Genomic DNA, 72,089 nt, shown 5'->3' with positions numbered 1-72,089 from the left:
AAGGTGTTCTTGGACCGTAAACACCTTTGATCTTGGGTTTCTTAGGTGTTTTCTTGATGTTTAGAAGTGTAACAAGCCTTATTATACTCTAGGATAGAAGTACTTACAAGATAGAGGCTTGAAAAGGTGCTAAAAGTCCAAGAACACTAGTGTGTGTTCTTGGTGTTCTTGGTGAAACTTGAAGATCTAACGTTTTGGAATGATTTCATGGATGGAAGTGTGTTAAATCACTAGATTAAGTAATATATCAACTTATTAGGGCTAGAAACACTTACAATTTGAAGATCTTGAAGAATTGTTGGATGATACTTGAGAGAGAATTGAGTTTGGATCTTGAATTTGTGAAAAATGGTAAATAATGACTAAGTGTCATATATATACCCCCAATTTAGGGTTTACGGCCGTAAACACCTTTGTTTAGGCCGTAAACTCCAAACTCTTGGAGTTTTGGAATAATATTGCTGCACAATAAACCCTAGGGCATCCTCTCTCCTGTTATCTCTTGAAGTGCTAATCTTAAAATACTCAAACTTATTCCAAAAAGCTTGAAAATTAGCAGAAACAGTTTTGACTCCTATTGAAGTGAATGGTTGTACATAATAGAAATTTCGGGTTGTCACATCATCCCCCCGTTAGAAGGAATTTCGTCCCGAAATTAGAATATAGGTAAAGGAGTAGGCATGAATAATCGAGACAAGAAGTGGGGATACTTCCTAATCGATTTATTCTCGCACTCCCAAGTGAATTCAGGTCCTCGGTTGGCATTCCAGCGAACCTTCACTAATGGGAAGCGGCTCTGAATCATTCGTCTGACCTCTCAGTCCATGGTCACTACGGTTCTTCCACAAAGGTGAGGCTCTCGTTGATCTCGATCTCGTCGAGTAGGATTACAAGAGTCCTGACGGAAAGGTACTTTTTCAAGTTTCAAGACGTGGAGGGTAAAATGTACGTTACTGAGTTCGCGAGTAGGTTGAATTTGTGAGTTACAGGGCCGATTTTGGCAAGAATCTCGGAGGTCCTAACTATCTTGGATTTTAGCCTTCCACGCTTTCCGAAGCGTATCTAGCCTTCCCAGAGTGAGACTTCCAAATGAATTTGGTCTCTCACCTGGAGTTCCAAAGGTTTCTTCCTCTTGATTCTCTTCCCAGTCAAGGGTCGCTCCCTTCTGGGTCAAAGTCGTAAGAGGTTCCGTAATTTGCGAGGAGTTCTAAATGAACTACGACTGTAGGTCAGCGAGACCTAGAATTTGGCGAATTCCCGTCGGCGTCTTCGGTGCTGACAAATTCTCAACGGTTTTGATTAATTGAAAGGGTCCTCAAGAATTCCCACCTCACTAATGGTGTGTCTTAGGAATTTGACTCTTCAATTCCAAAACTCGTATTTAGAGAACTTTGCGTAAAGCTTCTCTGATCGTATTGTTTCCATGGTTTGTTGTAGATGCTCTTTATGATTTCCTTCTTACTTCGAGAGTAGATAAGTAAGTCATTTACAAGGACAATGACGAACTGATCCATGTAAGAATGGCGTACCCTATTCATTAAGTTCATGAATACTACGGGCGTATTGGTCCTATCCGAGGGGTATCACTACGGACTTGTAGCGTCCGCATCGAGTTCGGAAGATTGTCTCGGGACATCCTTCTCTAATACTCGCAACTGGTGATATTCGGATCTCAGGTCCATTTTTGAAAGGTACATCGTTCCTTGCGGTTGGTCAACCAACTCATCTATGCGAGGCAGAGATAATGATTTCTAGTGGAAATCTTGGCGAGGTCTCCGATAGTCGATGTACTTACGATACAATCCGTCTACCTTCTTGAAGGATAAGACCGGAGCTCTCCATGGTGAGGAGCTTGGTCTTCCAATTCTATTGCTGAGTAGTCGTTAAGTTGTCCGGACGGTTCTTGTATCTCCGTAGGTGTTAGACTGTAGGGCGATCTGGTTATAGGAGTCGTGTTGGGTTCTAGGTTTGTTCGCATAACGGCACGATCACTCATAGTCTTGAGTAGTCTCCGTCCTGAAGTTCATATTAGAAGTCATACATGGTTCATCAATCACAGTCTCGTGTATACGAGTCGTATATAATCAAGATTGAAAAGGTAGTCGAATAAATGATTTTCCTTTAAGCTCACATCCTAACAAGGAAAAGAAGTTAAAGCGGAATCATCAGTTCTAAACTTGTAGAACCTTGATTATATACTACCCTTGCATATATATTTTTCAGGGATAGATCAACCGTAAGGGTCCTTGTACTGAACTTGACGTACTGTACGAGTGGTATTCCGGGGAGGTTTTCTAAGGTTTCTTCGGAAAGTTACGAAACATGACGCACTCTATGCATGAGTACTGCGGAGTTCTAGAATGACGGCTTCGCTAGAAAGGCGATTTCGAGAAAGAGATGTGCGCACGAAACTGGTATTGTGTGGATCGAATTGACTCAAGTTGTATGATAATATCGGAATCACTCGGAAATAAAGGCACTAGATTTGATCATAACGGCGTTACAGACAAAACACGAAAGTGCAATTTTTAACAGAGTTACAGTACTTTAGATTAACTACTAGACTACTGCTGCGAACAAGGTATACTACAAAAGACAAGTATACGCAGCACGAGGATCCCTTTACTGAAGGGATCTCGCAAAAGATACGACTCGAGTTGCACTAGTTTTAAACAGTTTGAAAGCATACAAAATACTGCCGATTGGAAACGTTCCTACACTATAGTAGGGTCCTTAGCTGTCTTTCGTTGTTCTCGGGTCAAATTCCTCCTGTTCCCCCGTCACCCCTCTCTGTTGGGCAGTCCCTTTTGAAATGTCCCATTACGCCACATAGATGGCATATCCGAGAAATTTTGACATTGGTGGTTGAAGTAAGGTGTTGGATCCTTGTCCTGCAGGAGCGGGTAGCGTGTCCGTCTTTGTTGCAGTTATTGCAGTGCAACAGACGACAACTACGTAGATGATGGAAGCTGCACTTATTGCACTTCGGTAGGTTTCCAGCATACTGTCTGGCTGCGTTAGGAATAACCGGGATACTAGTAGGGATGGTAGTAGGAGTTACAGACGTCGTGGCTGCGAAGGCTGCCACAGGTTATTGTCTCTTGTTCGTGCCATGGGGTGATTTGCCTTTAAATCTATCCCGGAATTTTCGTTTATTACTCTTGGGTTTGAGATTCGGAGTGTCGTGGTAGTTTGATACTCGCTGATGTATTTGGTTGTTACTTTGATTGGAATTATTGATACCCATCCCGCTAACATTTGCATTGTTAGTGTTTAGGTGAGTCATGACAGCTGTCACGGCAGCTGTGACTGCAGCTTGAAAGGTGGCTGCATCAATCTGAAGAGTTGGTGTTTGGCTGATGGGTTGATTACTTTTCTTTGGCGACATGATTCTGTTACATGAAAAGAAAATGAGTTCGTGAGCGATTATGGTTGAACCTAGATGTATTTCGATCGCTCATGAAAAGAGTAGAAGTATGTTCTCGAGGGTTTGACCTACACCCCTATGATGTAGTCATAGTACATGGTAGGAGTAAGTTCATAGAATGGGTACAAGACGTTTGTCGTTCAAACCGGGGTTCCATTGGTTGGTGGATAACATGATCCAACCTTCGAAAGAGAATTGGGAATGATCCCCGAGTTAAATTACCCTAGTCCAATAACTTGACTAGAGTGGGTTTTAGATAGACTACAACTATAGTATGATGAAAGTTTTTGAACAAAGCGTGACACGGAAATTAGCCGACTGTCAAAATCATTGATATTTAAGATGTAATACGCTTGGGAAAAATGACCTTGGAGTAGGTCTTACATCTTATATGAGGTAACAAAAGTTTTGACGGCATACTGGCCTAACTAGAAGGTACTTACAGTATAAAGTTAGCTACTTAGAAAGGTAGTACTTAGAGCATAGCTAAGAAGACTAATCTTTCAACTAGGGAAAGAAAGGTAGAATGTCTCTTACTGGGGACGGTTATCCCTTGGGTGAACCCTTAGTTCAGCCAGTTGGCGCTCCATATCAATTAGGTGCCTTTCGTACACCCTTTGGCGTACTCGGAGCTCTATGACTTCAGCTCAAGTTTCGGCTAGCTCTTGCTGCAGGGTCTCATGGTCTACTCTGGATCTGTCACGAGCATCTTCCAGACAAATGGTGCGGAGGGTATGCATTCTTGCATTGGTGACAACTTCCGTGATTTGATGGAGAGCTGTCCTGCCTTGAATCTCATTTCGGGCCACTCTGCGGACCAGGATTGGCAAGACTCTGTCTGCTGAGCCCCCTTCGCTCAGGTCATAAAAGCTTCGGTCTCCATTGAATGGCATGGGCTGATCCTGTCCTTGGCTCCATGTTTCCAAGCTTTCCACCCACGGAGGCGTCGGGCCTTGAAAAGCCGGACGAGGGTTAGGATTTGGAACAAGAGCCATCGGGGGTAGATTCTCAACTTCTGGCTCGGAGTCAGAACCATCTGCAAAGCCTTCAGCCTGGTGACCATCCATAGGGATTGGGTGATCATTTTCTGGCTCTGCTTCAAACCCTCCATCATTACCTTGGTTAGGGAGGTACAAGTTGTCGTGGGGATGGAATCCAGCCATGTTATCTACGCGAGAAAAGGGATAAAGAAATAACTAAATAGACGAACTAATTAGATAATTATAAGATGATCTTTATCAGTTACTCCAACATTTGCGTAGTGCATACTAGTCATAGGTAACCTAGACAGGATAGACCTTCGAATAAGTGACCCTAACTCTAAGTCCACAACCAAACAAGGAACAGGAAGTAGAGCAAATATCACAAATTCTAAGTCTATGCCATCCTAGTTACCTATAACCTTAATGTATCCACCCCGCAACTATTGACATACCAATAAAGACCTTTTTAGTTCTCAGATAAGTAATTAATAGTCACACAAAATACTCCTATAGTATTTTAAGTTTATGTTCTGTTCTACTGTTCTCGTTGTAGTAGTGTTGGTAAGTTTTTAGACTTGTTGCAACCTCACAACCATACTTAGGCACATGCTAATCACTCCTCGGATAATGTAGTTGATCAGGCTACATCTTCCCAGGGTTGACCATATGTCTCTAAGTCTACTTGTGTTGTCCAACAATCGTAATACTTTTGTTCTGTCCTAGTGACACTGATTTTAGTATGAATGCAGGTATGTATACTTAGTTAAATATTTTATTATTTAAAAGTATAAACTCTTTATCAAAGTATTTTAATCCCGCTGTGTTTATATTTCGTATATCTTTTATGGGTTGATACACTCGATTCACTATAAATAATGCTCTGATACCAATCTGTCACACCCCAAAACCGGAACGGCGGAAAGGTTCGGGGGTGGAGGACGTCATGTTCAGTATCACAACAATGTAAAGTACTAAACAAGCAATAACATCATCCATTGCATTAATAATATAATTTCATACAAGTGTGTTCTGTCAAGTTATATAGACACCAAAAATATACATCAAAAATAAAAGATGAGTCTTGAACGAGCTCCATCTTCTCAGAACCTGGCACTGGTACCTGTCTACTGGTGACCTGAGAATACAAGTTACTTTGAAAGAGTTTATCAGCTTTAAAGCTGGTGAGATCATAAGTATATTAGTGTCTGTGTTTGTATTAAAGCATTTGTAAGATGTTTGTAATGTATAAGTTTTGTAAAAGTTTGTATTTGTTTGAACTCTCCTAGAAAACCCTATGTTTCCTACTAAAAGTAGCCTTCTACCAAGGCATCTAGTGTATGTGTGTGTCTCTTGTAAGAGTGTGTATTTTCCCAAATCTGACTATCATTAACCAAAAATATAGTTCTTACATTATTGTTTATTGCGTGAATATCACAAAGTAAATGTAAAGGGAAAATAAAATAGTATTGTAGTGTTGTATTAAGTAACTACTGCTGTACTAACTACTTTAAACTAATTGTTATTTAAAGTACCATGTGATCGGCCTGTATCCTGCTACCGACTCTAGTAAAACGACGATGTAAGACGCCGTAAGAAATGACGTTTGGCACCCGTAGACTTTCAAGTCCCACTGTAGCGAGCAGCAAGGTGTAGGATAGTCAATCCAGTATAGATCTATACACAAACTCATATGCTCCCCAATTAAGGAGATTCTGGATACAAAACGGGTCATGACAGGTAGTGCCATGTTCCCCCGTTAAGTGGCTCATATAACTGTATTTAATGTATATGTATATGTATATGTATATGTATATGTATGTGCTAGCTGTATTGTGTGTTCTTTCTCTGTCTAGCTTGTATGTTTTGTTTCTCATCACTGTGTATTATGTTTGTTTCTCATCACTATGTATTATGTTTGTTTCTCATTACTATGTATTATGTTGGTTTCTCATCACTATGTATTATGTTGGTTTCTCATCACTATGTATTATGTTTGTTTCTCATTACTATGTATTATGTTTGTTTCTCATCACTATGTATTACTCATGAATGAACTGACTCATTGAATGTTTCATTGTTCTAGTAATAATATCTTCCTAAACCATACCTATTATAGTTTACTAGTAATGTTGTTTGTGTATATGAACATGTTTGTATACCTTTGCTACCCAAAGTCATTGAACTGAATGAAAGAAGTAACCTTTTATATCTATACACATATACATGATATATAATTAGGATTCAAACGACCTTCGGACAAATAACCCGAATACCCTAAGTCCACAACCAAACAAGGAACAGGAAGTAAGGTGAGCTATCAGTCCTAAGTCCTTTCAATCCTACTTATATAACTATATCTATATAGATACACAGAATATAAGTTAAAAGAGTTTAAGTAAAAGTATTTAACATGTAAAAGAGTTTGATAAAAGCATTTGGTATGTAAAACAGTTTGGTAACACAGTTTGAAAAGTAAGAAATCCATTTGTTTGGTAGTTATTAATCACATGTGATTGATATAATAACTATAGTTGTTCAACTTGTATTCCCCCCCCCCCATAAAAGCATTTAAAAACATTTAAAAGGTTAATTAAGGGGTATGAACTCACCTGTAGTGAGTGGTTTGGATGAACGGAATGTAGAGGATGCTAGGTGTCAAGTGAAGACTTGTACACACACAATGATCCTAGTTAACATATAATAACACATATATGTATCCAATTAGTCTTGAAACAACTAATCAACAAAGTTAAGACATCCTAGGACATATTAAACACCTTCTATAAGTGTTATAAGTGCTAAGGATTGCATCTAAGTGTTGTAGGACATTGCTATTGAGTTTAGGGTTCAAGGGAACCCTTTATTTGAGTTTACGGTTTTGTGACCATAACTCATTGAGTTTACAGTCGTAAACCCATGAGTTTACGGCCGTAAACTCATGTTTCCTTGACCATCTTGTGTTTTGAAGCTTTACAAGTCCTTAGAAGCATTTCTACTTGAAGTACAAGCCTTAGGAAGATATTAGGGCACCATTTCACTCCTAAATGGAGTTTACGGTCCCTGGACCACTTCGCCTTGGGTTTACGGTCGTAAACTCATATGGTTTATGGTCTTTTGATGTTTTCAAGTACTAAACTCATTAAGGAAGGGATCTATGCAAGTTTCCAAGGCTTAGAAGGGACTAGGGCACACTTTGGCACCCTTTTTAGGGTTTACGGTCCAAGGTGTTCTTGGACCGTAAACACCTTTGATCTTGGGTTTCTTAGGTGTTTTCTTGATGTTTAGAAGTGTAACAAGCCTTATTATACTCTAGGATAGAAGTACTTACAAGATAGAGGCTTGAAAAGGTGCTAAAAGTCCAAGAACACTAGTGTGTGTTCTTGGTGTTCTTGGTGAAACTTGAAGATCTAACCTTTTGGAATGATTTCACGGATGGAAGTGTGTTAAATCACTAGATTAAGTAATATATCAACTTATTAGGGCTAGAAACACTTACAAGTTGAAGATCTTGAAGAATTGTTGGATGATACTTGAGAGAGAATTGAGTTTGGATCTTGAATTTGTGAAAAATGGTAAATAATGACTAAGTGTCATATATATACCCCCAATTTAGGGTTTACGGCCGTAAACACCTTTGTTTAGGCCGTAAACTCCAAACTCTTGGAGTTTTGGAATAATATTGTTGCACAATAAACCCTAGGGCATCCTCTCTCCTGTTATCTCTTGAAGTACTAATCTTAAAATACTCAAACTTATTCCAAAAAGCTTGAAAATTAGCAGAAACAGTTTTGACTCCTATTGAAGTGAATAGTTGTACAGAATAGAAATTTCGGGTTGTCACGCTCCAGGATTTGAAAGTATTGAATTCCCAGACCACTGCTACAAACTTGAAAAAGCAGTCTACGGTCTGAAGCAAGCCCCAAGAGCGTGGTACGAGACTCTCTCTGAATTTCTTGTTTCATCCAGATACAAAAGAGGAGTGATTGATCCCACTTTATTTAGAAAAGCAAATGGTGATCACCTTATGCTTATACAAATATATGTGGATGATATCATCTTCGGATCGACTGATCAAAGAATGGTAGATGAATTTGCTAAGCTCATGACCAACTAGTTCAAAATGAGCATGAATAGAGAGAGATTAACTTCTTTCTAGGACTTCAAGTGAAACAAGTTCCACAAGGGATATTCATTCATCAGGAGAAATACACCACTGAACTGTTAAAGAAATATTCTATGGACAACTGTTCTTCGTCTAAGGTCCCCATGGCCTTCGGATATAAGATCTCTGCTGATCCCTCAGGCGAATATGTGGATCACAAGACTTATAGAGGTATCATACGCTCTTTGATGTACCTCACCGCAAGCAGGCCAGACATTGTCTTTGCAACAGGTGTATGCGCAAGGTATCAGGCTGACCCAAAAGTGTCACATATGACCGCAGCCAAACAAATACTACGGTACCTGAAAGGAAGCAAGTCTCTTGGATTATGGTACCCCGCAGGCAATGATTTAAGCCTTCAAACATTCACAGATGCGGATCACGCCGGATGCAGACTAGATCGAAAAAGCACCTCAGGTGGATGTCAATTTCTGGGGGGAAGACTCGTCAGCTGGTCATCAAGGAAACAAAGTTGTGTATCTCTATTTACCGCAGAAGCTGAATACGTGGCCGCAGCCAGTTGTTGTTCACAAGTACTATGGATGAAGACACAAATTATGGACTATGGATACAGAATGCTACGGATACCAATTTACTGTGATTCTGAAAGTGCTATAGCTATTTCTCACAATCCTATTCAGCACTCCAAGACCAAGCATATTGAACTACGGTATCACTTCATCAAAGACCACATCCTGAAAGGTAACATTGAACTCATCTTTGTTCATACTCATGAAGAGATTGCTGATGTGTTCACAAAGCCACTTGACTCTACAAAGCTCAACACTTTCTTACAAATGTTAGGAATGATGAATCCGGACCCACAATTCTTTCTGAATTGATAGGTACCGCAGACCATCCTTGGTCTCTGTTGCGGTCCTAACTGAAGTTACTTATGATAGATGGTTTTGGTATATCCTGTGTACCGCAGTCTATGTACCGCAACCATATATTATATTTATCTTTCACTGGTCCTTATTGTTTGTTATTACTAGCATATTGTCCAAGTGATTTCCTCAGTTCTTCTACTGCAGTCACATCTACCCATCCGCAATGACAAATAATCCATCCGCAATGACAAAGGATCCATCCGCAATGAAGTTTCCATCCGCAATCACTTTAATAGTTTCTCAACTGTTCATTAATCTTTAAATCATGATGTGCTATTTAATGATCCTTCATTAAATAAAACATTAAATAAAAACATTCCTTGAGAAACTGTCTCATCTCCTTTTTGAATAAACCTTGTGTCAGACCTATTTTAGGTATGATGACAAAAAGAACGTTTTTCCATAAACAAATCCTTAATCTGTCTTTTCCTCTTACCCAGCACGTCCAATCCGTTACAACTTCTTTTTGCACAACGAATCAAACCAACCCTCACCACACGATCACCAGACGTGATGATGTACGTCTGACTTTTCATTAAATGCAAACCCCTTTTTGGTAAAATCTCAAAATTTTAAACCGTTTCATAATATGTGGCTGAGATTTCACCTCCCAAATCAAAAGAACCCCCAATTTTTTTTACCTTATCCTTTTCACCTAGGGTAAAAAATGTTTCCCGCTCCCATAAGCCCCTATAAAAACCTTTCTTCTTCCTCAAAAACAGTTTACGCTCTCTGAACTTTGAATCCTTTCTCCATTATCGCACTCTGTTTCTTCACTTTCTCTCAAACTGCTACAATGGTGAAATCCGGTGTATCCAAGAAACAATCCAAAGCTTCTGGATCAGTAAACCCTACTGGTTCAGACTCAGCTTCAAGACATCCCACTCCTACGATTGCATCAAGCAATTTCAGAGCTGTATTCGAAGACCATTCATCTTACAATGCCCCGATCAAGCTGATGATCAAGTTCTTGAACAATCACCCCCTGTTTGGCCCTTTTGATTCTTTCACAGATGTTGTTCCCCTTTCCACCCTATTCAAATGTGCCTTTTCAGCCTATCGACCACTCGAGAACCCACAAGAAGTGCATCTAAACCTAGTTAACGATTCTTTAGTAATTCTGTCTAAAGAAAAGTTTCTCTCTGCCATTAACCTTCTTGTTCATCCTTCCATCAAGATTTTTACTCCATCCACGGCGGACATCACTTCTGCACTTTACCAAATGGGATATCAGAAGAAAATCAAAGGCATTGGAGAATTCAAGAAAAACCAACTGCCTGCGGTCTGGCAATTCGTGTGCCATTTTGTAATCCGCAGTCTATCCGGCAGAACCGGAGGCACGGATAACATGGGACTCAAGCTCCTAGAGTTAGTATGGAGCATCTTCACTGGCCATGACGTAAACTACAGTCAGATTCTATGGGATGATTTTCTACAATACATTCCCAAGGAGAGCCCAAGGGAGAACCCTACCGAGCTTACATTTGCAAGGTTCTGGTCCCTCTGCATTTCAGACCTTCATGCAGACGCAGGAATCAGCATGGGCAACGACATCAACTTCTTTGTCACCAAGGATCTTAAAAGGTACAATCCCTCATCTGATCAATCTGTGTTTGGACCAATTAGAAGACTTCCAACCCACATTCTCTCCACTCTTGGTCTTGAGACTGCTGATGTCTCAGATCATATTGAGGCTACGGAAGGTATTGCCCCATACCTTCCTACCCCGCCTCTTCAAACCCCATCCGCAATCATTACCCCTGGATGTACCGCAGTCCCATCTTCCACTACTCTCTCCAATCTTTCTCAAAGAAGAAAGAAATTGGCATCAACTCATCAAGGCCCCCGCAACGACTCCAAGAAACGAAGGACCCGAAAGAAAGATGCTCCCAAACCAACCGCACCCTCCAAGAAACGCAAAACCAAACCAACCGCACCCACAAATGACAGTGACTCTGATGAGGATGCGCAACCAATTTCCATCCTTAAGAAAAGAAAAACCAATCCCACTGGCCAAATGTGTGACCGGACTGATACCCTAGCCTCTCAAAAGGCTCTGGTAGTCCTTGGGGTGGCCGCAGACCCATTCAACACCACAATCGAATACCACTCAGGCTCAGAAAGTGAGCCTGTTTCACCGCACCATGGAGACTCCCCCCCCCCCCAGTTCAATCCCAAGAGGATACAACCGGTTCCCGCCCTAAGGTCTCCAGGGCTTCCCGACTGCATTTCTTTTCTCCTGAGGAGTTGAACTCCATCCTCTTGAATGTAACCCAAACACTTCAAACACCTTCCCAACCGCAGGGCACTTCTTCCACCCTTGCCGGAACTGAGCCGACGCCAAATTTGACTACGGGTCAAGGAGACCGAGGAAGCTCAGGAAATCCTACTCTGCTTACATCAGTAACAGGTTGTTTAGGCACGGTGAGCACTAATGTGCAAGGATCCGTGGACCCGAAGGACACTTCAGTGCGATACCGAGGATTTGACGGTGACAACTCTAATGACTCATGGTTACACTACACTCCGGTATCTGAAGCCGACATCCAGAAGTATGCCGCTTTCCGTAGGGCATTCTAAGCACGCAAAGATCAACAAATCAAGCAACAGCAACAAAAGGAACAGGAAATCCAATCAGTGGCTAAGTATTGGGCAGACGCAATTAACAATGCCAATACCATAACCACCATACTAAAGGTTCAAGACTGGATGACTGAGATCGCTGAGACGATCCCCAAGGCTCAGTCCACTCATGACGGTGCCGATGCTTCCAAAGTCCCTCCCACTCCAACTGTTCAAGACTCACAAGACGAAGGAACCGCAATAAAAGTCAGCTCTGCTCCCACCTTCGGTTTTGATGATGTTGATCTACAAGAGGTCAATAAACCCTCTCCCTCTGATGATGATCTTATGATGTTTGATGAAGAAGAAGAATCCAGTGGCTCTCACCATTCAACTTCTAAGCCCAAAGAGAAGAAGAAAAAGAAGAAGAATGTGGTAACAAGAAAAGAATTTTTGAGCCTACAAGCAAAGGTCGATCAAATTCTCGTTGCGGTCAAGCCAACTCAACCGCAACCAGAAGACACTCCCGGACCGCAGTCCTTGATCGAAAGGATTGAACGCTTGGAAACTCGTGAGAGATTGGCTGCTGAGCGCATCTCCCTCAAATTTGAAATGGGAATCCGGTCCCTTGACAACAATCGTCAAGCAGATCACAAGGACTTCATGGCTGCTGTGGAACGCCTCATCTCTGAGGTAACCGTAATCAAGAAAGATCTACAAGCAGCCATTGCGGACCAAGCCACCTAATCTCAAAAGCTGATAACTGAGACTCACACTGCTTATGAGTCCACTATCTCAGTCCTTCAAGTTACTATCAATCTCCTGCAACGATCTTTGTCAACCAACTTCCATGGCCCAGAAATCCTTCAACTCACCAAGGAAATTCACATGTTGCTCTTCAACTCCACCATCCCCAACAATGAACAGTTGGCGGATGCCCTTAAAGCCCAGTTTCAAGAAGTTTATGCCAAAGTTGATGGCCTTAGGCAATGGCTTGAGGAAGCTCCTGCGTTGCATTCCTCAAGAGGGGGAAGTAGTGAAGAAGAATTCCATCACTCCAATCATTCCAAAAGCATCTCACAACATCAAAGTCCCCCCATCATTATAGAAAGAATTCCTACACCGCAACCTTCACCGCAACCATCTCATCATACAGAAAGAATTCCTACACCACAACCTTCACCACAACCATCTCATCACACTCCACCACAAAAGGAGATCACTCCTGAGAAACCTGAGACTCCCCCTCACTTCAAAAATCTGGTTGATCACATGTCCTCTCCAAGCTCAAATGACTCCCCTGCCACCACCCAAAAGAAAAAAGACTGGAAAGCAGCTAAACTTGCTGAGCTTATATGGAGAGAATGCGGTTTTGACATTGTCATGGATGAATCCTTGATAAACTCTTGGATCAATCCCCACCGCAGACTGCTGGATGACGACTACAAGCCATATCTCACATATGCTGAACCCCCCTCGGATGGCTACTGGGATGTTCCAATCTCCCCAAATGCTAAATACTTCACAGTGTTTGAGCAGTTTGACCGGAGCCTTCCAGACCACAAAAGACTGCCAATGGAATTCGAGAGACTTGACCGATTTTATGCAAAACATGCCTCTCCCATTGAGAAAATATGGTCTAACGATAGACCATCCGCAGTCAAAAACTACAAGCCCCAGAAGTTCATGAAGGTTGCTGGCTTCATCCAATACACTCTCACTAGAAGGGGACACGACTATGTCCGCACCCAAGCTGACTTCCCCTGCATGAATCCTGAAGAAGTCTTTCTCATAGCAAAGGTGTTCCAGAACAAGTCGGAGAAGCACCCGAAGATGAAGATAGCGCTTGAAAGGGCTAGTACGTTTTTGAAGGAGACTGTCTGTGATTTTGCAAAAATCGACGCATACATCTACCCTACCATTGCCAAGAAGCTCGACCTACCACCACTCGATCCTGCACCAATGCCTACCGAAGGCTATCAAGAAAGATCCTTAGGTGCAACCAACTTCCCTGAGCTCGGAGTCATTTTCAAAAGGAAGACCGATAAAGTTAAATACTTTACTCCTATGACAGCCATGAATCGCCTCACCAGGAAGCAACTTAAAATCTGTCGAACCGCAGTCGAAAGATCAAAGCATATAACTGCCGAAGTCAAGTTCGAGATTTTAAGGAGGATCATTTGGTTGGAAAACGTTAGGAAGTTTTGGTGGATCCTGATCAAGTTTCTTAAACTTGATAGCTGAAGGAAAGTTAAAGAGGTGAAAAGTGACCCTCTTAAACTTTAGCTACCGCAGCCAGCAAGCTACCGCAGTCAAGCTCCCTCTTCAGCAACCGGATCCGAAGTCATCTAGTCAACCGCAGTCATTATTACTTTACTTAGTTTATTTGTCTTTCTGTAATACTCTCTATTGTACAGTATGCCTTGCATGGCTACTCTTAGAGAGTGAATCTAATGTAACTCCTTGAGTCTCTATAAATAGAGCTCATTCTCACTGTTTCCAAATCTAACAATCTGAATACCCATCTCTGAAGTTATCTTTTCTATCTCTCTATCCACGCATCACTTCTTACTCTCAAATCTTCCTAGAATATAACTGATTACAATCTCTCTTCGGAGCAAGTCTCTTGTGACTTAATCACTAAGTTTGATCTCACTTATTAACTTGGCTTGAATGCATTCCTCGTTATGAATCAACTTATGTGTATACTTGATATAACAATTGTTGTCATTTCCATTTCTTTACTTTTCCGCAACTAACTCTCTAACAATCTAACTCTAACTTATTAATATTATTGTTGAGCTTTTAGATCCTTCGAGATTAACTATTCCGCAATATACTTGTTCTAACGTTTGTTCAAGTGTGTCTCAAAGTTTTTCTCTCAACAAATAGATTACAAACATAAGAATTTTGGATTAGGTAGGAATTAGAATGATCAACAATAGGTCCGATATTTCCCATTCAGGTGGAGGGGGAACGGGATTATTACCTTCCATCAAACCGCGTTCAAGAAAAGTCTGTGAAATGTAGTCACTTATTAGCTCAGTAAGCGGTATGATTAGTACATTGCATTGGTTAACCGTTAACATAAGGAGGAATTCTAGAATATTAATTTTTAGTACATTCCAACGCTTGTTAGGGAATAGGATCTTGCCTATTTTGCAAGACCGATGTTGGATAGCACCTCACGTGCATCATGGGTTAGCCGATGAAATTTTTGTTGAAAATCAGACATATTGTATGTTTTTCATGCTTGTAAGAACAAATACTTCAAATGTATGTTTCGACCAATTCTTGTTTGCAAATTCATAAACACGCTTTTACAATTATACCCATGATAAGAATTAGGGAATACGTCAGTTATGCAAGAACCAATGACATCGTCCATATTGGTTAAGAACGATACTTCCCTACCCTTTCTGAGAGCCTCCTTGAACCTCATTAGAAACCAGGTACAAGAGTTGACATTATTTTCCATGCCCAAACCAAATACTATAGGGAGGGTTGATTGTTCCCGTCTATAGCAACCGTTACGAACATTCTTTTTAGGTAGTCACCTCTTAGACAGACACTACCTATAAAGGTGATTGGCAGCAAGCAACCAATGAATGCATAGAGCTGTATTTTGTTGGAAAAACAAAGCAATTAGTATAAGGTATACAAACGTTAAAAGTTTTAAACAAACAATAACAATATAGAGCAAATAATTTACCACAGATCTAATAGCAACAAAACAAATCTGGAAATGTTCCATCAAATCAGTTTTGATGTTCGTGTACGTATGAAGGTTGGTGCGCCTAAGGTTATGTATGTAAACTGGTAGGTTGGCAAAGCTCTCTTCATGTTCATTATCTGAGAAAATCATTTTGAAACAATTATAAGTTTGAAGGTTGGTGCGCCTAAGGTTGTGTATGTAGATAAATACATGAGGTATCATTTATTTATTTATAGGGACGAGTATTGTACTACTTTGCAAATCATATTCAAACTACACGAATTCGCAGTCAAATTTGATAATTTGTCTGCAAATCATAGTCCAACTTTACTAGACAAGGCAATATAGTTATTGAAAACACAAGAGATGACTGTTTGACTTGACAAGTATTTGCGCTGATTGACGACACAAGACACGACTGTTTGACTTGACAAGGCATTGCACTACTCTACAAAACATAGTCAAACTCCACGAATTCATAGTCAAATTTGATAATTTGTCTGCAAATCATAGTCCAACTTGACTAGACAAGGCAATGTACTTATTGAAAACACAAGAGAGGACCGTTTGACTTGAAAAGTCATTGAACTGATTGACAACACAAGACACGACAGTTTGACTTGACAACACACATACGACTCACATGTGGCCATTATAAATAATTGTTTATCTCCATATTAATTATATCAACTTAGAATTTTACCTTTAAAAATAGACACACCTGTACTACTCAGATCGAGCATCCAAGAAGAAGTCGCTTTGGTACATGCTTGGATTATAACTGTAGAGGAGGATTTTCCACCTAGTTCGCCACAAGTTCACGATGGATCATTTTGGTCTCGTGTGTGTCATTTGTTTCACCATGAAATGAGGCGTACTCAATAATATCATATAAGAAGATATGTAAAATCCAAGTTTTTGGATTTAAAGAAAAGGGTGAAGCATTTTCAACGTATTTATAACGAGTTGGATGATGAACATCCGGATATAGATGAAGGTATTATCATACAGGTGGCTATGGAGCTATACCATTTCGAATCTAACGGTAGGGAGTTTACACATGGGGATGCTTGGAATCTTTTAAAGAATGTCCCTCATTTTTAATATGCTTGTTATTTAAACAAGTTTGGAAGTAGAATGTTCCTTAGGTATGCTGCTTATATTTGACGTGTGTCTTGTTTGTCCTATAATGTATATTGTTTTCGGTAATGAGCATAAATCTTATTATTTTTTACAAGACGGTTAATATGTTAAAAAATAAAACGTGAATTAAGAAAACACATAAATGTTCATTTCATTGATACATTAAACCATGAACTAATACATAAATAGACATAAAGGGGAGGGGTACATCATTAGCTACTTCTAATTAGGAGGTAACAGGAACACTGTTTCAATTGGTAATTCCTATTGTACTTGTGATGGAATAGGATTCACCGTCTCAGATCGGAATGCAGCTCGGTACATGGCAGAAGTCAACTTATAATCAACCATTTCGTGAATGGTTGAAGACGTACAGGTTCGTAGTGATGTTATAGCGTGGCCACAAGGTATGCCACTTTTTTCCATTTCCAACAACTACATACCCTACATTCAAGTTGTACTTTCTTGTTGTTGAATTTTTCATCCACTTCAAATATATCCCCATAAATATGTCTTGCCTCCCAATTATCAGACTTGTTTATTCGCTTTTGAACCTTACTCTCAGCATAAGGGGTCACACCACCATAAATCCCCCCTATGAAATTTTTTAATTTAGATATAATAACAAAAGATATAAGAAAGTATAAAAAATTACCTCCAACTTCAGCATGTTGAACATATCCCACTTGAATCGATTGATGGATTAACTAAATGATTGTTGCTATAGGTAACTCATATCTGTAGGTGGATAAAGTATTCACAACCACAGGAATATCAATCGATTTAACATTGTAACATACTTTAGGAAAAAATATCCATGCCCATTTTGCAAAGGCTATATTGTCAAGCCAAACAAGTGGATTCTCATTACATGCACTTTGAAAGCTTTCCAAACACAAGTAAAATTCATGTACACTATATGCACCGCATGAGTTCCAGAACAATTTTTAAACAATGCTATCATGTCTGATAGAATCTCTTATTTTGCGAGCTATATCTTTAGGACAATACCCATGATACGAATGTGGGTAGACTTTCATAAGGGCATAATCTATTTTATCACATAGGTGGCTTATGAAACAAACCTCTGTATTGTGACCCAAACATTATTTTAACCTCCTTATGAACTATGTCCAAGATTCCTCACACTCTATGGTTCTCAAACCAAATTCTAAGAGTAGGGGTTCATGGTTTCCGTCCAAAGCCACCGTAAAGTACATTGTTATGAGATTGTTCCTAATTAGAGGTACATAACCCACACATATTTATGGTATCATGCACCTAATGAAGCTAGGAATCTGCATATAAATAAAAGATACTTGTATTAGTCATCTCAAAAAACTTGACGAGGTACATTACCTACAATTGTTAATTAATTCAAAAAAATAAAGATGACATACCACGAACCTAAAGCCACAAAACAGAATTGAAAGCAGTCGGTCATTTTTTTCTTGATGGTTATGAAGGTATTATGAATTGTTCTTTCAAGATTATGAAAGAATATTGGTAGGTTGCAAAAGCTTTTTTGGTAAACTTCATTATAAGAACTCATTTTCACATGCAATGACAGTGGATTATAAAAATCATAGGAACCCAATTATAAATATACAATAGTTGGTACTGAAATTGGATTAATTCATAGTCAAGCCTGATAATTTCATAGTCAAACCATAAACAAACTTTACTAATTGACAAGACAAGGCATTGTACTTGTTTGCATTTCATAGTTCAAGTTGAACAATTCATAGTCAAACATGATGATTTCATAGTCAAACCATAAACAAGGTTTATTGACTGACAACACAAGGCATTTTACTTGTCTACATTTCATAGTTCAAGTTGAAGAATTCATAGTCAAACTATAAACAAACTTTACTAATTGACAAGACAAGGCATTGTACTTGTCTGCATTTCATAGTTCAAGTTGAAGAATTCATAGTCAAACGTGATGATTTCATAGTCAAACCATAAACAAACTTTACTGATTGACAAGACAAGGCATTATACTTGTCTGCATTTCATAGTTCAAGTTGAAAAATTCATAGTCAAACCTGATGATTTCATAGTCAAACTATAAACAAACTTTACTAATTGACAAGACAAGGCATTGCACTTGTCTGCATATACCTTTACTATAAATGTATAATACTCAATCAATTTAATTTATCTGTGAAGTTAGAGAGAGAGAGAGAGATAGAAGGGTTGAGGTGTGAGGAAAAGGAGTGAGCCTCGCATGGTATTTATAGGATGAAAAATGGCTCAACTCGGAAAGTTCTGAGCCTCCAACTCATCAAGTTGGTGTACCACATGTCACCATCTGGTGGCAAGGCGTGGGGAGAAAGCAAGGGCTCAGATCGTGCCACGTCACCCCCTTCGCAGCAGCACCCTTCCGAATTCTAAATTCTGTAACTTTCGCATAAGAGCTCCATTTTCGACGTTCTTTATATCCACGCGTAGGTATTGACAAGATATACAACTCTCATTTTGACTCCATCGACTAATTCTCGACTGATTTTAAATTTAATAGTATGAGAAGATTACACTGTTTAACGACCGTGTAGAATTCATAACTTCTACATACGGGCTCCGTTTTCAACTGTATTTTTATCGTTAAACTCCTATTAATAAGATCTTCAATTCTCATTTAGGTTGTGTCTGCTAAAAATCGATCAATCTAAAATTCGAATTCCAGGTTGTGCACTGTTATGCTAAATCTTAGAAAAATTATAACTTCCTCATACGAAGTCAGACTTGGACGTTATGCATGTTCTCGGTTTAACGTATACTAAGCCTTTCGTTTAGATTACTAATCCTAAAAAGTAGTTTATCAAATATTCACTTTTTACGTTACGCGGTGTCGGGCCGGTTTAGCCGTAAAACTTCGACCGGTCATAACTTCTTCGTTATAACTCGGATTTCAGCGTTCTTTATATGTACGGAACCCTTGTGACATATACTACAACATAGTTAAGATTATATATTCTAAATAATCTTCTATAAAAAATTCATTTTTGATGCTTATTAACTCTAAATTGACTAGCCCGAATCTGTGGGCGTTACAATTATCTCCCCTTAGGATGATTACGTCCCGGAATCATCAACAAAACAGGGCTTATATAATGACTCCATACGTTATCTTTTCATGCTAGGTAATAACCGTAACTCCTATGTTCCTTCGAATGAGTATCTAATTCTTGGACTTCTTGATTGCATACGGTGCTCAATCTTGCACCCGCTCTTTATCCTATGTTGGACTTTCAATCGTAACCTTCGAGTTACAAAATCGATCCTTATTGGAGACTCCTACTTCTTCTTAAAAAAACTTAACTTAAGAGAAGTTCTTTACTTCGATTATCATGACAGACCGATGGGTCATGTTCTAATGACCTCTCATTGTATTATGCAACGCTTAGACTCGGGTCTCTTAGAGTTAAATTCAATAATTTTCCTTCCTTCATATTCTAATGTGATATACTCACGTTTTAGCATGCAACACTTCTAGGTACACGCTTCTTACTTTAACAACGATCGCGACACTTCTACTAATCACTTTGATTATCTTTCATTTCAATCTTCTGGCTTAAGTCAGATGTTACATTGATCTTGGTTCTTTGAACCACGTAACATACTCATCTTAGTCGGACTCGATTTGATATGACCACTAGGGTCGGAATAACAATCATCTTCTTAGTCATTACCGAAACGATGGTAACGACAGACATGAATCAAACAGAATCAATTACTAGCACCTTGGTAACCTTTATGACTTTCCCTGATCCAAGTGTGAGTCCTATGCTTCCAGTAGTGTTGGGTTTTGAGCATTCTAACACTCCTGTGGTGTACATGCAACCCTATAAACCTTGGATCTATGTTTTCTCTATTATACATGCAAATATTAACTATTCCAAGGTTTCATCCTAACTAGCATATTATGAAGCACCTATACTACAAAGTTCTAGTTAGATGACATACCTTTTGACGTAGCTTGATGTCTTCAAGCTTTAAGAGCTTAGCCCCAATAGTGTGGAAGCCTCAAATGGAATCACAAATCACCAAAACACCTTGGAAGAACTTGAGAGAATATGTATGCACACTAAAATCGGCCCACACTTTTTTTCACACACTTGTGCCAATTTTGTGAGCCAAGGACCCCTTTATATATTATGGAGGATTAGGGTTACATCCATGTAAACCCTAATACCCATGACCTTTCATTTACATAGGATCCATGGGTTAAAAGCTCCATGAACCATCCATGAAAGCTTAGCCCAAACTAAATGAACTTGGCCCATTCCATATATATAAGAGTCCATATTTAATTAGTTCTTTTTGATCACTTAATTAATTATAAATTAATTCTTGACCAATACTAATTAAATAATATGATTCCATATTAATATATTAGAACTTATAATATATTAATATAAATCATAAATATACTATTCTCAAAAGACTATCCATATAAATTGTGCCGGTGAAGTGCAACCCAAATGGACCATGCCGGGTCGGGTCAAGTACATACCAAATATAGTTATGGACTTAGACATTAATCCAACAGTATAGGCCTCTACTACCTTTCACACCTACTCATACTCGTCCCAAGTATTGTCTCGCAGTTCTCCAAGTTATTATCACAAAAACCATTTTAACACACACAAATGTGTCCAAACAATCATAAAATTTTCCCTAAACTCTACTAGGACTCCTTCCATGCGTATCTTCAATCATCAATTCTTCTTCAACTCGGTTGGTGGTGGAAACGCCAGACGATGGGACAAATTTAGGAATTACGCCAATTGTTTTATCATTCCGCCAATCAAATGTGTACATTCGGATGTACCGTACTCCTCTATACATAATGATATTTTATTATACGTATTCTAAAGTCAAGATACCACTCTTACGATATCTTCCGATATGTATCATTCACCATCGTAAGCCTTCTCATTTCCTTCATTTGATCACTCCGCTACGAGTCCTTATCATGATATTCTATACACCAAAGCATACGTTCGGTGTATCGAGACAAGAATATAGATAGAGGAAGGTTTAGACGTGTATTCATCCTTATTACTCCAAAAAATTATATGTTAGTTCTAATACCGTATTTAAATGTTTAGAAATCTGAACACATAAAATTTCCAGATCTAGTCGGCAACAGACCATAGATCCGATCAAACCATAACATCATAAAGCATCACAAATCATTTAGCACATAAAAGCATTTTGGGCATCTTCCCTAATTTAGCTAGTGCTTGTGTCTATTCAGGTGTACTTCCTAAAATATATTAGACACACTCCTCACGATCATCGCTTAGCATTCTAAGTTTTAGTCTAGAAATTTCCTACAAATTCCTAGTTTGCTTAAACTAATGCTCTGATACCAATTGTGACATCCCCAAATTCACGAAAATTTTAAAATTTTTATTTATGCTTATTTAAAAATCAGAGTATTCATTTTAAAGAATAATATTGCGGAATTTGTTCCTAGAAAACATGATAAATATATTATCAAAGCATTTCCGAAGAAATGTATTTTGTTTATATTAAAACTTTAAGATGTCATCGTCAATACAAAAACATAAGCATAAACAGACCTTACACTCATTTACACTAGTGATTTACATATCCTTTAATTTTTCAGTGTAATGTAGCTTCGTATCGATACATGTGATACAAATAAATTGAGTGGGTCAGGTTGGGAAACCTGGTGAGTACATAGGGTTTTCAACCCACAATAATATAATTATTATGTTTAATCATCATACAATCAACCCAATTACCCATCCCCATTATCTTCTTTATTCCGAAGGATATACCCTAAGAATCAGTTATCCTTGATTCATTCATTCCTAAGGATTATCCTAAGGAATAGGCACGAAGTCCATCGCTGTCGGGGTTTATATAACAGGTACTAAGTCCATAGCTACCGATGTTAGGCACAGTTGTCAATGTTCTTTCATGAGGCACTAAGTCCATAGTTGCCAGTGTTTTTAGAATACATCCGGTGAACACGTAGTTCAAACGTTAGGCACAACTGCCAATATTATCTATTAGGTGCAACTGCCAGGATATTTATAGTACATCTGGTGAACACGTAGTTCAAAAACACCTACAGGTTTCGAGCCTTCTAGCATTCCACTAGACTGTCTAGAATAGTCTGTGGTCGTCATCTATACTCTGCTAGATGACATCATCGTTAAGGTCAAGGCTTCTCATCATCTTACACCTCTCATCATCTACATCATCTTTCATATCTCACCTTTTACATCATCTTTCATCTACCCATCTTTACCCAATATATTTATAGGTATAAAAATACATATACAGTTTAAATCAAGTAAAACATGTATAAATCGTTCATCCAGCATAGATATCAAGAACACAGATAATATGCACACATAGCATGTAATTTATATTAAATAATTCATATATATGTGTAAGATGAAAGTAACTATGCACTCACTTGTTAAAGTGATGATTCCAAACTCGGGCAGCGTTTTGCTTCTAACAATTCTATTTTCCTTCGACGAAACCTACTATCATTACCGCTAGATTTTAGTATAATATTTATTGCGACTACTTACAAACGATATTGTTTTATAAGTGTTAAACAATACTTTTCAACCACTATGTATAGACAGGGGCCAGACATGAAACACCGGGGGCAGGACCATTTTGGCATTATAGCACTTCTGAAATCCAACAACCCTATATGGCCCTTCAAACCAGATTCCTCGTACCGCGAGTAGTTAAAAGATATTATAATAAAACTTTATATATTATATTTTATTTATATATATATATATATATATATATATATATATATATATATATATATATATAAGTTCATAATAACGATAATAAATTTAAACCTAAGCTATACTTAAAGTAAGGTAAACAAAACTCACTTACCGGGAGGTTTGGCTAGGAACCGTGTTCTGCGGGGGCAGAACTTCCGAGCCAAAAGCTCTTCTTCTCGTAGCCTTCTGGTGATCCGGGACTCGCCTCTTAGCACTTGGGAAGTACTAAGGGTTGTGAGGGGTTTAGAGAGAAGTTAGAGAGATAGAGAAGGGTTGAGGTGTGAGGAAAATGAGTGAGTCTCGCATGGTATTTATAGGCTGAAAAATGGCTCAACTCGGCAAGTTCTGAGCCTCCAACTCGTCGAGTTGGTGTGTCACATGTCACCATCTGGTGGCAAGGCGTGGGGAGAAAGCAAGGGCTCAGACCGTGCCATGTCACCCCCTTCGCAGCAACACTTTTCCGACTTCTAAATTCCATAACTTTTGCATACGAGCTCCGTTTTCGACGTTATTTATATCCACATGTAGGTATTGACAAGATCTACAACTCTTCTTTTGACTCCATTGGCTAATTCTCGACCGATTTTAAATTTAACAGTATGAGAAGATTACACTATTTAACGACCGTGTAAAATTCATAACTTCTACATACGGACTTCGTTTTCGACTGTCTTTTTATCGTTGAACTCCTATTAACTAGATCTTCAATTCTCATTTAGGTTATGTTGGTTAAAAATCGATCAATCTAAAATTCAAATTTTGGGCTGTGCACTGTTATGCTAAATCTTAGAAAAATCATAATTTCCTCATACGAAGTCAGATTTGGACATTATTTTATGCACGTTCTTGGTTTAACGTATACTACAACTTTCGTTTAGATTTCTAAGGCTAAAAGTAATTTATCAAAAATTCACTTTTTACGTTACACGGTGCCGTGTCGATTTAGTCGTAAAACTTCGACGGGTCATAACTTCTTCGTTATAACTCGGATTTCAGTGTTCTTTATATGTACGGAACCCTTGTGAAATATACGATAACTTAGTTAAGATTATTTATTCTAAATAATCTTCTATCAAAAAGTCATTTTTGACGCTTATTGTCTCTAATTTGACTAACCCGAATATGTGGGCGTTACAATTTCCCCCCAAGGAAATTCATTTTAAAACTCTTTTTGAGTTATTATTTGGGAAAATACCCAGTTACGAGAAATGAGGTGTTTGGATGTCTTGTGTATGTTAGAAACACAGAGACTAAAGGAGACATGTTAGAAGTGAGGGGGAGACCAGTTGTCTTCATTGGATATCCTCAAGACCAAAAGGGTTACAAGGTTTTCGACATTGTCAGCAACAAAGTAATCACTTCAAGAGATGCTAAGTTTGTTGAAGATGTTTTCCCTTTCTTAACCTGCAGAAATCAAGAAAAATAAAGACAAGGATGAAGATGTTTTTTATCAAACTTATGAGGATGAAATAATCCCAAGTCAAGCCCAAAAGGATTTTCCAGAGGGTGATGAAAGGAACGTCGATGGTTGTAATGACCAATTTGCTAGTAAACCTGATGCAGTTGATGATGTAGATACTAAGAGGTGTCCCGCACCACAACAGAAAAGTCCTCCAAGGCTGTCACACCCCCAAACCGGAACGGTGGAAATATTCGGGGGTGGAGGACATCATGTACAGTATCACAACAATTGAATAATAGTAATCAAAGCAACAACAACCATTGTATTAATAGTATAATGTTTACATTACATTTGATTCATATAATACTGACTTCAAAGGTAAAATAACAAGTAAAGACTCGAAGCTACTATACTCCATCTTCTTGAACCCGGTGCGTGTACCTGTCTATTAATGTTCTGATAATACAAGTAGGTTTTGAAAGAGCATCAGCATTAAGCTGGTGAGTTCATAAGCGTTTTATTTTAGAAAAATAGGTTATGTGTTCTTTCGAAAAGTGCGTTGTGTTTCTCCAGAAAACCTTATATTTTCTGATGTAATGAATGTTAAGAAAAATGATTCTTATTAGTTCCTCCTGCGAGTGCTTAGTGTATACAAATCATATACAATTCAGATCGAACAAACAATCGATTGTGTGGTTCTGCCTTAAGCCCACAACCAAACAAGGCACTAGAAATGAGGCGGAGGCCACACATTCCACTGGTTATCGGATATTCATGTATATAACCCTGAAGTATTCACTAAATACTTACAAAGTTAACTGTATTGGTCTTTTGAAATCTATTGATGGTGTTCCTCAAGAAATTTCAATATTTTCTTAGTGAAAGCATGATTAAACCAATTCCTTCTATAACTACTTAGTTCATACTAGTTATGTATAAACCAATATCGAACAGACAGTTAATTGTGTGGATCTGCCCTAAGCCCACAACCAAACAAGGAACAAGAAATGAGGCGGAAACCACACATTCCACAGTCTATCGAATATTCTTCATACGTAACCCAGATGCATAGACTAAAGAATAATAGAATAATTAATGAATATTTATTAGTTGAATAATAAATCCATTTGTTTGTAAAGTACTGATGTTTATCCTGGAAAATCCTATATTTTCCCTAAGTGTAAGTTATTGTCTTAACTGTTCCAAAACTGAAGAGTACAAGTATCTACCATACTTATGTTGTTTATGCATTGTTCTGTTTGAAAACCCTGGCTACCGCTAGTAATCTATAGTAGTTTTATTACTTAAACTAAAACTAGTCGAAAATGTATTGTTCTGTAAACTGAAAGTGTTGTTAATACCCTCCTGTGATCACTTATTACATACGGATTATAGAAATCTAAATCGAACAGACAGTCGATTGGGTGATTCTTCCCTAAGCCCACAACCAAACAAGGAATAGGGAATGAGGCGGAAGTCACACATTCCACAATCTATCGGATGTTAATTTCATATAACATTGATGTATATACTAAGTAATCCCCTAGTTATTAACCTTGATGATTGAGTTTTACGTACATTATTACGTGAATGAGTCGTTGTTTCCCCTGTGAGTTCTTATAACCATGCTAATGGATGATAACCAATACGACGTACTTCGGACGACGAAAACTAAAATGACGTTTGTCACCCTCGGTTGATTGTAGCTAATAGTGAGGGTGCGGGATTGTCAGTCCCATATAGATCTATACACAAACTCACGCTCTCCCTCCAGAAGACTCTGGTTCCTAAGGAGTAGACTTCCCAGAAGTCGTGTCTCACAATGTAGTTCTCTCAACGAATTCACGAATAATACTATGAAAAACTCCTTTTTGTTATTAACATGTATCTTAAGTGATTATGAAATTGTTCGTCATGTTGAATAAGTTCTATGTTCCAATGTGTACTAATGATAAGAAAATATAATAAACCAAATTATATTTTTAAACACCAATTTCTTGTGTTTTACTTGTATTCCCCCCCCCCCCCTTTAAAACATTAAAAACTCGGAAAATATAGGGGTATGAACTCACCTTATGTGGGCGATTCAATTGAAGACTCAAGTAAGGATGATAAGTTCCACGAATGAAGTCCCGAGGCACAACGAGTCCTAAATGACATATATTGATACATATTGGCATGTAATTAGTGAATCTAACTACAAAGGTGATTGGGAAACAACCTAGGATGCAAGAATAACTCACCAAAAGAGTGCTAAAATTAAGTTAGGAGGCTGAAAGGGTGTTCACGGCCCAATTGAAGGATAGTTCATGGCCTAATGGAGTTCATGGCCCAATTGATGAGTTGTTCACGGCCCATATGTGGTTCAAGGCCCAAAGTGATGAAGGTTTCATGGCCCATATGTGGTTCACGACCCAAGGTGATGAAGGGTTCACGGTCCTACTTGAAGAAGAACACTTGAAGATCTTTGAGATGATGAAGAAAGGTGATGAAGCAATGATAGTTTCAAAGGGGTTTCCAAGTATACACAAGTAAGGGATGAGATACTTACGATTTTGAGGTGAAAAGAGAGCTTTTGTTGGATGAGTCTTGGGAGAGTCTTGAGGAGTTTTCAGCCAAGGAGGGAAGAAATGAGGAAAATGAAGGAAACATATATATTTATATATATATATATATATATATATATATATATATATATATATATATATATATATATATATATGGAGAGGGGTTCACGGCCGTGAACCTAGTTTGCGGTCGTGAACATCCCTAGATGATGTTTCCGGCTTGAATGTAACTCAATGAACTCAAGCTAACACTTCCTAACACACAATCCTTGAGTGTACTAGGCTTAGAAACTCTCAAACTGACCTTAATCACCGAATGACGATAGCAGAAACAAGTTTGACTTCTTATTGATCGAGTTGACTTACAGATAGAGATTTCGGGTTGTCACATCATCCCCCGATAGAGGGAATTTCGTCCTGAAATTCTGATTCCGAGTTGTTAGTTAAGGATAAGAAGAAGAGGTGGGTACTTTGGTTTTATTCAATCCTTGCGTTAATTCAGTGAATTCAGATCCTCGTTGGTTGTTTCAGCGGATCTTCATTGTTGGATCTGCTGTTCTGATCTGTGTAGATTTGAATTGCTTGACTATGCTCATTCAACGGGTAGGATGTCCATTCGTAGTCCTGAGCAGCTTTTGTCCTGAAGTTCATGGTAGGACTCATACCTGGTTCATCTATCATCGCCTTGTGTACACAAGTCGTATATAATTAAGATTGATAAGACGGTCGGATAGGTGGCTCTGCCCCAGGTCCACAACCAGACAAGGAACAGGAGATAGGGCGGAAACACACATCCTAAGTCCGTAGAATCTTGATTATATACCACCCTCGCGTATACACTAAACATTGATAAGTTAACAGTATCCGTCCCTAGACTCTGTGCTTGAACTTGACTTGCTGCACGAGTGGTATTTCCAAGAGTTCTGTCGAGAATACTTAGGGAAGGTTACGGGAGGATATCATACTCCTCGCATGAGTACTTCAGAGGTTTGAAACGAGGGACAATTCTGAGGTTCGCATCTAGTTTGTCGTTATGAGTGACGAGAGTTTTGTATTGTATTAAGTGTGTACTAACGGGAGAATCGTTCTAATGAATAATACTTGATATTATGGTCCCTATCCGGTTCCTCTATAATCGCTTGGTGTCTACAAGTCATATATAATTAAGATTGACAAGACAGTTGACTGAGTGACTCTGTCCTAAATCCACAACCAGACAAGGAACAAGAAATAAGGCGGAATCACGCACTCTAAGTCTATAAGTTCTTAATTATATATTGCTCTAATGTTTACACCAAGTCATTATATCTTACCAGAAAAGGGTATTTAGTTTTTATATAGACTATGTGCCTTGTTTAGACGAGGAAGAAATTTTTATAGTCCGGATCTAGTTGATAACGGCTTTCTTGAAAATGTAAGTTTGAGAAATGATTCGAGTTGGAAAACGTACCGCTGTTCTTGGGGGTTTCCAGGGTAGACTCTCCTGCAGTGATCACTAGATCTCTTCCCTCTTCACCACGGTTTCATGCTAAAGGACAATCTCTCATATAGTGTCCCGTTTCACCACATTCGTAGCAGGTTTGACTTACTTCCTCAAATGGGACTTGAGAGATTGGTCGTGTCGGTGCCCTACAGAAACAGATGGTGTGTCCTCTTCTGAGACAGTTCTTACAATACATCTTCCGACACCTTCCAGTATGATGAAAGTTGCACTTATTACATTTAGGGATGGTTCCAGCATAACGACTGTCGGGTACTGCTGTGGCTGGGGCCGTGGCAGCATAGGCCATACCCGTCTGTTGTTCATCGGAGGGCTCTTGTGTTGATTGTCTTTTCTTTCCACTCTCGGACTTTTGTTTATCATCACCTCCTTTGGTTGACTCAGGAACGGGGTCCATTATGCCTTGGCGAATTCCATAATCCACCAATGTTCAAGCCAGATGTTTGGCACTGTCAAATATAAGAGGTTTCGATGCTAACACGTTTCCTTGGATTGGAGAAGGTAGTCCCAAATGTATCTTTCTACCTTCCTGCTCTCCGGGGTAACCATCCCAGGGCATAGTTTAGCTAAATCGCTGAATCTATCAGTATAGGCTACAATGTCTGAGCCTGCCATGGTAAGATTCCACAGCTCTTGCTCTAGTTTCTGTATTTCGCCCCTCGGGCGGTACTCATCTAGCATCATCTCTTTTAGATTTTCCCAGCCCACTGCGTTAGCCACTGGAAGGGTCAATGACTTGACATGGCTATTCCACCATGTAAGGGCTCTGTCGGAGAAGGTGCAGGCAGCAAACTTCACTTTGCTCCCTTCTGGGCACGCGCACAATTCAAAAATCGATTATGTCTTCTCGAACCATCGCATTATAGCGATGAATCCCCCATTCCCATCAAAGGATTTGGGTCCACAAGTCATGAAATATTTGTACGAACACTCCCTTGTGTGTCTGTGGTTGGAGCTGTTGGTACCACTACCCGATCCACCGGTGCCACTTGCGCGGATTTGAGTCATGACAGCTGCCACTGCGGCTGTTACTGCCGCCTGGAAGACAACTGGGTCATACTGAGGAGGTGGTGGCGGTGGTGCGTTGTTTTTGTTTTTGTTCGACTTCTTCGGTGGCATCTTTCTACCATAAGGTTAAAGACGAAACGAGGGTAAGTCCCTAGTGGTTACAAGTAGAGTGTTATTTGAATCGAAGTCATCTTAGTTCTGAGTGTATCATGTTCTGACTCTTGAAGCAATTCATAACAGAGGTCTATGCAACATAGACTTATGAATTTTTGATAGTGACTACCCTTTTAATGAAGTTCTGGGATCTGTTTTACTGTTACTAGTTGATATGATAAAGACGATAAGCCTGACACATAGCGTGAGTAGTATAATCACTAACTCACTAGATTGTATTAGTTAGTTAGTTATTAGTGTGACGTATAGGGTGCTCTACCACCTAACGCGTCTCATGAGTGGTTTCCTGTGTTTTCTGATTTAAACTGTGGGGATTTGTTGTCTCTGGACTCTCTTATGGTTTCCTATTCTTGATAGTTCATGCTTCGAGTTCTATCACTGATCTCCACCACTTTCTGATGGAAGATTTGACTCCTCGAATGATTCCTTCTACGAATCCTATTTATGAATCCTCTCTAGTTCCTCCTTGACTCCTCTGTTGGTGGTTGTAGTGGAGTGGCTATTTTTATCTAGGTTGTTCGCGCGAGAATGGGAAAGTCTAAAGAATCTTATGAGATTAAGTAAATCATTTCTTCTGTAGTTATTGATGATCCAAACTGGGTCCTCCTATAGTCAAGCAGTGCATGCAAGCTGTATATAACCAAGATCAAATAGACCTTCGAATAGGTGATCCTACTCTAAAACCGCAACCAAACAAGGAACAGGTAGTAGAGCAAAAATCACCAATTCTAAGTCTATAAGATCCCAATTATATATAACCCTGGAAAAATGCACTTCGCAACTATAAGCCTGCCAGTAAAGGTCTTTTATTTTCCATATAGGTCTGTTATAGTGCCTAAAATACTCCTATAGTATTTTATCTTTATGTTTTGTTCTAGGGATCTTTAGTATATAGAGTTAGGTAAGTTTTAGACCCATTGCAGCACCACTATCACTCCCAAACACATGTTGGTCGTATCTCAAATAAATATAGTTGATCAAGTTATATTTATTCCAGATATGATTACATAACTGTCTAGGTTTGACTGTGGTGTCCAACACCTAAATATTTTTGATTGTTTTGTTCTTATTTGTTCTTATTGTAATACTTGTTATTAGTATGTATGCTTATTAGCATACTTCTCGTAAAATACTTATATTTTAAAAATATACTTTTAGTCAGAGCACTCCGGCCCCATTGCATTTATAGTTGTATATCTTTTACTGGTTGATATATTGAGTTCACTATAAACAATGCTCTGATACCAATCTGTCACACCCCCAAACCGGAACGGCGGAAACATTCGGGGGCGGAGGACATCATGTACAGTATCACAACAATTGAATAATAGTAATCAAAGCAACAAAAACCATTGTATTAATAGTATAATGTTTACATTACATTTGATTCATATAATACTGACTTCAAAGGTAAAATAACAAGTAAAGACTCGAAGCTACTATGTTCCATCTTCTTGAACTTGGTGTGTGTACCTATCTATTAATGTCATGAGAATACAAGTAGGTTTTGAAAGAGTATCAGCATTAAGCTGGTGAGTTCATAAGCGTTTTATTTTAGATAAACAGGTTTTGTGTTCTTTCGAAAAGTGCGTTGTGTTTCTCCAGAAAACCTTATATTTTCTGATGTAATGAATGTTAAGAAAAATGATTCTTACTAGTTCCTCCTGCGAGTGCTTAGTGTATACAAATCATATACAATTCAGATCGAACAAACAATCGATTGTGTGGTTCTGCCCCAAGCCCACAACCAAACAAGGAACAGGAAATGAGGCGGAGGCCACACATTCCACTGGTTATCGGATATTCATGTATATAACCCTGAAGTATTCACTAAATACTTACAAAGTTAAATGTATTAGTCTTTTGAAATCTATTGATGGTGTTCCTCAAGAAAATCCAATATTTTCTTAGTGAAAGCATGATTAAACCAATTCCTTCTATAACTACTTAGTTCATACTAGTTATGTATAAACCAATATCGAACAGACAGTTAATTGTGTGGATCTGCCCTAATCCCACAACCAAACAAGGAACAGGAAATGAGGCGGAAACCACACATTCCACAGTCTATCGGATATTCTTCATACGTAACCCAGATGCATACACTAAAGAATTATAGAATAATTAATGAATATTTGTTAGTTGAAAAATAAATCCATTTGTTTGTAAAGTACTGATGTTTATCCTGGAAAATCCTATATTATCCCTAAGTGTAAGTTATTGTCTTAACTGTTCCAAAACTGAAGAGTACAAGTATCTACCATACTTATGTTGTTTATGCGTTGTTCTGTTTGAAAACCCTGGCTATCGCCAGTAATGTATAGTAGTTTTATTACTTAAACTAAAACTAGTCGAAAATGTATTGTTCTGTAAACTGAAAGTGTTATTAATACCCTCCTGTGATCACTTAGTACATATGGATTATAGAAATCTAAATCGAACAGACAGTCGATTGGGTGATTCTGCCCTAAGCCCACAACCAAACAAGGAACAGGGAATGAGGCGGAATTCACACATTCCACAGTCTATCGGATGTTAATTTCATATAACCCTGATGTATATACTAAGTAATCCCCTAGTTATTAACCCTGATGATTGATTTTTAAGTACATTATTACATGAACGAGTCTTTGTTTCCCCTGTGAGTTCTTATAACCATGCTAATGGACGATAACCAATACGACGTACTTCGGACGTCGAAAACTGAAATGACGTTTGTCACCCTCGGTTGACAGTAGCTAATAGTCAGGGTGCGGGATTGTCAGTCCCATATAGATCTATACACAAACTCACGCTCTCCCTCCAGGAGACTCTGGTTCCTAAGGAGTAGACTTCACAGAAGTCGTGTCTCACAATGTAGTTCTCTCGACGAATTCACGAATAATACTATGAAAAACTCCTTTTTGTTATTAACATGTATCTTAAGTGATTATGAAATTGTTCGTCATGATTAATAAGTTCTATGTTCCAATGTGTACTAATGATAAGAAAATATAATAAACCAAATTATATTTTTAAAGACCAATTTCTTGTGTTTTAGTTGTATTCCCCCCCTTTAAAACATTAAAAACTAGGAAAATATAGGGGTATGAACTCACATTATGTGGGCGATTCAATTGAAGACTCAAGTAAGGATGATAAGTTCCACAAATGAAGTCTCGAGGCACAACGAGTCCTAAATGACATATATTGATACATATTGGCATGTAATTAGTGAATCTAACTACAAAGGTGATTGGGAAACAACCTAGGATGCAAGAATAACTCACCAAAAGAGTGCTAGAAGTAAGTTAGGAGACTGAAAGGGTGTTCACGGCCCAATTGAAGGATAGTTCACGGCCCAATGGAGTTCACGGCCCAATTGATGAGTTGTTCACGGCCCATATGTGCTTCACGGCCCAAAGTGATGAAGGTTTCACGGCCCATATGTGCTTCACGGCCCAAGGTGATGAAGGGTTCACGGTCCTACTTGAAGAAGAACACTTGAAGATCTTTGAGATGATGAAGGAAGGTGATGAATCAATGATAGTTTGAAAGGGGTTTCTAAGTATACACAAGTAAGGGATGAGATACTTACGATTTTGAGGTGAAAAGAGAGTTTTTGTTGGATGAGTCTTGGGAGAGTCTTGAGGAGTTTTCCGCCAAGGAGGGAAGAAATGAGGAAAAATGAAGGAAACATATATATATATATATATATATATATATATATATATATATATATATGGAGAGGGGTTCACGGCCCAACATGGGTTGACGGTCGTGAACCTAGTTTGCAGCCGTGAACATCCCTAGATGATGTTTTCGGCTTGAATGTAACTCAAGAACTCAAGCTAACACTTCCTAACACACAATCCTTGAGTGTACTAGGCTTAGAAACTCTCAAACTGGCCATAATCACCGAAAAACGATAGCAGAAACAAGTTTGACTTCTTATTGATTGAGTTGACTTACAGATAGAGATTTCGGGTTGTCACAAAGGGAAAGAAGAACGAGAACACAACCGAAAAGATTTTAAGACTTTGTTGTCAACATGCCGCCATCGATAGACCCTACAAGAACCCCGCAAAATCATGACTCCTCTACGGTACACTGATAGGTAATTATGTTTCTTATGAAAATTTTTCTAATGAACATAAAGCTTTTTTGACAGCGATCAGCTCAAATAGTGAGCCATAATATTTCAAACAGGCGGTTCAAAGTGAGAAATGGAGAGAGGCGATGCAAAATGAAATAAAGGCATTAGAAGAAAACAAGACATGGATTCTTCAAGAATTACCGAAAGGAAAGTATGACAATGACTCAAAGTGGGTATACAAGATAAAGTATAAACCCAATGGTGAAGTCGAAATATATAAGGCGCGACTGGTAGCTAAAGGTTTCACTCAACTGGAGGGAATTGATTTCCATGTTTGCTCATGTCGCCAAATTAGTTATTGTGCGGACTCTTCTTACTATAGCTACCAAGAAAGATAGGATCATATATCAATTTGATGTAAACAATGCATTTCTGCATGGGGGCCATAAAGAAGAATTTTACATGAAGGTGCCAGAAGGGTTCGCTAGAGAGGGGGGACCTAGAGTTTGTAGATTGAAGAAATCTATTTATGGCTTACGACAGGCCTCGCGCAATTGGTACCAAAAGTTCACCATGGCCTTATCTTCTTTGGGATACAAACCGACACTTGTTGATGCTTTGTTGTTTATATATGAAAAGGGTGATATTTATGTTGTTGCTCTTATATATGTCGATGATGTTATCATCACAGGAAACAATGCAACAAAAATCCAAGAGACAAAAGACTATCTTAACGACAACTTTAGTATCAAGGATTTTGGATCGTTGAAGTACTTCCTTGGAAGCGGCCAAAACACCATAAAGAATTGTCTTGAGTCAAAGAAAATACACTCTTGACATATTAAAGGATTGCGGTATGACGAGGTGTAAACCAAGTCCTTTCCGATAGAACAAAATCTCCAACTAGATAAATGTGAAGAGAGCCCTCGGATTGAAGCCAGTCAATACAAAAGATTGGTTGGCTGTTTATTATACTTACAAGCAACTAGACCTGACATTGCATATGTAGTTAATATGCTTAGTCGGTTTGTTGCAGATCCTAGACAAAGACATATGGAAATTGCCTCACGTGTACTTCGTTATCTCAAAGGGACTCTAGGTCAAGGTATTTTAATGCCTAGAATTGGAGGCACTGAATTAGTTGCCTATTGTAACTCGAATTGGTTAGGATGTGCTTTTACATGAAGGTCTCAAACAGGTTATCTAATTCTTTTGGGTGGGTCCCCAATCTCTTGGAAAACAAAGAAGCAAACGGTGGCATCTCGTTCTTCTGCAGAAGCACAATATAAAGCCATGACACATGTATTTAGTGAAATTTTATGGATACGTTGGTTACTTAAGATTTTAAGGTTGGCTCCTACAAAGCAACATCTCTCTTGTGTGACAATCAAGCTGCAAGGCATATTGCTAACAATCCAGTGTTCCATGAGCAGAAAAAACATGTGGAAATGGATTGTTATTTCGCTAGAGAACGTGTTGAGTCCCAAGAAATTTTACAAGTATGCGTCAACACAAAGGATCAGTTAGCTGATATATTCACTAAAGGACTAGGGTCAGACAGGTTGAATGCTCCAACTTGAGAGGGAGTAAAAGATTTGTAAATATCTCCTACGTATTTGTCATTATCTTTCTAGTTTAGTTGGTATCCTTTCCTTATTTCCAGCTATGGATTTGTATTTATACTCAGAATCATTTAATGAAAGATTAAGATTTTATGTTTACCAAATACTTCAATTGGAGAGAGTTAGAATGGAATTGGATTTAATTTGTTGTTGTGGTAGATTGTTGTTTATATAGGTAATTTATTCAAAAAAAAAAATAAATTAGAAAAAAACAGTCGTTGAACGGTCACAAAGGAAAGAAAGAAGAAGGTTTCAAGCGGCTTAAGAAAGCCATTCATTTACACATTTGATGGTACCGCACGAGCTAGGGACAGTGTCGTCGACGGTACCGTTGGTACCACCAACAAACCATTGCACCATTTGTCCGACTCCGTCCACCCTTATGAGAGGTGTTACAAATGACTATGTCAACAAAACAATAATAATATCCAACACAAAATTTTCATGGTAATGGTTGGATGTAGTATTAGGCCATTTCCAATGGATTAAGCCCATGAAGAATGGTATGAAATGCCAAGTAGGAAAGAGAATGTATACATTCACTTCAACTCTTAAAAATTTTATAAATTTTCATTACAATTCTATTAAGTTGATGGTCATTCAACACCACGCTCTCTCTCTTCTATATTATATTCACATTTATTCTATTAAACTCTGCTACAACTTTTATTGTAGATGGACTTAGAGTGAGTGAGCATAATATATGACCTGCCCGTTGGGTATTTAACGGACAAGGCGGGCTTGGGATATATAGATAACAAAATGGATTATTCGAAACTTTAGTCACCATGGCTCGGGATATCTTATTCGTCCAAGCTAGTATCATAGCTTAAAAAAGTTGTTTTTCTTTAATGACAAGTTAAGAAACACAGGGATGACTTCATTAATAGTGGATTTAATGCAAATGCAAGTGATGTTAGAAGACTACTATTGTTCGTTATGAGAACCCAAAAGGGTTATCTTGTCTATTCTATTACTATTAGTTCCCCATTCCATTCTTTTGATATTCTATATATCAATCAGCCCTTTAATACTAAAGTATATGTCAAAAAGGGTGTATGTTTGATGTAAATCATATACAGAGATAGATAGCCTCCATAACCCGTAAGGGTCTCTAGTGAGGCAATTTGCTATGGAAACAATTTACTACAAACAAGTTTTGTGTATTTTTGCCTTTTGTGTGCACAATTTACTCTCTTTCTAGCTAGGATATATCCCAACTTTCTAACTTACCAGTATCGCTGAATTAAAGTCCTTTTAATATTTAACATTAGTTACTTGTATACACCCGTTCATACAGAAACTTATAAACCAAATCAATATGGGTAAATCTTAACCATCATTACTTAATATATCATCAAACTTATCACAATTAAAAGAGCTATCATAACTACTTACATGAACAAATGGAAAGAATAGAAAACAATCAGTATCAAACGTTTAACATAGTATGTTCAGAACTTTAACACAATTGATATTGTGTATTTGCTATGTGTTAAGTGCTTCAAAAGTTACGTACATTTTCAAATCCCTATTTATATGTTATCTATTTAAAACAATTCAAACTCGCACAAAGAAGATACTTAATTCTGGACCACTGCTACCATCTGGATTCATCATGTAATAAGTCTCTGAATCTTTTGATCCGATCACTCGCTCAAAATGTGCACGCATGTACGTTAATTCTCCATCAGTTGACGGAGCTGTTGCAGTAACGGCGGTTGCATTATCACTGGTATTGTTGTCGCCGGCGGTTGGAAGAACGCCGGCACCCATAGATATAGCGTGAAGCAACTGCATAACATACAAGTCATCATCTGTAGGTTCTCTTTTCACACCATAACCCATTTTCCGACCATTACAATACATGGTCCATATGGGTTCATCAACGAGCTTCGTCTTCCCGCTTCGTTTCTCACACTCCATCGCGATCCTAACGAGCCCTAACCCCATTTCTTGGAGTAGTTTCCCCGTCGGCATTGAAAGTTCCAGTAAAAGCACCGGCAAACACCTAGGGTTTTCTTGGATTGCAAGATTGATTCGGGTTTTGCGGTAGCCGAATAGGGTTCCGGTCATCCGGGTTCCTCCGGGGATGTGGTGGTTGTCATGGTGGTTGTGGAGGGATACGGGGAATTTACAGGCGGCGGGGGTTATGATGGGGAATGATCGGAAAACGGAGCGGACACGGCGGAACATTTTTGTTGATTTTGAAGGGTTTTTTCTTGGGGATGATGGTTGAAGGGATACTCCCGGTGACCGGGAAGGTGACGGAGATGATGATGGTGGTGGCGGTGGTGGCGGTGGTGGTTTTCGTGAGCCGGCCATTGGAATAGAAGTGGCGGTCTGATAGAAATTGGTGGTGGTGGAAATGGAGTATATAGAAAGTGGGAAAGGTGTGGGATGCACGTTTTTTTGTATCTTTTTATTTATAAGAAAAAAAGCTTTATCTCCGATTCTCCGTGTAGAATGGTTGACTTCGTTTCAATAAATACATTACTTTAATTGAAATTATTTTTTTATTTCTAATTAAAAAAAACATCTATTAAGCTCGAAAAGTTATACCGTGACTTTGATTTTAGTTTCTTGTAAAACAATACGACACTTATCAAGATGGCAAATGAGCTTAACAGGACGGATTTGATTGATTATTATTAATGAAATGACAATTATTATAAGAAAATTATACAAGTTATGTACTTAATTGGATTGACTTGTAAATATTTATTAAAGTTTTCTAAATAAATATTGACATGAACAAGATTATAATTTTTTTATTTAAATAACAATCATTTTATTTTTCGAAAGTTATTTATTTATCTTTTTTTGTCAATATTAAAAGTCTTAAAATGAATAAAGTTAGGAAGATGATTGCAAAGCAATAAGCAATTGTGGAGATTATTATGTTTTCCATCCCCGAGAGGATTTCTATTGTGTTTAGTATAATATATTTATGGAGTTTTTTTTTTTAAAGAAGGTTGTTTTCTAAAATCATTTGTATAGATGGGATTCTGAATTTGGTTTTTAGATCACGCCCTCTTCCTATTTCCATCAATCCCTTTCAATCTCTCTTCTTTTCATCAATTTACTTTCATCCATCCAGGTCATCATCTTGATTTTTTTAGGCAAAGATATTATTAAAAGCTAGCAATAAGCTAGACAAAAAAACAATTACATTGAAGTAATACACAAAATTATGTCATGCAACCAAACAACTCAATTGACACTAGTTTTACGACATCTACTATTAACCCAAATGAAACTTTGATAAAACACATTATCAAACAACAAACATTTTATTGGCTTAACTTTACCAAAAAAGAACGAATTTCTAAAACACCAAATCGACCAGCAAAGAGTATAAAAAACAGCCTCCGGAAACTCTTGACAAACTGAAGACAAACGCAGCGAAACAACCCAGTCAAACCAATATGGGAAGGAAAACATAGTCGGCATATGAACATTCCGTCATCTGCATAAAAGTTTCAGTAAGTCGATGGCCAAGTTACACTCAAAGAACACATGGGTATCAGTCTCCACTTCCTTAAGAGTAAAATTGAATTAATCTTCATCCCTCTGTAAGACATAAGACAGATTATGTTGAGTAGGTAATATGTTCAAAAAAAAGAGCTAAACAAAAACATTACTTTAATAGTAGTGAGGCGGCACCATCTAGTCGTTGAACCAAACCCAATAAGAAAATGCTTATCAATTTCCAATCTCGCAGAACTCAAGAAAAAAGAATCGGAATGTAACGCCTGGTTCCCAAGTAAATTCATTGAATTCTAAATGTTTAATTAAATTGCATTTGGGTTAATTACGATGGGCGTAATTAGGCTATGTTGGGCATACCTGGAAAGACTTGGACTCGATGTTTTCCCCCTAGTACGATGGACGTACCTATGGTACGTTGGGCATACTCGAGCCAGGGGCAAAACCTAAATTTTAGGGTTTGGACCTTATTTAAGCACCTTATAACCCCAATACCTCTTCTATGATAAGCCTCCTTCGTCCCAAAGCAGCTTCCACGAAACCCTAATCCCTTTTTAGAGAATATTGAGTCATGTGTGTGTGTGTTTTGGTGTGTTTTTGGTGCATCTTGAAGAGAGAATAACCCTTTGGAGAAGCCCTTGTTTATTTGAATCTTCTATTCACCTTCGTCATCTTCTAGAAGGTATAAAGTCTCAATCTTGGTGATTCTTTGTTTAGATCTAGACTAGTTAGGGTTTTTGGCATATTTTGGTCCCTTGAGTTGATTCATGTGAGTATAAGTCACTCCAGAAGTTTAGAATAGTAGATCTTGATGTTTTTAAGGTCCCTTGTTCATAAAAATGGCATCTTGATGGATTTAGCTCAACCATGCAAGATTTTATAGTCATATTATGAAGTTAGAGTGTTAGAAATAGATGTTGGGCCTCTTTGAGCCATGCAAAAGCATCAAGTTGATGACTTTATCATTTAAGACGTTTCCCAAGAAGTAGATTTGTTATTTGGACGTTTGGACTTAAGGCATTAAGTGCGTAATAGGAGTTTTGGCAACCAAGGGTGTACATAGGCGTATGCTCTGTGTAACGCGTTTCAGCCCCGTTTTTCCTTGCTGTGAGAGCTTGTGTAAGTCCCTAATCTGCTTGTGTATCAATCAGATCCGTTTGATGGTGCGGAATCCCAATCAAACGGATGATGTCAGATCAAATAGAAAAGAAGGAGAAGAAGAAGATGATGAATCTTGTATGTATTGATATGAATGAAGATCCGGATACAAGATTCACACACACTAACACACACTCTCTTTTCTCTCTCTATAGAACACCTTCAAATGCACACACTTAAGCTCCTCTTGTTCTGTTCATCCATCTACTCCTCACCCCTAACACCTATATATATATATACGACCGTAAACACAACCGTAAAGTTCTCTCTCTATAGAACGGCCGTAAACACAACCGTAAACACGTATACGACCATAAACACCAAGCTGTTTACGGTCCTAGACATATAATTACATTTTCCTAGAAAAGCAAAGTATAAACCATATTTTTGACCCAACAATCTCCCCCTTGGTTTATAGCTTTCTTTTCTTTTCTTAATTGACCCAACAAGCTCCCCCTAAAAAGTAGCTGGCTTTTCTTGTCAATCTTCATCGAGAGCTTGGCTTCAGCATTAATCTTCAAATTCTTCACGACTTCAAGATGAACTTGATGAATCTTCAATGAATGGCTTCATCTTGAGCAGTTGGGATTTTCAGCAGAATTTGGCTTTGAACGCACGTCAGGTGAGGAGGCATGATGTACTGATTCTTGAAAGATAGCGCTTTCAGCTTGAGAATCTTCAGAGAGAACATCAGAGAGAACTAATCTTCTGGATCACTTCAGCAGGTACAAGATAGCAGCAGACTGATTGAGGAGGCTTCAATGCAATCCGTCACATAATCTTCAATTTCAGCTTCACCTTGCTTCTGGGGTTGAAGGATTAAATGTCGAAAGAATAATCTTCATTTCTTGCTCCTTCGAATGCAAATTCTTCGATGATCATGGATGAAGCCTTGGCTCAGAAATCTTCGACACAAACTTCCATGAGTTTCATCTTCACCTGAATTCACTATTCAAGACAAAACAAAACTAAAAGAAAAATTTAGCACGCAATATTTTTGGATTTTCATATTTTCTGAAAAAGAAATAAAACAGAAATAACACTATTTTTTTGTTTTTTTTTATTTTCTGATTTTTGTTTGGTTTTTAAAATTTTTAATTCTCCCCTAATATTTAAATTAGAAGAAAACTATGAACAAATTTAACAAAAATAAAAATGATATCTAACTTTAAGAGTGATTTGGGATCAAAGTTTTTAGACAGCCTTTATCCGTTTATCAGTACCTCTCCTTTCATGAATAGATCTGGTCAATCGTCGGTATTGTGGTCCACTTAAACACGAGAGATTGTGACAAATTAGGACATACTATAAGTGACAAGACAATGTGATCCTAAGTTCCTAGATAATATTCCTTAAGGACCATTCAGCTGACGACGACCAAAGATATTGTTGTCCACCTAAATTGAGCAGCGAGATCTACAGACAACCTAATGATTGTTCAATTTTAAATGTACTAGAACATGTTTCCCGCTTCCTGACATACCCCAATAATCAGGAACTTCCAAAGTACTCCTTACTTTAGGTGAGCAGACAATTATTATGAGAGAAGTCAGATTTAGAATGCATATGTTGTACACCCAGGTCGGATCTCTTCCAATCTCGCAGAGGGTGAAACATATGACTAACCAGATTTAGAGGGATTGAGAAGTAGAATGGTGCATATGCTGTGTACCAGGTCGGATGTATTTCAATCACGCAAAGGAGACAGCATATGACTAACAGACAGGAAGAATTGCATAGATAGAAGATGCATAGAAATAGAGTTGCATATGTTGCAGTCCAGGTCGGATGTATTTCAATCACGCAGAGGAGGCAACATATGACTAACAGACATAAAGAAAGAAAATAATCTTCTACAGACCTATTTTATCGAAATTCCCCAGTCGCCCCATCAATATCGGAATTAAGGACAAAGTTCGTACATCGAGGAAGAGTTAAACCACAGTTCTACATACGGATTACTTTAGTGTGACCGGTGGATTATCATGTATATCTCCCTGCTCAACCTATCTGAGCGTCGTATTGTCAGGCTAAATGGATCTATTTAGGTCAAGATTTTTCAAGTCTATAGATTCCTTAAGTTCATTAATGCTTAGTCAAGTCCATTTTAATCTCTCGTGCCTACCAGCGCATCGAACACAGAGCCTAGACAATTCAGATTCAGTTCCTTACACAGATTCAGATTGCCTGTTATCACATGATTATATCACTTCCCAAAACATCTCCCTCAAACTCATTTCATAATCAACATATTTTTGGATTTTCTGATTTTCTAATTTTTGTTTTGTTTTTATTTCTCCCCCTAAATTTGTGCATAGGAGAGAAACGAAAGTAAATGCGCAAATTTAAACTATCCTAAAACAAAAATTAGTCTTTAAAGCGAATCAGCTTAAGAAAAACTCAGGAGTATAGAGAAGAAAACTCAAACCGTAAGTCACCGATTGAATTTGCATCCAGAAGGTCTGAGAACAGCACGCGTAATCTCAGAACAGATCCGAAAATTCTTCATGTCATTAAGCACAAACCCCACGAGTGATCCCTTCCTTTCTTCCCTTCCCGCAAAGGACACATACTCTCAAACAAAATTCTAAGTGTTGTACAGTTGAGAGATGCCTCCTATCATGTGCCTGGAACAGCCACTACCAACAAACCGAAGTCTGATGATATGCCTCCATAGCTGCTACGACAAAGAACAGGATTAGTTGGTCTTTGGAACCCAGTCCATTTTGAAACTGGGTTGACCTTTGTCATCCTTGCATAGTACTCTCTCCCATGACATATCATGTTTATCACAAACAGAAGATGAAGAAATATTAGAGTCGTTAGGTAATTTGGGAGATTGAGCTTTCAGAACCCATGTGTAGTTGGGTTTGACCCATTTCTTTTTCGATCCGATGGGTGCCCCGGCATTTGATTTTGAACTTGAGGTCTGCTGTCGAGATGACTTTGACCTAGCCGGTTTTGGTTTCGTTGGAGCATTTCTTGAAATAGGCTTCTAGGTCGGCATTCCCTTCTTGCCCTTGGGAGTTGGATTCTTGGCCTTCTGTGCGTTCCAGTCACCATGGTCTGAACGTGACCTTGAGGGGTTTCTTTTGAAGTATCTCCCTCTTGGCGCGTTCTGTCAGCCTTGTGCATAGTAGGGAACGTATGCGCGATTAGGACAATTTCTGGCAATGTGTCCAGGTGTTCCACAGTGAAAACATGTCTTTTTCTTCACTGTGAAGTTGTTTCTTCCTGCCCCTGGTGGCGTATCTTTGCCTTGTCTCTTGCTTTTCCCACACGCACAGTTACAGCATGCATTCTATTTAACTTGATTTGGTGGCCTGTACTTCTCAAAAACAGGTTGATCAGAAGCAACTGAGTTCGAAGCAAGAGATTTAGAGCTCAAGGAGATGTTGTTTTGTTCAATGGTTGTCTCCTTGTTCTCATCTTCTGCTGCTTTACTATCAGACACACTCTCTTCAGCTGCTTGCTTGGATTGATTTAAGGATTGATCTGCAGGGGAAGTAGAAACGTTAGTATTTTCAACATTAATAAATCCTCCTGAAACAAAACCAGATGGCTTGCCATAAACCATGAATAGTTCGTTGGCAATCTCCTCTTTAGACAAAGGTTTATATTGATATGTATGATTAAAAGGAGGAGGTACATTATCGTATCCTAAACCCTTTGACTGATTATGTTTAAATTGCATGCAATGGTTTATCATGTTGGCAACTACTTCGCTTGATACATCAAACCTTTTAAAATCAAAATTTGCAGTTTCAAATTGCCCTTCTAATGTATCAAGCTCAGTAATTAACTCAGCATTCTGTCTCTTGATATAATCATAATATTCACATTTTTCACTGTAGTCTTGCTGAATTCTCTTAAAGTCCTTTATTTTTGTTTCTAATTCAGCCTTCAGGGGTTTCTGTCCTTTCCTGAGTTGATATCCTTCATATCTCAGGTCCTCAACTTCTCTTTTTAATAAATCAATTTGTTCCCGAAGAAATTTAATCGTATCTTCACTAGATAGTGTACATGAAACTTCACATGATTGAGAACATGAAACTTCATTGACCGGAAGGTTTGCGGAACTCATTGTTTTTCCACACTTCAAAGCATCAAGTTCTTCAATTATATCAGCAAGACTAAGACGACTGAGATCTTTTGTCTTCTTGATGTCAGCCACGTTCATATCCCACGATTTCGGAAGTGCATTAAGCAGCTTTTTGTTTATCTCAGATTTAGTCAAGAAGATCCCAGCTATATTCATCTAAGTAGTAAGTGTAGTAAATCGCTTCAATTGAGCTTCCAGGGTTTCTCCAGGGATATAATCGAACATGTTGAAATTTTGTCTTAACATATCCTGACGACTCTCTTTCATGTCTTCAATTCCCTTGTAGACCTCAAAAACCATTAAAAGTCAAATTTAAAGAGTCAAGCTTAAAAGTCAAACTTAAATTTAAAAATGTCCTTTGACTATAAACCTTAAAAGTCAACCTTAAAAGTCAAATTTAAAAAGTCAAACTCAAAAGTCAAACTTTGAAAAGTCAAACCGAAAAACTAAATTTGAAAATTTAAAAGTTAAAGTTTAAAGTCAAAGGTCAAGTTTTAAAAGTCAAAGTAAAAATTTTAAATAAAAAGTCAAAAATTAAACACTAAAATTTTTGGTTGAAATTAGAATTTATAATGAAAAGAAATTGAATTTTGGGCTGAAAGTGTCAAAATCCGAAATTAGGATCCGAAAAGAAGTCTTTTTGAATAAAAAATGCGAAGGAAAGGAACAAAGGTGTTGCTAGAGGAGTTGGTTAAGGCGCTGAGTTGATGAACTAGAGGTCGCAGGTTCGATCCCCGGCACCACCCAAATCTGTTTCAATTTTTGAAGTGCGAAGGCGAGGAAACTGATGCGATGCGAGATGCAAGTCCGACGACGCGATGCGAGGACCTGGTGCGAGGATGCTGCTGACCGAGAAGGCGTGCGAACCGGAAACCCTGCTCGACCGTACACGTGCGAGCCGTAAACCGCCGGGCCGCAAACTCCAGACCGTAAACCTCTGACCGTAAACCCTTCAAAGACCGTAAACACAGCTTCAGATCGTGAAAAAAAACGACGTTTTTCACCATTTTTGCTCCAAAACTCGATCAAAAACTTGTTTTTATGAAAAACGCGAAGAACAAACCCCCCCTAATTTTCAGAGATCTATCCAAAAACGCAGGAATTTTTCAAAAATAAGATCAAATATGCTCCAGATCTGACAAAAATGACTGATACAATCCAAGCTCTGATACCAATTGTAAGTCCCTAATCTGCTTGTGTATCAATCAGATCCGTTTGATGGTGCAGAATCCCAATCAAACGGATGATGTCAGATCAAATAGAAGAGAAGGAGAAGAAGAAGATGATGAATCTTGTATGTATTGATATGAATGAAGATCCTGGTACAAGATTCACACACACTAACACACACTCTCTTTTCTCTCTCTATAGAACACCTTCAAATGCACACACTTAAGCTCCTCTTGTTCTGTTCATCCATCTACTCCTCACCCCTAACGTGAACATGGGCCGTAAATGGGTTTACGGCCGTAAACCTGTTTACGGCCGTAAACACAACCGTAAACACGTATACGACCGTAAACACCAAGCTGTTTACGGTCCTAGACATAAAATTATATTTTCCTAGAAAAGCAAAGTATAAACCATATTTTTGACCCAACAGCTTGTACGTTGGGCGTAACAAGGTGGTACGCTTAGCGTACTCACCAGAAGCCTTTTTGGACCATTTCTTCGGCCTTTTGTCTTTTGGGCTTGGGCCATGGATTGTTGGGCCTAGGGTAGGAAGGATAAAAGGGTCTTTTACCCTTTGTGAGAGGGTTTGTTATTGGGCTTATATTGGTGGTTATTACCCTAATTATTTAATAGAGTTAGTTTTAATGTGTTCAGTTGAGGAGCCATCGTAGCAGCAGTTTGTGTGTGTGACTATTCATCATTTGATTGAGGTGAGTCTTCTCACAATGTTTGGCGGGTCGAAGGCACCAATGTCGGCCCATTGATTATTGTTCTTAGAATGTTAGATGTCTATGTGACCCTTGCATGTATTGTATGTGTTTGTATGTATACCGGGTGGGGTCCGATGTCAGGCGAAGCCTGATGAGTGTGTTGGGTGGGGCCAATCGCATGTTACTGACAGATCTATACTGGGCGGGGCCCAATATTGGGGTAAGCCCGATGGATGTTGGGCGAGGTTTAAGATTTATGCTTACGGTTTAAGTTTGTGCTTACGGCTTAATTTTTATTTCAGGTACTTCCAGTTCGAATGGGAAGGGTCCGGCTTGATCGCAACGCATCCACCCATGTTTCCGCACTTTTATGATTCTGGGATTGTACTCTGATAACTTATTTTACTTTGACATACTTCTGGATAGTTTGATATGAATATTTGATGGTTTTTAGTTGAATTAAAAATGAAATGTTTACTTATTATTTTTGGATGTTGCAAGTTGGTATTAGAGCCTTGGTTTAAGGGATTTGGACACACTCTCGGGTGTGTCTGAACTCAAACTAAGGATTTGGTAAGTGTTTCATAAAGAAATGATTTTTAAAAGCATTACTACTAGAAAGAAGGGGTGTGATGCATGTAATCGGCCGAGCTCAAGTAAGTGTTCCCAAAATACCCATACATGTTTGTTTGATTCGGTATGTGAATATGTGAATAACATGCTAGATTAGGGCTAAGGATCTACTCAGGATTTGTATGATAGGAGAGATGCCTTGTATGTTTACTGTATGAGCCCTTAGAAGTGCATGCTAGTATGGATTATCGATGATATGTTAGGATGGTCTATTAGGCAGTGCTCTGGTTAGAACTCGATGCTTGAATGATGCTTGCTTTGTGCTATTAGGAACCACTGCTAGTATTGGTTGACTATCAAGCGAATATGCTAGGTTACATGTTGCAGAAATTAGATAATTTTAGAAGGTTAGGTTTAACTCTATTGCGCAACTCTTGTTTGAGTCCAACCGTTCTAGTGTGAGACCTTGCAGTCAAAGAATTATCTAGCGTATGTGGCATGTAATTATATCCATAAGCTAGTTAGTGGGTGTTAGTGGGGTTTCTTCTGCAGCTGATGGCGGAGAATGGTGGGAAGGGAAATCCTAGGAGGATCTAGGAAGCATGTTAGCATTAGCAGGTACGTTGTTAGAGAGTCACTTAGGGGAATCGGTATGACTCTTAAGGAAAGTGCGAATAGGTATGGAAGGTAGTATTGGGCTCGTACTACTGGAAGCATAGGATCCGTACTTGAGTCAAGGGAGTCACGAGGATACTAAGGGACCCTCTTGGTGTGAGATTCTTCGAGTGTTTTCTGATGGTTTGTATGGTTTATTTCCAGTATGGTGGTCACTCGAGGTGGTTCAGGACCAGGTGAGGGATCGGGTTCGGGCTCTGGAGTCGGACCCCTGGATGATCAGATGCGGGAGTTCATATTGTCCGAGATTACCCGCAACATTTTGGAGAAGTCTCTTGACATCTTTGCTACGATCAAGGAGAGTATCATGGAGATTTTAGATGAGCATCTGGGCGCATTTCGCACTGAGATGGTAGCTATGGTGGGTGAACGCTCTCTGACGTTCTGAGAGTGTCGTGCATGTGGGGCTCCTGAGCTCTTCGAAATGAAGGACCCCGTTGCTAGCAGATGGTTGTTGGTGGACATTGGGAACGCCTTCCGGACTAGCTTCTGCCCCAAGGGATTGAATGTCATATTTTCATCATGTCTTCTGAAGGACAGAGCTGAAGATTGGTGGGAGGCGGTGGACTATGCTTTGGGAGGCGAGGCAGTTGAGACGATGTCTTGGGATGATTTTGTTACGAGATTCAGGGCTGAGTTTGCGCCCATGATTGAGGTTCAGCAACTGATGAAGGAGTTTTAGGACCTTCGCCAAACTACTGAAACTACGGCGGAGATCACCGCCATGTTCCGTGAGAGGGCTTTGTTGGTTCCGCAGTATGTGGCGGATGAGGAGATGAAGAAGGCTCGGTACGATGATATGCTAAAGGACGAGATTCGGGAGTTTGTGAGGATATCTAGTTGCAAGACATTGGATGACATGATTTCTCGGGAACACGAGGTGGAGATTGATCTGGAGACTGTGAGGAAGAGGAAGACGGTTCAGGCGCAAGTATCAGAGGGCTCGGGGAAGAAGCCCAAGGTTGTGGATTCGAGATCGAGGGGCCAGCAGGGTCAGGGTCGGTGCGAACGGTGTGGCCAAACACACGAGGGAGCTTGTAAGGCGGGTGGTTCTGGTTTCTTCAAGTGCGGAAAGGCTGGTCACTTCAACAGCGATTGTACTGCCACCACCACCCAGGGACCGGGTCTGATTTACTTTCATTGTAATCATAGGGGCCACAAGAAGGTCAATTGTCTGAGTTTGGCAGCAGGGGGAGCGGTAGCAGCACCTGCTCTAGCTACATTGAGGATTACCGACGGCCGCCACGGCAAAGCAGAGGCGCCAGTTCTGAGGAGTCGAGCTTTTCAGTTGACATCCAAGAAGGCTTGTGCAGCACCAGATGTGGTATTTCCTCCCTATTTCATTATTTGTTTTGATGCTTATGCTTATTATATAATTGTTGTTATATAGGGGCGTTCCTAGTGAACGGTGTTCCAGCTTTAGTTCTGTTTGATTCGGGCGATACTCGATCGTTTGTGTTTCTTGCACTTAGAAAGAGGTTGAGATTGTTGATGATCATTCAGTACAGGTATCAAGGGTACTTCGAGGTTGTGTTCTAGGGTTATTTAGCGAGCGGTATCCGATTGATTTGATTCCTAATCCTTTGTGCAAGAGCAAGGTGATTGTGGGGATGGATTGGTTTTATCCCTAATGCGGTGATGATTGATTGTGGGCACCAGTGAATTTGGTTTCGAACCCCAACTGGGGGAGAACAGGTTATTCATGGTGAGGGTGCTCAGCATGGACCGATTCTCTGTTCAGTTACGAGAGGTAGGAGATATCTACAACAGGGTTGTTCTAGTTATGTGGCTTATGTATTGGACACTAGGGAGGAGAAGAAGAGAACGATTGATGATGTGCCGATTGTTCGCGAGTATGCAGATGTGTTCCCGGAGGACTTTCCCGTAGTACCTACATAGAGGCAGGTGGAATTTCTTATTGATATGGTTCCAGGTGCGGCTCCGATAGCCAAGGCACCCTATCAATTAGCATCGTCGTAGATGTAGGAGTTGTCTACACAGCTGCAGGAGCTGTTACACAAGGGATTTATCAGACCGAGTAGTTCACCCTGGGGAGCACCGATATTATTTGTGAAGAAGAAAGATGGCTCCCACAGGATGTGCATTGATTATCGGGAGCTGAGCAAGTTGACGGTGAAGAATCGTTATCCACTTCTGAGGATTGATGATTTGTTCGACCAACTTCAAGGTGCGTCTTGGTTCTCTAAGATTGATTTGCGTTCAGGTTATCATCATATGAGGGTTTGATATGAAGATGTTCAGAGGACGGCCTTTAGGACTCGTTATGGTCATTACGAGCTTGTGGTGATGCCTTTTGGACTCACCAATACACCAGCAATGTTCATAGATTTCATGAACCGGGTTTGCAGACCAATGTTGGATCGGTCAGTCATCGTGTTCATTGATGATATCTTGGTCTATTCTAAGAACAAGGAGCAGCATGAGGATCATCTGCGAGAGGTTTTGTAGACTCTAAGGAGGGAGATGTTGTATGCCAAATTCTCCAAGTGCGAGTTCTGGTTGCGCGAGGTGCAGTTTCTGAGGCACATTGTCAATCAAAAGGGTATTATGGTTGATCCGGCTGAGATCGAGGTCGTGATGCAGTGGGAGGTTCCGGGGTCTCCATCCGAGATTCAGAGTTTCCTTGTTTTAGCTAGGTATTATTAGAGGTTTATCGATAATTTTCTAGGATCGCAGTTCCGTTGACTAAGTTGACGAAGAAGTCTGCAACTTTCCATTGGGGGCCTGAGCAGCAGGCAACATTTGAGACTTTGAGGCAGAAGTTATGCAAGGCTCCAATCTTGACCCTGCTAGAGAGTGTGGATGATTTCGTGGTGTATTGTGTGTTGGGTTTTGAGCATTCTAACACTCCTATGGTGTACATGCAACCCTATAAACCTTGGATCTATGTTTTCTCTATTATACATGCAAATATTAACTATTCCAAGGTTTCATCCTAACTAGCATATTATGAAGCACCTATACTACAAAGTTCTAGTTAGATGACATACCTTTTGATGTAGCTTGATGTCTTCAAGCTTTAAGAGCTTAGCCCCAATAGTGTGGAAGCCTCAAATGGAATCACAAATCACCAAAACACCTTGGAAGAACTTGAGAGAATATGTATGCACACTAAAATCGGCCCACTCTTATTTTCACACACTTGTGCCAATTTTGTGAGCCAAGGACCCCTTTATATATTATGGAGGATTAGGGTTACATCCATGTAAACCCTAATACCCATGACCTTTCATTTACATAGGATCCATGGGTTAAAAGCTCCATGGACCATCCATGAAAGCTTAGCGCAAACTAAATGAACTTGGCACATTCCATATATATAAGAGTCCATATTTAATTAGTTCTTTTTGATCACTTAATTAATTCTAAATTAATTCTTGATCAATACTAATTAAATAATATGATTCCATATTAATATATTAGAACTTATAATATATTAATATAAATCATAAATATACTATTCTCAAAAGACTATCCATATAAATTGTGCCGGTGAAGTGCAACCCAAATGGACCATGCCGGGTCGGGTCAAGTACATACCAAATATAGTTATGGACTTAGACATTAATCCAACAGTCTCCCACTTGGATAAGTCTAAAACTATTATTGAGTATGACTTCAAAACCTAACTGGCAATCGTAGCTCTTAAAGCCGCTGTCGAACTCTGACCTTGTCAATGACTTGTCCATTAGATAAGGGATCATATATTCCTCCATTCTAGATATCATATGGACTGAGACATGGATTATAATCATTCTCTCTGTCCATTTGTTGTTTCCCGATTTTCGATTTATGATGACTGACTGATTGAACAAATCAAATCAGTCCTGGCTTGGCCAAGCACTCACATGTGTCATCGCTAAATCATCGAGGGGCCCACGGATATCGCTTTTATCCCGAAGGTAAAAGGAATGGATAAACTTCGACTCATATGGCTTGTTCTACTACTTGTTGAATCATACACAAAGGCATGTTTTATAACATCGAGTTACCAAATTCGTTTTCGTGAAATCAATGTATAACCAACTCATAGTAACAACTCATATCTCTAGGTTTGAAGAATATAAGATATTATCGTCTCATGATCACTCGTGATAAAATCCATGAAGTGATTCAAATGAGCGCGGGTTGAATCCAATACTCAGAACTTATGAGCACTCATGAGTGTTGTAGCACCACTTTGTCCACCAACTTGGACCTCTACAAACCAACCCATGACAGTCTTGATTCATATCTACTTCCAACATATGACCGACTGTGGATGGTTTGAATAACTTAACCATTCAGGAAGAGCGACTTAGTTATTCTGGAAGTCAAAACATGCAAAGTGAAACACAAGAATAAATGAATCAAATATGGTATCAAACCCTATGAATATAAATAAACACTTTTATTTATCACCATACTGATTACTCATTACTCATTATTCATTGTTTCGGTTTTATCAATAGTTGTCCCATGCTCCAAGCATGTACACTATGTTTTTCTTAAACAATAGCTTTGCCATACACCAAGTATGCACTCTATGTTTGTCTATGATCCTTACTTTGTGAAATAAACCAATTAAACATAATTTCAATGATTCTAATTTCACACTCCCAAATCATTATCGAAAAATGTGAGAATTTCAAATTCCTATCATTTATCGAAATCTGTTTAGATTTTAAACTTATATGCACTGACCCTCCTGTAATGAATATGTACAAAGTCACAAAGACTTGTCAACAGTCATTATAAGGTATTCCAATGGAGATCAACTCCATGGAAACTAATTCTCATATTCAAAGTACATTGCTTTGGACATGCTTCTTGCATTAAGTTTTCTAATCTTACACAGATAACTTCCACCTATAGAGACAACTCCATATTCTCATTTTGACTATCACTTCTGAATAAGAGATGCCTCTTTTCAGAATATGTCAATATGGTCCTTCCAAAATTAGCACTATACTTCCAACTGTCCCTGAGCAACCAATCTTTGGTAAACCTCAGATTGTCCTCGACAATTGCTTAATCATTTTAGTCATATCCAATTCTAGACCTTTTCCCTTCTTAATGCCTCTGGGCATTTGGAAAAATTTAGAAATGACAAATATTATAGCACATGCAATCGATCCTGTACCCAAAGCAAATGGTACACGATTCATGATGTCTCACATAAAGACATGATTCTAGACCAGTCTTTTGCTACAATATTTTTATTTTCCATGTTTTCAAAAATTTGACTATGAAGAGGGATGTCGTAATCATAATCGAATTTTGAGAACGCAATATATAGAATTTCCTTAAGTTGAACCAATCCAACATGGAATTCATATATATATTCTTGACTAAAGATGATTAAGGTCTCAATCTAAGCCTTTAGAACTGAAATGAAGTATATCCTCTCCCTTAATTATAGCAAAACAACTTTTTCAAATCCCTGCAGCCTCACGAATTGAAACTTTTGTTTTCTATAATTAACATTGCTAACTTGCAACACTAACAATAATTATCATGCTCCCACTAACATGATGATTATTAGCATAACACTTATGCTCCCACTAGCTTTGACATGTACTCAGAAATCAGCTGGACTTCTAGAAATCAATACTTTATTGACTTTCTTACCAAAGTTCAGATTTCTGATACGAGATGCTTTGATAAAACTTTATCAAAATCATACACCTTTCCTTAGATAGCATGCATGTGTGTCTAAACAATTTCAGAACTATGAAAAGGGATGCCGTAATCATAGTCTCAATTGTTTAGACCTTTTGCCATCTGCTTCAAATCTACTTGGTGGAAGTGTTTCCTCACCATCATTTTCATGAATCGGAGAGAAACCTTATGACCCTTAGATTTTATGGTGTATGTGTTCTTATCCATGTGAATCGTCAAAACCATAGTCACAAGACAAGGATAATGACAAATCAAAACTCATATGGACTGAACTTATGCAATCTTAATTTCTTGCCACCTGGCAGTACAGGGCCTGCCATTGCTTCCAAGTTGTTATGCAACCAATTGAGAACTTTCAAAACTCCTATCAAAGCCAACTTTAACTGGAATGGGCACAGAATATGTCAACACGATAGGTTATAAACCTCAAGTCGTGTGCTAGTGAAGAACCTCAGGTTTTATTCTTGATTAGTTCTTGAAATTCTTTTTAGGATCTTTAAGACTCCCACTATCCTCTTGACATATAAGACTATCTTGCCAAATATTCAAGAGATAGTGCGGATTCTTTATCAAGACAAACACTTCACACAATTGGCCTTATTTGGTCTTTGTTTTATCCAAAACATCACAACTTACCAATTTCAAATGTACAAGAGTAGGACACTTTTACTCTTACATTTGACAAGTGTTTTAAACCTTTCTTTAAGATATATGTCACTCAAGTTACAATCTTGGAGTATGACTCTAAGAATTGTTTTGGAACGAAGTATGACTCATCTTCCTGATCTAACCATTTCAACAATTCATGACTCCTCTTCTTAGTCATAAGAATGCACTAAGATGACCTTTAGAGGACTAATTGTGATATGATTTCTAAATCATTAAGATGATCACAAACATGATACTAAAGTACTCTCCCATCTTTTCAGATTTGAGAAACTTTTATCTTTCTGCCTAATTTGATTCTTCCCATTCGTTCTGCCATACATTGAGACTTTTCCAATGTTTCAGAATTATACTTAAACTTGTAAGTATAACCATATTTACTAAACTTTAGTAAATCAAATAGTCTTAACGAGCTTTGTGGTGGACATGACCAGTGCACAAGAATGTGTACTCGATCCCTTTAGTCCTTCACTTGACTCACACATCCATGTGAACAAGTAATTAGTCTTGATTTTCCAATGCTTGAAAGTTCTCATTCATCATACTATTCAACTTGCATGATTCCAAGTTTCGGTCCAATTGAAACTTGGGCGATGAGGAACTTTCCTGATTTGGTAAATTTAGACACTACCACAAATGAAAGAATCAAATCCATTTTCCAATATTGCTGTCAGTGGAATCATATAAGCAACAATTTTCCACAAATGTCATTGTAAGGATACTTCAAATAAATAAAATTAAACAATTTTCTTTTATTTTAAAACTTTGCGGAAAAACTTATCCTTACAATCCACATGGAAAATTGTTGTTATCTATTCCTTAGCAATATATCATAACTTCTTAAGCAACTGCTCAAAATTCTGATGCGGTCGAAATCCACCTTCGCGATCAGAATCAGCATATACTTCCTTTAAGATTTCTCTCTATTCTTTGATTCTTAAAACATCAACATGTGACCCAGTCACATCATGTAATGAGGATCTCAGAATAGAACTTAACAGAGTTAGATAATGGGCTCTACCTGATGTAGAGTCAAACTTATTGACTTTAACATCCTTAGGTAAATTTGGCAGCTTTGCAATCAACGCCCCTTCCTTTTGGCAAAATAAACATATGGACCCTTTGGTAATGGGACTATCTCAGACTTAGCCTTTCTCTTTACCATTTGGTCAACCGGGTTGACTATGGCCAATCCCTTTCCATTGGGAAGAGAATGCTTTTTCTGGATTTCCAGTGTCACCATTGTCACTGTCCATAAAGTTTTTGGGAAGTTGATCTTCTAATCAAATTTTCTTTACTATCGTTCCAAATCATTACTGATTCAGCAGCACCAAGCAAATAGATATGATCATTAAGGTTCATGTCATAGTCTGTTTCATAGTAGTCCCAAAGGAACTCACTATGTGACTTAGAAAGTGATTGAACGTCCAACTTTCTCAAGACTTTGACACCCAACTCTCCCGGCTTGTCAATATGTGACTTCATCTCTAAGATGTGATCACACATAGACCTTGCTTGCCATTAGGGCTTGAGTGACCTTGAACTTGTGGGTTAGGGAGAATAATTGGAGGAGGTGGAGGAAGAGAAGTATGACTTCCATGAGCCAAACTCGGGAAGTCATATTCATTAGGAAAGCTTGGTTTGGGAAGATCATTGTTGTCTAAACCAGACATCAACAATGGGAGAAATTCACGTAAAGTGATTTAAGTCCTTAATATAACACCCAATATGATATATTAAGGCTAGGACCCAACAAACTATTTTATAACTTGGAAGAGGGATGCCGTAATCCAAGCTATAAAATATTTGAAGGTAGTTGAATGACGATTCACCAATTTCCACAAAGATAAACGAAATGTATTATTAGGTTTTAATTGGTTTTGAAACTCCTAGATTCTTTTGAGATTCATTGAACTTTTCAATGGCATGTTTCAATCTCGAGTGTGCCCTTCAGGTTTTGTGACTGGGATGCCGAGGATCACAAAACAAGGTGTGAAGTAACCATACAAATATACTTGGTACCCTTAATATTTACCCCTCAATCGATGTGCCGGTTAACCACACACGCTCCAACGATACTATGATAAACATTAAGTTACCCTTTGCCTACCTTGTTAAGTCCAGGTTAGTGTGTCGGTTAACCACACACGCTCCACTAACAGCTTAAACAAAGTGCAAAGTGTAATTTCATGGATTAGCACCTTATTCACATTTTCCTAAGTAACTAAGATTGGGAATTTATAAGTGTTTAGTTACTTAGTATTTATCATTATACTTATAATGAAGGGAGAATTATAGTCCTTGTCCTACCTGTTCAGCTAACGACCCTCCACCAGTCAAGGAAGCGGTGGGTGAGAGTGGACACCCATTAAACTGCTATTTTATAGGCAGTAACCTTATACCCCCATTATAGATCGGCTTCGTGAATGAGGCCTACTAATGGTAAGTCGACTTGCTCTTATACATATAATATATTAAACTTTTAATATTATAATAGTATAAGGGTGTATTTTAGACATTTAAAATACTTGGTGGTTTAATCTATTAATTAAACTATACTCTTAATTTAATTAAATTTAAACCATGTCATTATGGAATTATTAATTCTCTTTTAATTAAACACTTTAATTATCTATTAATAAAGTCCATAAGAGTTAATTGAATTATTCAATAAAAACATCATAATTCCAATTATTAAATTCAAAATTAAAACCATTTAATTAATTGTTTAAGTTATGAACCCAAGAGTTTTAGAATTCAATTCTTTTTTTATCATAAAAAACTTTTTCCAAATTCCAAAACTTGAGGGCAAGTTTTGTAACTCTTGAAAACTTTTGGATTCCATAACTTATGGAGTTAAATACTTGTTTTATGATGAAACTTTTCATGTTCCATAACTTAAGAACAAGTTATGGAATTCTTTAAAACATTAAGACCAAGTTTTGTAACTCCATAAAAAACTTTGAATCAATTTTTTTTAAAAACCTTTTCATATCCATAACTTATGGAGGTTTCAAAAAACTCTTAAGATCAAACTTTTAAAACTAATAAAATAATCATATCATTTTATCTTTTACTAAATTTGACCTAATTCAACTCATATAGCAAATGATTCAAATTTTACAAATAATTACTTTTTCACAAAAACAAGTAATTATCTTAAAATTTGACAAACGTCATGTTTTTCTTTCCTTTTTTTTCAACTTGAAAATAAAACATTTGCATCAATATAACAGAAAACAACCCATGGCTCTGATGCCACTGTTGGGTTTTGAGCATTCTAACACTCCTATGGTGTACATGCAACCCTATAAACCTTGGATCTATGTTTTCTCTATTATACATGCAAATATTAACTATTCCAAGGTTTCATCCTAACTAGCATATTATGAAGCACCTATACTACAAAGTTCTAGTTAGATGACATACCTTTTGATGTAGCTTGATGTCTTCAAGCTTTAAGAGCTTAGCCCCAATAGTGTGGAAGCCTCAAATGGAATCACAAATCACCAAAACACCTTGGAAGAACTTGAGAGAATATGTATGCACACTAAAATCGGCCCACTCTTATTTTCACACACTTGTGCCAATTTTGTGAGCCAAGGACCCCTTTATATATTATGGAGGATTAGGGTTACATCCATGTAAACCCTAATACCCATGACCTTTCATTTACATAGGATCCATGGGTTAAAAGCTCCATGGACCATCCATGAAAGCTTAGCCCAACCTAAATGAACTTGGCCCATTCCATATATATAAGAGTCCATATTTAATTAGTTCTTTTTGATCACTTAATTAATTCTAAATTAATTCTTGATCAATACTAATTAAATAATATGATTCCATATTAATGTATTAGAACTTATAATATATTAATATAAATCATAAATATACTATTCTCAAAAGACTATCCATATAAATTGTGCCGGTGAAGTGCAACCCAAATGGACCATGCCGGGTCGGGTCAAGTACATACCAAATATAGTTATGGACTTAGACATTAATCCAACATTGTGATGCATCAATTTCAAGATTGGGTGCAGTTTTGATGCAGAGGGGTCGTGTTATAGCTTATGTTTCGAGGCAGTTGAAGCCACATGAGGCGAATTATCCCACTCATGATTTGGAGCTGGAGGCAGTGATTTTTGCCCTCTAATATTTGGCGACATTACTTATATGGGGTTCGTTGTATCATTTACACATACCACAATAGTTTGAGGTATCTGATGGATCAGCCAAATCTGAACATAAGGGAACGCAGGTGGTCGGATGTGGTGAAGGATTATGATTGTGAGATCCTTTATCACCCGGGGAAGGCCAATGTGGTAGCCGATGCTCTTAGTCGCAAGGCGGCCGGTACTCCGATCAGGGATGTTTGTCTGAGGATGAATGTGATTACTCCACTATTAGAGCAGATTTAGGAGGCTCATATTGAGGCTATGAAAGGGGAGCATCGGAAGAGCGATCGCATAGTGGGTCAGGTGGCTTTTTTTGATGGTGATAGCCAGGCATTATTGACCCTTCATCGGAGATTTTGGGTTCCATATTGCGGGGGTACGCGGCAGATTTTGATGGAGGAGGTAAATAAGTCGAGGTTTTCTATTTATCCAGGAGCAACGAAGATGTATAGATGTTGGATTAGGTGTCTAAGCCCATAACTATAATTGGTATGTGCTTGATTTGATAGTAGCATGGTCCTTTTGGGTTGCCTTCACTCTTGCAACTTGATAGGATGACTTTTGGAGAGAATTTGAATTTATTGTTTGGAATAATAAATTCATATAAATGATTTATTAATATGTTATGAAAATAATATATTAATTGGAAATCATATTGTTTGATTAATATTTAATCAGAAATTAATTTGGAATTAATGTTGGGATTAAAGAAATTAATTAAAAGTACATTGGCTGTTTTGATAATCATTGATAGTTGGGAAACTGGGCTCTTGGACTCCTTGGATAGGAGTGGACGAAAATTATAGGGTGGCCCTATACGTTTTCGTCCAAGGCCTTCTAATGAGGAGTCCATGGGCTGCATAGGCCTTAAGTAGGGAATTAGGGTTTCCACCTGCAAACCCTAGCTTTGGGACTAAGCCACCTCATGTATAAAAGGGATCTAACCCTTTGGATTCTCGGCCAATGCTTGCTACTCCAAACCCTATCCGAAATTCTGAAGTACTCCATCCTCTCTCCTCTCATCCTCTTGCAAAGAGTGTTTGTAAGCCATTAGATGTGTCACATTTGAGGCACTTGCTTTCAAGAGTCAAAGATCTTCAAATGTGTTTTTTGTTATTACTACATAACAAGTAAGGTAAACATCTAAACCCTATTGTTGTGTAATTTTCGAATCATATACTAGTTTCTAGGGTTTTGCTTTGGTATTCAAGTTTGCATATTCAACTAGTGAAAAACTTAGATCCAAAGAAATTAGGGTTGCATGAACACATAGGTTTGTTGTTATGCTCAAAACTCAACAGTGGTATCAGAGCCTAGGATGTTTTTCAGTTGAATTTGATGCATATGTGAATTGTCTAACGGAGGAGGGAACAGATTCGTCAATTTGTTCATTGAACTCGACGAGTTCCTCATGGGACTCGACAAGTTGGTCCAAATTGACGAGTTTACTGCCCAGAACTCGACGAGTTGACTCGTCAGATCCCTGATTTTTCAATTTTCATATCTTGATTTGATTAGGATAATTACCTTAATTCGTTTTTATTGCTTAAAATTGAATTTTCTGAAAAGGTAATGGTATATCCTTATCAAAATAAATGATTTGGTTAAATTTTGGATAAAGATAAAAATTATTTTGTTAATTTACAATTTAACCAAGTATTTTGAAAAGTTTCAAAAATACACCCTTTGGTTTTATAATTTAAAATTTAATTAAATAGTTTAATTTTGAAATCTTAAATTTTAGAACCCTAGTATTTTAAAAGTTTTAAAGTACACCCTTATGGATGTTGTTAATAATTTAATTAAATGTTTAATTAAAAGATAATTAATAAATCCATAAAAAAGTTTAAATTTATTCAAATTAAAAGTTTAATTTATTAAAAGATTAAACCCCTAGTATTTTAAAATTTTTAAAATACACCATTATACTAAATATATAATTAAAGGTTTAATATATATTTTATATATAAGACTAAGTCAGTCTTGCCGTTAGTAGTTCTCATTCACGAAGCTGGTCTATAAGGGGTGTTTGAGGAAGCGGCCTGTAAAATGACCGTCATTGGGTATCCATTCTTACGCACCGCACCCTTGACTAGTGGAGGGTCGTTAGCTGAAGATAGGACACTAAACTCTCATTAAAAGTATAATGACATAAAGTAACTAAACTTTTTCTAAAATCTCATTCTTAGTTACTTTAGGAAAAATGTGAATTTGATGCTAACCCATGAAATTGCACATTGCACCTTATTGGTCGTTAATGGAGCGTGCGTGGTTAACCGGAACATTGATTAGGTGATAAATGACATCGAGAGTACCAATCTAATTTGCATGGTTATTCACATCTCATTTGTAATACTCGGCATCCCAGTTACAAAGTGAGAGCATAATCGAGATTAAACATGCCATTGAATAGTTCAATGAATCTCAAAAGATCTAGGAGTTTCATTAGATTGAAACTGGTAAATGTTTACCTACCTAAAATAGATTTGAATCTGATTACGGCATCCTTCTTCAGAATTCGAATCGAAAATATGGATCCTAGCCTTAATTAAAATTTTGGGTTAATAATTAAGGATTAAATAAATCAACTAACTTGAGTTCTTTTCTCCCTTTATAGAGGTCAAGTTCAGACAACTATGGTCTTCCTGGAAATGGTTTTCCTTCTCTTTCTGAAGATGATCTTCCACAAGTTGATCAAGGTGAAAGAATCTTCCCTTGTTCAAATGGTGGAACTGGAAATCATACTTCTCCAACTCTTCCTCCACCTCCTCCAGTGATTCTCCCCGACCCACGTTTTCGTCAAATTGAAAAGTTCAAGATTACTCAAGCCCTATTGGTATGTAAACACTTAAACGGAAATTCTGTGTGTGCACATGTTCTTAAAATGAAGTCACACCTTGACAGATTGGGAATGTTGGGTGTTGTTTTCCCAAAGGAGCTGGCTGTTGACTTGGTTCTTCACTCACTTCCTGAGTCATATAGTCAGTTTGTTAATAACTACTATTTGACTGACAACGACGTGACCCTTATTGATTTGACATATTTACTAATTGTTTCTGAAGCAGAAATGCTAAAGTGCAATGAAAAAGCAAATGTGTTTGAAGGATCAATCTCCCAAATTTCCATGGACCTTTACAATGGCAACATTGGTAGTCCAGAAAAGGTTTCTCTTCCCAATGGAAAGGGATCGGCCAAGGTCAAACCGTTTGACCATATGGTAAAGAGAAAGGCCAGTTCTGAGATAGTCCCATGTGTTGTTCCTGAAGAGTCCATATGTTTCTATTGCCAATTGAAGGGACATTGGATGTGAAGCTACCCTGTCTACCTGAAAGATCGCAAAGATAAGAAAGTCAAGTTGTATGACTCTACTTCAGGTACATCCCCTATCTAACTCTATTAAGTTCATATTCATATATTCTTATTACATGATGTGATAGTCACATTTTGATGTTTTGCAGGATCTAAGGAAGCTTAAAAAGAAGTAAGCTAATTCTGATCGTGAGAGATGGATTTCAATCACATGGTTCGATGATCAGAATTTGAAGTTGCTGCTTAGGAGTTATGATAGATTAATAGATTGCTTAGGAAATATGTAGAAACATAGTTTTCATAGATATTTGCATTGTAAGGACAAATATTTTCGCACAGTAAATTTTGTGTTTTATCTTATTTACTATATATTTCCTTGCAATGGTATTTATGAAAATTGGTGGTTATATTTCCATTATTAGCAATGTTAAGTATGGATCGAGTCTTGATTATATCATTTGTGGTAATGTCATAATCGACCAAGTGAAAAGGAATTATCATCACCTAAGGTTCAGTTGGATAGAAACTTGGAGTCATACAATTTGAATTGTGTAATGTATGAGAATCTTGATCCTTGGAAGATCAAAGACTAATTCGTTGATCACATGTTCATGTGAGTCAAAGTAAAGGACAAATGGATCTAGTACATTTTAATATGCATTGGTCAAATCCACCACAAAGGACGATAAGTCTATTCGTCATGATTTACTGATAGTTCAGCAAACATGGTTATACTTATAAGACTAAGTGTAATTCTGATTCTTTGAAAAGTTTCAAAGAATGGCGGAACAAATATGAAGAATCTGTTAGGCAAAAAGATAAAGGTTTCTCCAATCTGAAAAGAAAATAAATTACTTTAGTATCATGTTTTATGATCATCTCAATGATAATGAATTATGTCACAATTGATCCTCTAAGGACATCTTAGTGAATTTGTTTTAACTAAGAAGAGGAATCAGATATTGTTGAAATAGTTTAATCGAGAGATAAATCATACTTCATTTCCAAAATCAAGTTTTAGAATCATACTCTAATAACTTCGAATCGTATGTTGAAGTTTGTCCCAAAATAAGTAGGTTTATAACACCTCATGAAATGTGGAGTAGAAATGTATTCTTACTCTAGCACATTTGGAATTGGTAGTAGTGTTGTTTTGGTTAAAACAAAGGACAAACTAAGACCAATTACATGAAGTGTTTTCTTGTCGAGAATCCACACTAACTTTTGAATATTTGTTTTTGCTTGTCAAGGATTGTTCCTTGAGAGAGAAACTTATATGTCAAGAAGTCAGTGGGAGTCTTATTGGTCTTGAAGAGTTTCAAGATTTAATCAAGAATAAACCTTTTAGTTATCACTAGCAAACGACTTGAGGTTGATAACCTATCGTGTTGACACATTCTTGTTTTTATGCGCCTTCCTGTTGGGATGGAAATTCTTATGAGTTCTATGGTTCTCATTTGACTACAATAGGCAGAGCACGTTGGTCAATGATAGTACATTGGTCAATGGAAGTGAGCTTCTTAAACAACATGGAAGACATGGTAGGCCCTTGTGCTAGCAGAAGGCGAGAAATTAAGAATAAGCAAAGTTCAGTCCATGAAAGGAAAAACAAAATTTTGATTTTGGTTTGTCCTCAACCTTATCTTATGATTGTAGGTTGGAATTGATAAATTTACATGGATAGGAACAAATACACCATAAAATCTAGGTGGCGAAAGTTTTCGCTCTAATTCTTGAAAAAAGATTATGAGGAAACACTTTTGCTAGTAGATTTGAATCTTATTGATATCATGGTTAGCAAGTGTGATAATTGTGTTCTCAAATTCGTATATGATTAGGACATCCCTTTTCATAGTTCGAATTGTGAGAAATGGCAAGTAATAGTTTGAACATTCAGGACTTATCGCTATAAGTTCTAAATGGGTTTAAACACGCACATATGCTATCTAATGAAAGGTGTATGAGCTTAAGAAGTCTGGTTGAAGACTTATCAAAGCATCACATATCGGAAATCTGCATTTTAGTAAGAAAGTCAATAGTATTGATGCCTAAAAGGCCAGTTGATTTCTGGATACATGTCAAAGCTAGTGGGAGCATAAGTGTTATGCTAATAAGAGCATAATTGTTATGCTAGAAAAAGTATAATTATTATGCTAGCGGGAGCATAATAGTTATGTTAAGTATTGCAAGTTGGCAATGCTATTTATAGGAAACAAAGTTTTCAATTTGCAAATTGCTATATTTGAGAATTGTTTTGTTGTAGAAGGTTTAAGGGGAGGAGGCACTTATACTTCATTCCAGATCCAAAAGTTTAGATTTAATGGAACTTATTCATGAACATATATGAATATCATTTTGAAATGATTCAACATAGGAAATTCTATATATGGAAATATTATAGCAAGAGACTGATCAAGTATCATGTCTTTATGTATCGAATCTCATATGCTTCAGATATAGGATTGATCACATATGTTATAGTATTTGCTTGTTCTAATTTTTCCAAATGCCTAGGGCATTAAGAAGGGAAAAGTACTGGAACTGGATATGACTAGAGTTGTTGAACAACTATTAAAGGACAATCTGAAGTTCGCTGAAGATTGATTGCTTATGGACAGTTGGAAGTATAGCATTTGGACGGACCATACTGACATGTTTCAGATTGGGATAATTCTTGATCAGAATTAATTTTCATATGGAAATATGGAAATGTTTCCATAATGGGAGTTGATGTATAGAATCTGAATGTGAGATAGAAACCTTAATGCAAAGAATGTGTTCAAGGAGTTACCTTGAATCTGATACTTTATTACTATGAAATTGTTTTAAGTAACAAAGTTTCAATGGAGTATTTTGTGAAATCGTTGGCAAAGTCTTTGTGACTTCTAGGCCATGTCATCACAAAAGGATCATTGCATGAAAGGTTAGATTCTGACACATTTAGTTGTGACAAGAATTTTGGAAATTCTTACACTTGTAATATGGATTTGAAATTATGATATGAGTATCATTGGAATTATGTCCAATTGATCTATTCACAAAGGAAGGACCATAGAGAGACATAGTATGCATGTTTATAACATGGCATGACTAATGTTTAATTCAAGTGGTTAGTTGATTAATCAAAACATTATACAATTAATAAAGTTTAATTAATATGGTGATTAAATAATAAGTGTTTTATTTATATTCAATAGTTTTGAGACCATAATTAATTAGGTTATTATTGTGTTTCACTTCGCATGTTTTACCTCCCGAATAATTGGATTATTCAAAACATCCACGGTCGATCATACTTTGGAAGTAAGTAGTGAATTAAGACTGTCGTGAATTGGATTGTAGATTGTCTAAGGGTTTAGACATAGCAATGGTTTGCTGCAACATTCACGAGCACTTTTGAAATGGGGATTTTGAGTATTGGATTAACCCACGCTCAAAGAATTACTTCATGGATTTTATCACAAGTAATTTTGAGACGATAATATCTTATATTCTTGAAACGGAGACATATGAGTTGTTGTTTATGAGTCAGTTGTGTATTGATAATACGTAAACGCATCAATAACTTGATGGTATAAAACATATTGTTGTGTGTGATTTGATGAGTAAATTGTACAAGCATATGAGTCGAAGTTTATTTGTTCCTTTTGCCCTAACGGGGAAAAGCGATATATGTGGGCCCCTCAATGATTAGATGATGACAACTAAAGCGCTTGGCCAAGTCTGGACTGAATTGATGTGTTCAATTAGTAGTCTGATATCAGTCGTCATAAATCAGAAATGGGGAAACAAATCTTGGACAGAGAGATTGATTATATTCCATGTCTCATGTCCATACGATATTCTGTAGAATGGGTGAATATTTGATCCCTTATCTAAGGACACGTAACTGACTAGGTCAGAGTTCGACAGCGGCTTTTGAAATCTACGATTGCTGGTCAAATTTTGAGGTCATACTTGCAATCATAGTTATTAGACTTATCCAAGTGGGAGACTTTTGGATTAGGTGTCTAAGCCCATAACTATAATTGGTATGTGCTTGATTTGATAGTAGCATGGTCCTTTTTGGGTTGCCTTCACTCTTGCAACTTGACAGGATGCCTTTTGGAGAGAAGTTGAATTTATTGTTTGGAATAATAAATTCATATAAATGATTTATTAATATGTTATGAAAATAATATATTAATTGGAAATCATATTGTTTGATTAATATTTAATCAGAAATTAATTTGGAATTAATTTTGGGATTAAAGGAATTAATTAAAAGTACATGGGATGTTTTGCAAATCATTGATAGTTGTGAAACTAGGCTCTTGGACTCCTTGGATAGGAGTGGACGAACATTATATGTTGGCCCTATAATTTTTCGTCTAAGACCTTCTAATGAGGAGTCAATGGGCTGCTTAGGCCTTAAGCAGGGAATTAGGGTTTCCACCTCAAACCCTAGCTTTTGGACTAAGCCACCTCATGTATAAAAGGGATCTAACCTTTTGGATTTTCGGCCAATGCTTGCTACTCCAAACCCTAGCCGAAATTATGAAGTACTCCCTCCTTTCTCCTCTCATCCTATTGCAAAGAGTGTTTGTAAGCCATTAGAGGTGTCACATTTGAGGCACTCGCTTTCAAGAGTCAAAGATCTTCAAAGGTGTTCTTGTTATTACTACATAACAAGTAAGGTAAACATCTAAACCCTATTTTTGTGTAATTTTCGAATTATATACTAGTTTCTATGGTTTTTCTTTAGTGTTCAAGTTTGCATATTCAACTAGTGAAAAACTTAGATCCAAAGCAATTAGGGTTGCATGAACACATAGGTTTGTTGTTATGCTCAAAACCCATCAATAGAGACCTCCGGCTCGATCATTGGTGGCCTTGCATGAAGCGGGATGTAGCATGGTATGTGGAGATGTGCTTGACTTGCAGGAAAGTCAAGGTCGAGCATCAGCGACCTCACGGAAAGATGGAGTCATTGGGTGTTCCCGTTTTGAAATGAGAGAAGATCACGATGGATTTTATCAAAAAGCTACCACGGACCGTGCAAGGGGTGGATTTGATTTGGGTCATCGTGGACCGATTGACCAAGAGTGCGTATTTGATCCCCATTTAGGATAGCATTTTCACCGAGAAGTTAGCATATTTCTATATCTGGGAGGTTGTAGCACGACATGAGGTTCCTGTCTCAGTGGTTTCGGATCGGGATGTTCGGTTCACTTCGAGGTTTTAGAAGAGGTTCCATGAGGAGTTGGGTACTCGGTTGCACTTCAGTACAACTTTTCATCCGTAGACCGATGGTCAGAGCGAGCGGACTATCCGGACATTGGAGGACATGCTTCGGGCATGTGTACTGGATTTTGGTGGTAGTTGGGATACATATCTTCCATTGGCTAACTTTTCTTACAGCAACAACTACCACGCCAGTATTGATCGACCTCCTTTTGAGATGCTCTACGGGAGAAAGTGTCGGAACCCGATTTGATGAGGTGAGGTCAATCAGCGAGTTATGGGTAGCACGAAGGTGGTACTTCGGACTACTGAGTTGATCCAGCAGGTGCGCAAGAGATTGCAGACCGCACAGAGTTGTCAGAAAAGTTACGCGGATAGACGCCGATCAGATTTGGAATTTTAGGTTGGGGATATGGTACTACTGAAGGTTTCACCTTGGAAAGGTGTCATCCGGTTCAGGAAGCGGGACAAGCTGGGCCCCAGATATATCGGTCCTTTCAGGGTTATTGCCTGGGTGGGAAGGGTGCTTATCGTTTGGAGCTACTCGAGGAGTTCAGACAAATTCACAGCACTCTTCACATCTCTCAGTTGCGTAAGTGTTTGATTGATGATTCTGCAGTGGTTCCATTGGAGGATATTCAGGTGGATGAGCGTCTGAATTACATAGATAGACCGATTGCGATCCTAGATAAGAAGACGAAGACCTCGTGAAATAAGGTTGTGGGTCTAAAGAAGGTGCAATGGCAACATCGGAAGGGTTCAGAGAGGACGTGGGAGCCCGAGGAGGAGATGCGGGAGCATTACCCTGAGTTATTTGCATCGGCAGACTTCGAGGACGAAGTCTGATTCAAGTGGGGGATAATTGCAATGCCTGATTCCCAAGTAAATTCATTGAATTTTAAATGTTTAATTAAATTGCATTTGTGTTAATTACGGTGGGCATAATTGGGGTACGTTCGGCGTACCTTGGCAAGACTTGAACTCGGGTTTTTCCCCCTACTACGTTGGGCATACACGAGCCATTGGAAAATCCTAAATTTTAGGGTTAGGACCCTATTTAAGCACCTTATAAACCCAATACCTCCTCTATGATCAACATCCTTTGTCCCAAAGCAGCTTCCACGAAACCCTAATCCATTTTTAGAGAATATTGAGCCTTGTGTGTGTTTTGGTGTGCTTTTGGTGCATCTTGAAGAGAGAAGAACCCTTTGGAGAAGCCCTTATTGATTTGAATCTTGAAGATACATAATCTATTCACGTTTATAATCTTCCAGAAGGTATAAAGTCTCAATCTTGGCGATTCTTTATTTAGATCTAGGCTAGTTAGGGTTTTTGGCATATTTTGGTCCCTTGAGTTGATTTATGTGAGTATAAGTTACTCCAAAAGTTTAGAATAGTAGATCTTGATGTTTTTGAGGTCCCTTGTTCATAAAAATGGCATCTTGATGGATTTATCTCAACCACGCAAGAGTTTATGGTCATATTATGAAGTTAGAGTGTTAGAATTGGATGTTGGGCCTCTTTGAGCCATGCAAAGGCATCAAGTTGATGACCGTATCATTTAAGACGTTTCCCAAGAACTAGATCTGTGATTTGGACGTTTGGACTGAAGGCATTAAGTGCTTAATGGGAGTTTTGGCAACCAGGGGCGTACATAGGCGTACGCTCAGTGTAACGCGTTTCAGCCACGTTTTTCCTTGTTGTAAGAGCTTATACGCTGGGCGTAACAAGGTGGTACGCTTAGCGTACTCACCAGAAGCCTTTTTGGACCATTTCTTGGGCCTTAGGTCTTTTGGGCTTGGGTCATGGCTTGTTGGGCCTAGGGTAGGAAGGGTAAAAGGGTCTTTTACCCTTTGTGAGAGGGTTTGTGATTGGTCTTATGGTTGTGGTTATTACCCTTATTATTTATTAGAGTTAGTTTTAATGTGTTCAGTTGAGGAGTCATCGTAGCAGCAGCCTGTTTGTGTGACTGTTCATCATTTGATTGAGGTGAGTCTTCTCCCAGTGTTTGGCGGGTCAAAGGCACCAATGTCGGCCCATTGATTATTTTTATTAGAATGCTAGATGTTTGTGTGACCCTTTCATGTATGGTATGTGTTTGTATGTATACCGGGCAGGGCCTGATGCCAGGAGAGGCCTGATGAGCGTGTTGGGTTGGGCCAATCGCATGTTACAGACAGATCTGTACTGGGCAAGGCCCAATGTCGGGCGTGGCTCGATGGATGTCGGGCGAGGCCCATTATATGTATGGTATGTGGTATTTTGGGAAAAACTCACTAAGCACTGTGCTTACGGTCTAAGTTTTGTTCCAGTTACTTCCAGTTCGAAGGGAAAGGGCTCGGCTTGATCGCAGCGCATCCACCCATGTTTCCGCACTTTTATGATTTTGAGATTGTACTCTGATAACTATTTTTACTTTGACATACTTGTGGATGGTTTTATATGATTATTTGATGGTTTTTTGGTTGAATTAAAAATGAAAATTTTACTTATGATTTTTGGACGTTACACGGAACCATCAAGGGACCAACTCTAGGGATGTCAACGGGGGCAAACGGGACGGGGAATGCATCCCCAACCCCCACCCCCAAAATTCCCCCGTTCCCCCACCCCCGCTCCCGCCCCCAAAATATCCAACCTGCCTGCCCCCGAATTCCCCTTATTACACCCGCCCCGCCCCTATTCCCCTGTCCCCGATTGATTTTTGGTTGCGTTTGTTTTGGGATAAAAGAAGTTGTTGTTTGGGCTAACAAATAGTGTTATTTAAAACAAAATTTTACATATTACAACATCTCATAAACATTATACTAACAACTTAAAAACATGTTTTGTTGTTGTATTTTGGGAGCTCAAAATAATGCTATTGTTTATTATAGTTATAAAATTAATATTAGTAAATATATATAATTTATCAACGGGGGCCCCATAGGTGTTTCAGGATGGAACTGCCCAACCTTGCCCCCTCCCCAGAAATTAAAACGGGGGTTAACCTTGCTCCCGCACTGCCCCCATCCGTAATTTTTTTAAACAAATACCCCTGATACGGGAGGGGGCCCCCACGGGAACGGGGTCCCACGAGACTTTTTGACATCCCTAACCAACTCCACCTACTCGAAGACAAAGAGAGCAAAATCGAGGAAGCAAAGTTGAGAAATCGGACCACTGCTCGCCTTCTATACCCCTCTCGGTTTTCTTCTAAAAGAAGTACCCCAACTCGGTTAAAGCATCTTCAAAGAAACGGAAATTTGTTTATCCAAAGGAAAAAAAATAAAATAAAGACGAAGATAACCATCATCTTTTATCATCATTTTGATTTTAATTTCTTCTTTGGATAGAGGATTGAATGAGTTTTCTTTTTATAATTAAAACAAACAAAACTTTGACATAATTTGGCTCCTTTGAATAACCTCTTGCTTGGAAAAAATTTGCAAAAAAACTAGCATTTAGTAGATTTGGATAAAAATAAAATCGAAGTTTGTAATGTCTAATACTTTATCCTAGTTTGAAATTTTTAGAGAGCTTGAACCTGGATTCATATAGAATTTGTGATAATGGATTTGTTAAAAATTTGGCATAGTATATAACATATGTGTACATGCATTTAGACTACTTAATTTCTATGTTTGTTAGGGTTGTTTATTATTTTTATAAAACTGAATTGTCTATTGAACATATTAGATTTGATTATTTGGTTCAGATATTCAGATTTTTTGATTAGTTTTTAAAATAACATAATTATTATTTTAGATTTCGGATTGGTTTTGCTTTATAAAATAATAGTCTAAAAAATCGAATAACAATTTATTATTTATTTATTTTTAATATATACCTATTATTATTTATTTATTTATGCAAATAGATCTAAAAAGTTTCATCTAATTAAAACATTTAATATGCATTTTCTCTCAGAAGTTTTTTATCTATAAAATATTAAACTATGATATATTTTTTTAATAGTTGATTATAAATTTTAAACCACAACTAAATAATTCATTTTTGTTTGTTCTATAAAATTGGTTAATATTCTAATTATATGTGGTTTTAAAATATTCTCACTTTTGAAAACCAAATTATAAAAACCAATCCAACCTGATTGTAATTTGGTTGGATTGGATCGAATTTAAATATAGTTAGGACTATTCGGATCCATGTTATGAAAACCAAAATTAATTTGGATTCATCAGTTTAGATCGAATCGAACCAATCAAAGAAACGAAAAATGTCACATATTTTTTGCATGAAATAATATACGTTCTTTTTCAAAAGTTAAAACAAATATATAATATATACATCATTCATGCAAATGTTTAGTGCTGATTGATACAAAAGTTTAATTATTCTCATAGGGTTGGTTAATCTACCCACTTTAATTGTCTCGTTGGTTGTTATTAATGATGGAGGTTTCTCAAATTTATCAGGATTGATTATTCTTAGATTACTTAAATAAAGATAAACCAATATATATATATATATATATATATATATATATATATATATATATATATATATATATATATATATAATTTAAACATTATTTTTTTTAGATTTTGTTTTACTACCATATAAGCTAATAAACATTAACTAAGGTATCTGTATTTCTTTTGTATTTCTTTTTTCTAGTTGTATACCAAAAACTAAATTAATGTAACTCAGTAGATTTTTATAAAAAAAAAATAGTAAATTTGGTTCATGTGGTTTGTCAAAAATTGGGACATCGGTCCAAAATATTTTAGAGTTGTACCACTGGTCCAAAATTTTATTTTGTTTTTGTTGCAAGTTTGGTTCAAAGTTATTTGAAAACATTTAAAATGACGAATTTGGCTTTTTAATTTAGTTTTTTCATTTTTTTACAACAATTAAAAAAGAAAATAACACCCCCCCCCCCTCTCTCTCACACACATACACAATCGGTAGTCCTTCTTTCTCTTTTTTTTTTTTGAACCGACAAATAATATATTAAAAATATCCCCCCACTCATCTAGCAAGGGGCTAGAAGAGCAGTAATAGGGAAAGCAAAGAGATTACATGAAAACAAACAAATTACAGTCAAGAAACATGAAACGGGTTAATAACCCAATCAATTTATTTATAATTACAACTTCTCCTTTTGTGTT

At 37.9% G+C, this 72,089-nt stretch overlaps 1 pseudogene; it reads right to left on the bottom strand.

Annotated features, from left to right (window-relative positions):
• Nucleotides 1-37,441: 37,441 nt before the first annotated feature.
• LOC145129138 (protein MIZU-KUSSEI 1 pseudogene) lies at nt 37,442-38,415 on the bottom strand (annotated as a pseudogene).
• Between the last annotated feature and the right edge of the window lie 33,674 nt (nt 38,416-72,089).

The sequence above is a fragment of the Lactuca virosa genome, chromosome 8, assembly GCF_052849685.1.
Source record: "Lactuca virosa cultivar CGN04683 chromosome 8, Lactuca_virosa_CGN04683_v6, whole genome shotgun sequence".
NCBI classification, from domain to species: domain Eukaryota; kingdom Viridiplantae; phylum Streptophyta; class Magnoliopsida; order Asterales; family Asteraceae; genus Lactuca; species Lactuca virosa.
Note: the sequence above shows the minus strand (reverse complement) of the source record. Positions and strands in the feature narration are given on the sequence as shown.